At 38.8% G+C, this 60903-nt stretch overlaps 1 protein-coding gene across 2 annotated transcripts; it reads left to right on the top strand.

Annotated features, from left to right (window-relative positions):
• Positions 1-9612: 9612 nt before the first annotated feature.
• Positions 9613-60091, top strand: TOPBP1 (DNA topoisomerase II binding protein 1). 2 transcript variants are annotated; one of them, XM_036759681.1, is made up of 28 exons: positions 9613-9808; positions 10158-10247; positions 10726-10860; positions 11181-11324; positions 16301-16482; positions 17345-17541; positions 19292-19471; positions 20215-20384; positions 22206-22369; positions 22529-22773; positions 27770-28086; positions 28882-29057; positions 31383-31594; positions 33454-33737; positions 36611-36784; positions 36884-36993; positions 41647-41770; positions 43473-43622; positions 43735-43837; positions 45439-45631; positions 47376-47596; positions 48650-48816; positions 48963-49074; positions 57349-57512; positions 58236-58373; positions 59202-59291; positions 59468-59629; positions 59881-60091. In XM_036759681.1, the coding sequence occupies exons 2-28, from the start codon at positions 10164-10166 to the stop codon at positions 60019-60021; spliced, it is 4539 nt and encodes a 1512-aa protein (XP_036615576.1). In that variant the 5' UTR covers positions 9613-9808; positions 10158-10163; the 3' UTR covers positions 60022-60091. The 2 variants fall into 2 exon arrangements, with proteins under 2 accessions (XP_036615576.1, XP_036615578.1); XM_036759683.1 differs by having other exon boundaries at positions 9653-9808; positions 20230-20384.
• The last annotated feature ends 812 nt before the right edge of the window (positions 60092-60903 follow it).

The following is a 60903-nucleotide window of genomic DNA, read 5'->3' as shown; positions in this document are numbered from 1 at the left end:
GTAACTTACAACCCTTGTGCTTTTTTTTTTTCCCTTCCCACTTTTCAAGAGTACTTGTCCCAGGGTGATGGTGAGAGCAAGCAACTATCACCTGGACAGAGCAGTCCCAAATTATCAAAATTATTGCCACCACTCACTGCTGCTGCATTCCTGTGGTCTATGAGTTTTCAGATGAGACATTTTGGAAAAGTCTCCCTTTTCCATCCCTGTAGTAATAATGAAATTCATTTCAATGCGGAACCATAACAGTTGCCTACAAGAAGCCAGCTGTACCATTCTACTGGATTCTAAACTATATTCAAATGTGGACTAAAAGTCCCATTTAATTTCATTTATTATGTTGCTTTGGATAAGTATTTTGTGTAAATCCTCCATCTAGCTACCAAAGTGATTTTCCTAAAGCAAAGGTCTAACCATGTGTCACTCCCCTGCTCAGTTAACTCCCATTTCTCCCTCATTACCTCCAGGAAGCCCTTTCATTCAAACATTCAAACCTAGCCACCTCCTACCTTTCCAGTCTTCTTAAACATTCCCACATACTCTGATTCAGTGACACTGGCTTCCTTGCTATTCCTGAAAATTCCACCTCTTGGCTCTAGGCATTTTCTCTGGCTGTTCCTCCATGCCTGAAATACTATCCTTCATCTCTGTATGCTGACTTCCTTCAAATCCCATCTAAAATCACATCTTCAGGAAGCCTTTTCCAACTCCTCAATTCCAGTACTTTTTTTAGAATTCCTATTTTTCCTGCATATAGCTTATTTATGCATATTTGTCGACTCCTTCATCAGATTGTGAGCTTATTGTTCTTTTTCTAGTTTTTTTTAATTGCAAAGCCAATTTACTGGTCTGCTGTTTTTCTATTTTATTGTTGTAAGCATTTAGAGATATAAATTTTCCTATGATTACTGCTTTTGCTGTATCCCATAGGTTGTGATATGTTGCTTTATTATCATCATTCTTTTTAATAAAATTGTTTCTGTGATGTGTCTTTTAACCCACTCGTTATTTAGATTATTTAGTCTCCAATTAATTTTTTCTGTTTCCATGGTCCCTTATTAAATATAATTTTGTTGCATCACGATTTGAAAAGGATGCATTTAATATTTCTGCATTCAGCTACAAAATTGTTATGCCCTAATAGATGGTCAGTTTTTATAAAGTACCATGTATGCAGAGAAAGAGGTGTATTCCTTTCAATTCTCTCCAGATATCAGATATCTAGCTTACCTAAGATTCACCTCCTTGATTTCTTTCTTTTTTTGGTTAGATTTATCTAGTTCTGAGAGGGGAAGATTGAAGTCCCCCCACTATTAATAATTTTGTTATTTCCGTCTATAAATAAGCTTTTCCTTTAAAATTTTGGATTCTATAGCATTTGATATATATAGGTCTAGTATTAATGTTACTTCATTATTTATGGCACCTTTATCGCAATGTAGTTTCTCTTTATCTCTCTTAATTCAGTCTCTTTTTCTTTGCATCAGCTGAAGTATAACATATTGTACTCCAGCCCTTTCATTTTTACTCCATGTATAGATCTCATTTTAAAAGGTGTTTCTTCTAAGTTAAGATTTATCCTCTCATATGTTATTCCCTCTTTAAGCCAATTCTGATAATAAGGTTCTAGCACATTAGCCTTCCACCCACTACTGCCTGTTCTTCCATTCCTCATTTTTATGAAATAATTGCCCCATTTTACCTCTCACTACCCAGTTTTATTTTTTAGTATCATCCCATCATACTCAACCTCAAGCTTTCTATCTATGCATGCTCTTTCAAATTAATTAATGACAACATTCCTTATTTAAAAAATGTTTACTTTTGGAGAATGAATCCAGGTAAAGTAAAGGAAGGACCTTCCTGAGATCTCCCCCAAACCCTTTAAATACCTTTTTAAAAAGACTAAACAAACTCTAGAGCAGCAGAACCCATAAAAAGACAGTGAAACAAATTTCCAAACCAAGACAACTTGGAAGATGGGCAGGAAAGGTCTCTTACACTAGAGAGAAGTACAGGTCTCACCAGCACAACCGCAGCCTCAGCAAATCAGGAACAGACCTTCCAAGTGATTGAATCAGTAGCAGCATCAGCTGCTTCTGAAGCTTTCAGCCCGCAGATGGTAAAGAGGTCAAACAACTGGTCAGAAGGAGATTACAGGAGTCTTTTTCCTAGCTCTGAGGCAGGACTCTTGTTTTGCCCATACTCAGATCTGTGTCACAGTCCTGAGTGGCAGTCCCAGGGGAAGTAGCAGTAGCATAGCAGAGCTTGGGACCACAGTGGAAGGAGACACCCCCTTCACAGTTCCAGGGCAGAAAGGAGTGCTTGTGGTCATTCACAGACTAGAGAACAGGTCAGGAGAGGAGTAAACACCTCTCCTTAGATCACACCACCTTGGAAGAACTGAAACCTTACAGGTCACTGGAAATATCTCTGCAAATAGTGGCACAAAAACCCTGAAGCTTGGGACAGGGTGCCCTCCACCCGAGGAGAAGAGTCTTACTTTGACAAAAAGTTAAAAGTCAAGTAATAGGCTGGGAAAAGGAGGTAACAATGAAAAAAATTCTTCACTATAGAAAGCTACTATGGTGTCAAGGAAGATCAAAATACACTCAGAAGACAAAGTCAAAGCTACATCCAAAGCCTCCAGGAAAAATATGAATTGGTCTCAGGCACAGAAGAGTTCAAAAAGGATTTTGAAAATCAAGTGAGAGGTAGAGAAAAAATTGGGAAAAGAAATGAGAGTGATGCAAGAAAATCATGAAAAACGAGTTAACAACTTGGTAAAGAAGACAAAAAATTCTGAAGAACCAGAGGGTAAAATAGAAATTGAATCCACTGATCACCTCCTGAAAGAGATCCCAAAATGAAAGCTACCAGGAAAATTATAGCCAAATTCCAGAGCTCCCAGGTCAAGGAGAAAATATTGCAAACAGCAAGAAAGAATTCAAGATTGGTGGAGCCACAGTCAGCATAATACAAGATTTAGCAGCTTCTATGTTAAAGGATCAGAAGGCTTGGACTATGATATTCTGGAGGGCAAAGGAACTAAGATTATAACCAATAATCACCACAGAAAAACTGAGTATAATTCTTCAGGGGGAAAAATAGATATTCAATGGGATAGAGGACATTCAAACATTCTGGATGAAAAGACCAGAGCTGAATAGAAAATTTGACTTTCAAATACAAGACAAGAGAAACATAAAAAAGTAAACAGGAAAGGGAAATCATAAGGGACTTAGTAAGGTTGGACTGTTTACGTCCCTACATGGGAAGATGATATCTGTAACTCATAAGACCTTTCTCTTTATTAGGGTAGTTAGAAGGAGTATATATAGACAGAGGGCACAGGTATAAGTTGAATATGAAGGGATGATACCTAAAAATAAAACTAAGGGGTAAAAGGAATGTACTGGCAGAAAAATAAAGGGAGAAGTAGAATGGGGTAAATTATCTCATATAAGCAAAGCAAGAAAAACTTTTACAGTGGAAGGGGAGAGGGGAAAGGTGAGGGAGAATGAGTGAACCTTGCCCTCATCTGAATTGGCTCAAAGAGGGAATAACATACACATTCAAGTGAGTATAGAAACCTATTTTGCCCTACAGGAAAGGAAAAGGAGATAAAAGGGGGGGGTGGTAGAAGGGAGAGCAGATTGGGGGAGACAGTAGTCAGAAGCAAAACACTCTTCAGGAGGGACTGTGAAAGGAGAGAGAGAACAGAATAAATGAGGGGATAGGATGGAGGGAAATACAGTTAGCAGCAGTAACCATGAAAAAAATTGAAGGAAGTTCTTCTGATAAAGGCCTCATTTCTCATACAAATAGAGAACTGAGCCAAATGTAAAAATAAGAGCCATTCCCCGATTGATAAATTATCAAAAGATATGATCAGTTTTTCAGATGAAGCAATCAAAGCCATCTATAGCCATATGAAAAATAACTCACTATTGATTGGAGAAATGCAAATTAAAACAATTCTGAGGTACTACATACCTATTAGATTGGCTAATAGGACAGAAGAAATAAAAGACAAATCTTGGGATGTGGGAAAAATGAGACATTAATGCATTGTTGGTGGAGCTGTGAACTGATTCAACCATTCTGAAGATCAATTTGGAACTATGCCCAAAGGGCTATAAAACCATGCATATACCCTTTGACCAAGCACTTGAATACCACTACTAGGTCTGTATACCAAAAGAGAAAAAACAGAAAGAACTCATATGTACAAAAATATTTATAGCTCTTTTCTTGGGGCAAAGAATTAGAAATTGAGGGGATGCCCATCAATTGGGGAATGGCTGAACAAGTTGTGGTATGTGATTATGATGGAATACTTTGGTACTATAAGAAATGGTGAGCTGGATGCTCTCAGAAAAACTTGTAAATATGTTCATGGGCTGATGCAAAGTGAAATGTACTGTGTATAAAGTAACTGATCAGCTGTGAATGACTTAGCTGTTCTCAGCAATACAATGGTCCAAGACAATTCTGAAGGGTTTGTGATGAAAAATGCTGTCCATTCCCAGAGAAAGAATTAATGGTGTCTAAATACAGATTGAAGCATACTTTTTTTTTACTTTATTTTTCTTGAGGTTTTTTTGGGGGGTCCATGTTTTCTTTCACAACATGACTATTAAAGATGTGTTTTGCATGACTACACATGTATAACCTATATCAAATTGCTTGCCTTCTCAATTGTGTAGGGGGGTGGGGAGGAAAGAAGAGAATTTGGAACTTGAGTTTTGAAGATGAATGTTAAAAATTGTTTTTACATGTAACTGGGGAAAGATAAAAATAAAGCACTAAAAAAAAAAGAAACATTATCCCCTCTACACATCTGTGCAAAAAATAAAAATAATAAATTTGCTGGAGTATAAGTGGGAAAGCTGGTCTACATTGTTGTATTTTCTGAAATTATTTTATCTGCAGTAAATCTTTGCAACTGAAAAAAAATTTTATTTTCCCCCAGCTAAATGTAAAGACTCATAACATTCATTTTTTTTAAAAAAAAATTGAGTTTCATATTTTTTCCTTCCCTCCCTTCCTTCCCCCTCCCTGAAACATTAATTTGTTACATTAGGCATGTTCAATCATGCAAAACATTATTACCATATTAGTCATGGTGTCAAAGAAGACACAGACGGGGGGGGGGGGGGATGACACAAAAATACATCAAGTGAAAAACAGTATGTTTCAATCTGCATTCAGACTGCATCCATTTTTTTCCTCTGGAGGTGGACAGCATTTTTCATCATGCATTGTTTTAGATAGTTGTATTGCTGAGAACATCTGTCATTCACAGATGATCATCCTACAGTATTGCTGTTACTGTGTACAACATTCTCCTAGTTCTGCTCACTTCACTTTGCATCATTTCATGTAAGTCTTTCCAGGTTTTTCTGAAATCTTTCTGCTCAAATGATAACATTCTTAAGAGTTACAGATAATGTTTTCCTATATAAGAAGTAAAGATTTTAAGTCCTTTATAATTGGTCTTTAATGTTTACCTTCTTATATTTCTCCTGAATCTAGCAGGTCACATTTCCTATTTAGTTTTGATCTTTTCTTTGCAAATATCTGAAAGCCCTTTTGTTCATTAAATGTCTATTTTCCATTCAGGATAACACAGCTTTGCTGGTTATCCGTGGTTGCAAGCCCAGTTCCTTTACTCTTCAAAATATATTGCTCCATGACCTTCAGTCTTTTAGAAACTGCTAAGTCTTGTCTTATCCTGACTGTAACGCCACAGTATTTAAATTGTTTTTTTTTTCCAATTGTTTGTAGTATTTTCTTCTTGACCTGGGAGCTTCAAAACTTAGCTGATTTTCCTGAGTTTTCATCTTGGGATCTTTCAGGTGGTGATTGGTGGATTTTTTCTGTTTCTATTTTACCCTCTCATTTTAAAACTTCAGGGCAATTTTCCTTAATCTCTTGAAGTATAATATCTAGACTCTTTCTGATCATAACTTTCAGGTAGTACAATAATTCTTATATTACCTCTCTTAGATCCATTCTCCAGGTCAGTTGTTTTTTTAATGAGATGTTTTACATTCTCTTCTATTTTTTCATTCTTTTAATTTTATTATTTCTTGGTGTCTTATGAAGTCATTAGCTTCCCCTTGCCCAATTCTAATTTTTAAGGAGTTATTTTCTTCTATAAATTTTTGGATCTCTTCCAATTGGTTGAATTTCTTTTCATAATTTTCTTGCATTACTCTTATTTTTTTCCCAATTTTTCCTCATCTTTTTCTTATTTGATTTTTACAATCCTTTTTTAAACTCTTCCAAAAATTCTTTTGGGGCTTGTGACCATTTTGCTTTTTTCTTTGAAACAGAAGTAGCTGTTTTAACTTCACTACCTTTTTCTGCATTTGAACCTAGATCTTCTCTATCACCATAATAGCTATGTATGGTTGCGTTCTTTCTCTTTCATTTACTCATTTTTTTTAAACAGCTTATTTCTTGTCTGTTAACTTTGTGTCAAAATCAGGCTCTAGTCCCAAGGTGTGGGGGGCAATATCTCAGACTTTAGGGTTTTTGTGCTGTTTTTTTCTGAGATCTATCCAGGGCCCTAACTTCAGGTATTCCTCTTGGCCCCTGAGCCACAATCAGGTCACCCTGAAATGCTGCCAAATCAAATGCTCTTGTTTCCTGTGGTCCCTCCTGCAGCTGTAAGCTTCAGCTCACCCCTCTGCCCTGAAACCAAAACCAGAGACTCCACAAGTGCCTAAGGTCAACAGGGCCCTTGCCATCTGTGACCACACTCACCCAGCATGTACTCATACCTCCTCACCCCACAGCCACAGCTCTAGAATGTCAGTGCAACTGGAACTAGCATGAAACACCAGCAGAGGGCCCTGCAATCTCCTCCTGACCCAATGTCCAACCCCAACTGCTGTGGGATTAAAGTTCCTGAAATTGAGGATACCACAATTGCCCCCACAGCTTGTTGTTTGTTGATTCAGCAGTATCTACCCAGATGTGTTTGCACTACAATCAGGTCAAACAACTACCCGGAGATGGGGTCTTTCCTCACATCCTCTGAAGTTGTCTTAGGTAGACAACTGCTTTACCTAACTTTAAATTATTTCTGTCACTCAAAGTTCACTCTGAGGCGCTTTTTTATATTGTTTGTGGGGAGATTTAGGAGAGCCAGGTAATTTCCTGCCTTATTCTGCCATCCTCCTGGAATCCCCACCCCTTGGTTTTTAAAATAAATTTTGAGCTCTTTAACATTTGCTTTAATTCTTCTATGAACTTTTTTTTGACTTGTAGCCCACCTGCATTTTCTTTTAAGGCTTTGCTTTTAAATGTTCTGGAGTCATTCCCCGTGTTTGTATCTCAAGATTACCTGTCACCAGTTAAGTGGTTGGATTTTTTTTTTTGTTTGCTCATTCTTCCAGCCTACTTCTTTACTCTAGACTTCATATTAGTGCTGAGGTCTGCACACTTGTGGGGAGGATGTCAAGCCTGAGTTTCTGTCCTCATATCTTGCTGCTGATTTCACAGCTCCAGCTAGGGGCCTGCAAGTTTTCAATGCCCCTATAGTGGTGTGATCCAAGGGTTGATCTGTTCCCTGTCTTCCTTATCTAAGCTGTGTAAAGTCCTCACTCAGGTTTACGATCTATTGGCTTGTTCTGGTTGAGATTTTCAGTAGACTTTTGCTTAACTCGGGCACTACTGACCTGCTGGGAAACTAATGCAGGTTCAGAGAAATGAGGGCCCATGCTCACAATTGTTTCTCTCTACCCTACATCTGTGATCCTGAACTGGGTAGTGGATGAAAGTTCACCCAGTGTTTGTTAAGGGATCTCCTGGGATCTCTTTTTTGCTCCAGTGCTTCCTGTCTTGCCCTCTTTCAGTCCCTAGGTGTTGGAATGTTCCTTTATGCATGCACCTGGCCTCGGTATCCAGAAATTTGTATCCCAGAGCTACTCTGGACTGCAAAAATGACTGAGTATGACTTCCTTTGCTTTCTCGATCAGAATTAGGCATGCTGCATGTTTTAGATCTTCGTGGTAGGCAAGCTGTACTCTAAAGCTTCCTCTCGACTATCTTTGTGGAACACTTACATAGCTTTGAAATGTAAGATGCCCTTTTTGGCATCTGTAAATTCTGTTTCTTTTTTTCCTAGAAGCTATATAAATCTTAAGGAACTTTATCTGGTGCCCAGTAATCATTTAGGGAACTTGGAGACTGCGCTGGGCACACAGTAAAGCTGGTTTACCTCCTAGATCTCAGCATGTGGCTGGCTGTATTTGGGAGTGTAATATCAATTGAGTTGGGACTTTCTTACTGTTTTAAAATGATCGTCTTTGAGTATTACTAGATGCTAAGCCCCAGGCCCAAACCCCAATTAGGTGCTAAACCTAGGTGAGTGTGAATTGGTAACCAAGGTGGGGCCCCAGGTGGGGCTAACTAAGGGAGGACCTAGTTTACACATGAGTTTGAGTGACATGTTTGGAAGATCAGAGGCTTTTAGACCATGTGGGTTTAAGTCGCCTCTTTGTGATGATTTTAGGATGCATGTGTGACTCACCCTTGACCCTGAAAAAGATAGAAAAGCCAGGGGCTGGCTTTCTCCTTTTCAGAGCTCTGACCCACAGCCGTGGTGTGAGTGACTCTGGGCCAGCCCTTGTTCTGAGCTCCCAGGCTGAACTTAGATGTTGGTAACTATGAATTGTATTTGGTCGGTCTGTTGGTGTTCAGGGTGCTGGCTGTTTCCCCTGAACTAAGTGAATGGTATTTGTATGCTGAATTAAAGTAAGCTTGTTAACCCCTTAACATTGCTTTCCTTAGTAAAGCAGATCAAAAGAACCTGGGCTTTGGCAGCCTTCTCGTTGTTGGGGTTGTGTTGGTCTTTCACCCCCACAGCAGCTGCTAGCCGAATTGTTGAAACACGGAGCAATACTTGGCCATTTTCATATCGCTTCCGGAACCTCCCCCTATGCTGCTGCTTCCAAATAGGCACCTGTGGTTCTTCAATCACACAGAAATTAGCGGGTGACCCAGAATAAGGTGGGGGTGGGGAGGGAGGAAAGGAAGAATGCTCTACATCCACACCTAGAGTCCAGTAAGCGAGTGGCCAGGGCCCGCTGGATGGAGCGCACGGTCCCGAGTTCCAATCTAGCCTCAGCCACTTACTAGTGGTGACCCGGGGGCCACAGCTGGGGTGACGGAACATGGAGGGCTGAAGGGAAGAGCGCCTGACTCCGGCGCTCCCTCCGGTCTGGCCGAGCTCCAGGCCCGGCCTGTTGTTCCTTGGCAGTCTGGCCACCAGGGCCGGCGGGGGGGGGGGGGAACGGGGACAGGACACGACGACCAGATCCCTGGACAGCCCCAAACGAGTTATTAACCTTGGCAAAGGCCCTTTAGGCCTCGGTGACGACAGGTCCCAGGGGCTGCCTCCTACCCTCCCGGCTAGGGCTTGAAAAACAACGCTAAAGGGCCCCAGCGCTCAAGGAAAAAGAGCCCAAGCTAGAGCCCTAGGCCGGACCCAGTCCCCTTCCCGGAAGCTGTAAATCGCATCGCTTCCGCCCGGTGCCGAGTGCCCAATCTAGATGGGAAACTAGAGCTAGCCCAGACAGCGTCACTTCCGGCAGGTGGCGGAAGGGGAAGGCCTCGGGTTGGCGCGAAACTCGGGCAGAGGCTCCAAGCCCGCTCGCCTTCCCCCTCCCCATCTCCCCCCGCCCCCCCCCCCCACCCCGACCCCGGCGCGCGCCCGGGCTTTCCTCACGCCGCGTCGGCCGCCTCGCTCCAGACGGCGTCCGCCGTCGTCGCAGGGCGTCGGAGCCCCGGGGCGGTGAGTGAGGGCGACGGGCGGAGTTGGGAGCGACCGTTGTGTCTCCCCGGGTCGCGGCGGCGGGGTGGGCCGGTGGCTCGAGGGGACCGGGCCGGCGGCGGCGGGGTGGGGCGGGCGCAGCCGTTGGCCCTGCGGCCCCGGGCCCCGCCGCCCTGGGTTCCTAGCCGAATCCCCTGAGGCGCCGGTGGGCCCAGCCCCGCCCTCTCCTCCGCCCTTCCTCTGGTGTGTCCCGAGCGTCAGGCCGTCGCGTCCGCTACTCCCTTTCCGAATGCGGCCTCGGGGCCCGGGCAGGCGATGGCCGGCGCGTCGGTCCCCGCGGCTCGGAGGTGACGGCGCCTTTTCGTTTTAGGTCAACATGTCGGAAGGTGAGAGAGAACCGTATTACGTGAAGTTCGTGAAGGCGCCGGGGAACTCCGAGATCTTTCTGAGAGCGCTGGGGGTGAGTGAAGCGGCCGCGCGGGGGGCAGTCCCCTCTCCAGTCTGGGGACCCGTCACCGAAACGTTTACATGGAGGAAAAGCGGGTGCGTGGCCGGCGCGGCGCCTTTCCACGGCCGTGCCCCGCACCCCTGCCGTTTGTCGCCCGCCGCGGAGGCCCGGGTCCGATTCCCCCTCTGTTGGAGAGGTTGGATGTGCAGCCCTGGAAAGAGCAAGCCGCTCGCCCCGTTTTGTTTTCCAGAACTTTGTTTTTCTATGAGTATGATCTAACCTAAAAACATCTTGTATTTTAAACATGTTTTTCCCTTGAACACAGTTTCTGGTTCATTGTTTAAACGTTTCATTACTTAATTCTGTACGATTTCAGTAATTTCATTGCTTGATTCAGTACAATTTTTTGGTTCCTTTTCTTTTTGTTTAATTATTTAGCCTAAGGAAATCCGAATAATTAAAATATGCCCTTCTTTCACTTTTCCTACAGTCTATGAAAGAATTCCAGTCAGAAGAGTACCTGCAAACTGTTACAGAAGAAGAGGCATTGAGTATTAAAAAAAATGACAGATCGCTTTATATCTGTGACCCATTTAGTGGCATTGTTTTTGATCATCTCAAAAAGGTTTGCTGCCCTTTGGTATTTTCTTGAGGACTTTCTGTTCCCGATTCCAATGTATATTATTTCTTAGTTGACTAAAGGAGGGCCATGTGATGATGGATTTGCCAGCTGCAGTAACTCTTACAATACCATCTGCTAAGTTAAACAGATATATGTTATGTCTTAGTAGATGGAGTACTCCTCATACTACTGAAAAAACTATTTTTGAAGGCATAGGTATGAGTACTAGTAAATGATGTAATGTGCAGTAAGGGAGGTAAGGGGAGGGAAATCATCCTTTCTTCTAGTTGAATGATGTAAACCTTGTGTTTTCTCTTCTGTAGCTTGGCTGTAGAATTGTTGGCCCGCAAGTAGTCATATTTTGTATGCAGCACCAACGATGTGTCCCAAAAGCAGAGTATCCAGTTTATAATATGATCATGGCAGATGTAACTATTTCTTGCACAAGCCTTGACAAAGAAACAAGGGTAAGAAGTGTTTGTAGAATAATAACATCAATATGTACCTTTTAGATGAATTCTTTTTTCTTGGTTAAGCGTGCTCTGAAATGTTTTGAATTTTATTTCACATGCCACAGAGTAGAGGGTTATGACCTAGCAATGTAAGAGGCAAAAAAGGTGATCTTCAAACTGAATTGTACCCAGTACAAGTCGTCCTAAACAATGATGTTTTAAAATAACATTGTTAGTGCAATATAACCAAAGCCCTGTATATTAATATCCCGTAAACAATTTGTAACCTCAGTTCATACTTCATAATTTGTTGTTCTTCATACTTCTCAGTTTCATACTTCATAATTTCTGCCTCTGATACCCACTTCATCTCTCTTCACATGATAGATACCCTGATCTTGCCCCAGCCACTGTAGGAAAATGTCTGAGCCCTCATTCCAAATCATTGTTTCTCTATTATATTGTTCTCAGTTCTCTCTATGAAATCGGTTAGAGTTAGGGTTTTTAATGAAAAAAATGACTTTGTGAATTATGCTTTTAGTAACTTTCAATAGACCCATTAACCATTTGAAGAATTACATTTTCTTTGGTATTTTAATTAGATTTTTTATTTTTAGTTTACAGCACTCAATTCCACAAATGTTTGAGTTCCCAGTTTTCTTCCCCTCCCCTCCCAAGATGGTATGAATCTGATATATGTTATACATATACCTTTGCATTAAACTTATTTGCATAATAGTCAAGTTGTGAAGAAGAACTAGGACCAATGGAATGAATCATGAGAAAAAAGAAACAAAACCAAAAAGAGAGCAAATAGTTTGCCTCAATCTGCATTCAGACTCTAGTGCTTTCTCTGGATGTAGAAAGCTCTTTCCATCATGAGTCCTTTGGATCTGTCTTTGAACCTTCTATAGCTGAAAAGAGCCAGGTCTATCAAAGTTAGGCATCCCAGAAGCAATGTGGTTGTGTACAATGTCCTCCTGTTTCTGCTCCCCTCACTCAGCATCAGATCATGTAGGGCTTTCCAGGTTATTTTGAAGTCTGTATCTTCCCCATTTCTTATAGCACAATGTTATTCCATTACATACATGTACCACAACTTGTTTGGCCATTCCCCAATTAATGGGCATCCCCTTGATTTCCAATTCTTTGCTACCACAAAAAAAGCTGCTATAAATATTTTTGTACACACAAGTCACTTTACTACTTCTGTGCTCTCTTTGGGATACAGCCCTAGAAGTGGTATTGCTGGGTCAAAGGGTATGCACATTTTTATATGCACATTTGGGCATAGTTCCAAATGGCTCTCCAGAATGGCTGGATCAGTTCACAACTCCACCAACAATGTAACTGTTCCAATTTTCCCACTTCCTCTCCAGCATTTATCATTTTTCTGTTTTATCATTTTAGCCAATATGACAGGAGGGATGTGGTACCTAAGAGTTGTTTTGATTTGCATTTCTCTCATCAGTAGTGATTTAGAGCATTTTTTCATATGCCTATAGATATCTTTAATTTCTTTTTCTGAAAACTGCCTGTTCATATCCTTTGACCATTTCTCAATCGGGGAATGACTTGTCCTGGTGTTGACATTTGCTCTCCTCAGCATAATTGCATCATGATCTGAAAAGGATGCATTGACTATTTCTGCCTTTCTGCACTGGATTGTGAGGTTTTTATGCCCTAGTAAATTTTTGAGTATGTGCCATGTACCACTGAGAAAAAGCTATATTTCTTTTTATCCCCATTCAGTTTTCTCCAAAGGTCTGTCCTATCTACCTTTTCTAAAATTCTGTTCACCCCCTTAACTTCTTTCTTGTTTATTTTGAGGTTCGATTTATCAAGTTCAGAGAGGGGAAGGTTGAGTTCCCCAACTAGTGTAGTTTTGCTGTTTATTTCTTTTGTAACTCCCTTAACTTCTCCTCTAAGAATTTGTATGCTATATCACTTGGTGCATATATGTTAAGTAATGATATTGCTTCATTGTCAGTGGTGCCTTTTACTTTTAGCAGGATGTAGTGTCCTTCTTTATCTCTTTTAATTAGATCTATCTTTGCTTTTGCTTTGTCTGAGATTAGGATTGCTGCCCCTGCTTTTTTCACTCTAGCTGAAGCACAATATATTCTACTCCTTTTACCTTTTACCTTTTGCCTTTACCCTGTGTGTATCCCCTTGTTTCAGTTGTGTTTCTTGTAAACAACATATTGTAGGATTATGGTTTTTAATCCATTCTGCTATCCACCTCTGTTTTGTGGGAGAATTCATTCCATTCACATTGACAGTTATGATTACTATCTCTTTTTCTCCATCCTATTTCCCAACTGTTTATGCCTCTATCTCTGCCTTCCACTCCTCAATAGATTTTTGCTTTTGACCACTGTCTTCCTCAGTTGTCCCTCCCTAGTGATGCCCTTCCCTTATCTTACCCTTTTCCCCTTGCTCCTCCTTCCCTCCCTTCTATCCACCCCACCCCCTTTTCTTTCCCCTTTCCTCTCCTACTCCCTGTAGGAAACATTTGATTTCTACACTTATCAGAGTATGTTATTCCGTCCTTGAACCAAATCTGACCAGAGTAAAACTCAAACGTTGCTTTTCTCTTTTCCTTCTTTCTATGTTTTTGTGCCTCTTCATGTGGCATAATTTACCCTTTTGTACCTCCTCCTTACCTCTTCTCCCAGAACAATCCCTTTGCACCCCTTAATTATGTTTTTTTATCATCACATCAGTTACTTTATACTGACACCCTCAGTCTGTGATATCCCTTTCAATTGTCATAATAACTGTACCACTCTCAAAATTGACATATGTATATAACATATAAATCAATGTAATCCTATATAAGGATGTAAACAATTTTCCCTCATTGAATAACATAGTTCTTTTTTCCTCTGTTTACCTTTATATGCCTCTCTTGAGTTTTGCATTTCAAGATCAAATTTTCCATTGAACTCTGGCCTTTTCATCAGGAAGGTCTGGAACTCCCTTATTTCATTGAATGTCCATCTCCTTGCCTGAAAAATTATGCTCAGTTTTGCTGGGTAGTTGATTCTTGGTTGTAGTCCAAGCTCCTTTGCCTTTCAGAATATCATATTCCAATTCCTCCTTTTATTTTAGAAGTTGCAAGATCCTGCGTGATCCTGACTGTAGTTCCACGATATTTGAATTGTTTCTTCCTGGCTGCTTGCAGTGTTTTCTCCTTGACCTGATAATTCTGGAATTTGGCTCCAGTATTCCTTGGAGTTTCCCATTTGGGATCTCTTTCAGGGGGTGATTGGTGGATTCTTTTGATAGCTATTTTACCCTCTGGTTCTAGGACTTAAGGGCAGTTTTCCTTGATGATTTCTTGGAAGATGCTGGTTTGTTTGTTTTCATCATGACTTTCAGGTAGATCTATAATTCTTAGATTGTCTCTCCTGGATCTATTTTCAAGGTCAGTTGTTTTTCTAATCAGATATTTCACGTTTTCTTCTCTATTTTTTCATTCTTTAGATTTTGTTTGACTGATTCTTGATGTCTCATAAAATCATTAGCTTCTACTTGCCCAATTCTAATTTTTAATGTATTGTTTTCTTCATTTAGCTTCTCTATCTCCTTTTCCATTTGGTTGATTTTACTTTTCAATGAGACATTTTCTCCATTTATATTCTGAATCTCCTTAACCATTTCGCCAATTTTATTTTTTAAAGACTTGTTCTCATCAGTGACTTTTTCTTTTTTAATTTTTTCCATTTTTTTCTTTTACCTCTCTAGTTTGGTTTTTAAAGTCCTGCTTGAGTTCTTCCAGGAATGCTTTTTGGGCTGGAGACCAGTTCACATTCCCTTTTGAGGTTTCAGATGTGGGTATAGTGTCCATACTGTCCTCTTCTGAATTGGTATTTTGATCTTCCCTGTCTCCATAATAGGAATCAATAGTCTTTAACTTTTTAGTATGCCTTTTCATAGTGTTTCCCCACCCCAATTCTAAAGTGGATCTCTGCTTCTGGGGCTCAGGGGGCTCTGTCCCAAGCTGCTTCTGTTGGGAACTGTGGGCCTGCTCACTGGCTTTATGTGCTATGGCCTCTGGTTTTGTGAGGTGTGAAGTCTCCTTTTCCCCAGGACTGCTCTACAGTACGGGTGGTCTCAGCTGTTGTCTGTGCTGATGTCTGCCACTTTCCCTGGCTGTGCAAAGGCATGTCTGGGGTCCTGGTGGACGTTTGCTAGCTCCACCCCCCGGGGCTCAGTAACTCTCATGGGCCTGCTGGGACACCTCTCTTCCAGCACTCGTCTTCTTCTGCCACCACAAGAAGGGTTCTGTCCCCAGCTTCTCTTGCTAAAAGGCTACTGAAGCCCCACTTCTGGCTCCTCTATTTCAGATTTCTCCCAAGGGAGTATTCTCGGGGTGAGGAAGGGTGGGAGGGAGAGCCGATTTACCTGGCCATCATGGCTCCTGGAAGTTCAAAAAAGCAAGTTTCAAACCTTTAGACTGTGGGCTGGAGGCCTCCGGGGTAGCTGCTCCCACAGCTGCAGGCTGTGCTCTGGTGTCTCCCATAGCTCCAAGAGACTCCTGTCCTGGGCTGAGAGGCCTGGGATCGCCACCATAGCCAATACTTACACCCTGGGTTCCCATGTTTCACTCGCCCAGTGCTCTCCCAGACTGGTATACTTGCTGGGTTCCTCTGCTGTTCCCAGTTGGTGTGGTCTGGTGCCATTCCACATGCCTGGCACTCCTGCTCCTCAGTCTGCTAGTGGCTTCTAACTCTCTCAAATCTGCTCGGATTCACTTTTTTAGACGTATCTGACAGAATTTGTGAGAGAGCTCCAGTAGCTGTGTTCTTTCATAGTGCCGTCTTCTACATTTTTCTTTGTAAATTGTTCTTAAAGATAAATTTTAACAACTATAGTGATTAAATGATCATTAATTTATTATGGGTGTAATATAGTGGATGCTTTAGAAAATTGATGATGTTGATTATAGATTAATATATTTCCTATCTATTCCTTTGACATTCCAGAAAGAAGTTCATAAATATGTACAAATGATGGGTGGAAGAGTTTGCAGAGACTTGAGTATATCAGTAACTCACCTTATTGCTGGAGAAGTCGGCAGCAAAAAGTATTTAGTGGCTGCAAGCCTAGGGAAACCTGTTATGCTTCCTTCTTGGGTAAAAGAGTTATGGAAACAGTCACAAGAGAAGTAAGTTGTTTATCATGGCTTAAAAGTTATCTGTAAGATCACGTAAGCCAATCTCGAAAGTCCCCTGAAGAAAATTTTGTGAGTATCTTCTGTCCTTAATCACTCAGTGACCTAAACAGGTTCAACACCTTTCTCTTTTCCAAACCCAGAAAGGTGAAAGTTTTTTAGGCATGGAATGATGAGTGCCCATGGCAGATAGTGTGTTGTGGAAAGAGTGTTGAGTTTGGGATCAGAGCACCTCTGTTAATTAGAATGTGTCTGAGTGTTGGGTTAGTCAGTTCACCCCTCTGGGACTCCCATTTCTAGATCAATAAAATGAAGAGGTTGTTCTAGAAGGCCTCTGAGGTCCCAGCCACGTCTGCACTTAGTTTGTCCCAGAATCGCCCACGTGTATGTCAGATTCAAAGGGAGAGTAGGCAATATTGAGCATAAATTGCATCTAGAATTAGCCAAAGCATTCCTAGCCGGATAATTGTTTGCAAAGCAGTCATCAAATGGGAGTTCCTTGAGGGTAATTTCAAGCTTTTAAGTTGAAGCCTATGACTTAAGATTTTGGATAAAAACACTTTGGGTGAGATTTAGAATTTTTGGATCATCTATTTAGAGACAGTTGTAGAGCATAACAGTCATTTTTTTTTTTTTTTCTTAAGAAAATGTGGATTCAGATTTTTTGAGTCACTCCATTTTTATGACTTTGAATATGTTGCAGTAAACCTAAAATATGAGAAAAGAAAATTATGGATAAAATATAAGCTGCTTGTAGCACAAGTAAAATTTGTCATAACCCAGATTTTGAGAGGGTTATTGTCTGATTTTTAGTGTACAGCAAATGCTTTCCTTCTGCTATTTTGCTTTTCCCCAGATGTATGATGCAATTAACAGATATAAATATGGAAGATTTCAAATGCCCTTTATTTTTTGGCTGTACTATCTGTGTGACTGGTTTATGTAGCTTGGATAGAAGGGCAGTTCAGCGACTCACTATTGAGAATGGAGGTCGATATATGGGACAACTGAAAATGAATGAATGCACACACCTCATTGTTCATGAACCAAAAGGTAAAAATGTTTCCAGAAAAGTAAATCCTATAACTGTTGCTACTGATGTCTATTGAAGGCAGTTAGATGGTACAGTGGAGTAAGTGCTGGGCCAAAGTCAGGAATGCCCAAGTTCAAAGCTACCTATACTTTGTGAGCAACTAGGTGGCACAACGGATAGACTCATCTTCTGAGTTCAAATGAGGCCCCAGACATTTACTAGCAGCGTGACCCTGGGCAAATCACTTAACCCTGTTAGCCTCAGGTTCATAATTTGTAAAATGAGCTGGAGAAGAAAATACTAAACAATTCCAGTATCTTTGCCAAGAAAACCCCAAAAGGGGTGAGAGTCAGACGTGACTGAAAAACTACTAGACAACAACTGGTGTCTCTTAATGGTTGTTTTTTTCGTTTGTTTCTTTGTTAAAATATCATATGGGAAGCATGGTTTGCTTGGAAGTTTCCTTTGTAATACATTATCATGCCACCAGTGATATTTAAAACCATCAGGTAGCATTTTCAGTCCTTTACCAAATGTTATGGTTATGTTACTAGATAAAGTTATTTTTTAAACTAGATTGGTTAATTTTCTGTTATTCTAGGATGCTGGTTACTATACTAAATTAATTAATCTTTGTTCTGCTTTAAGAGTCAGTCCAGTCACTGAATGATTGGGTAGACTACCTGTTTTGTGTGCAAGGTACTTCCCAAGAATGATGAGCCAGGGACCAGAGGCAGTCTGTGGAGGATATTCTATTGAGAGCAAAGAATCTGAGAAAAATGTGATGAGATAACTTGGGCTCTCTAGTATCTTGCTAAATAGGTTCTCACTTTCATGTCGGAGTTGACAAAGCTTTTTCCTCACCAAAACAGTCCTACCAGGTAGATAGTCTAAGTATCTTATCCATGTTTTAGAGATGAGGAAGCTAAGCTTCAGAAAAGTTAAATGACTTGCCTGGGGTCAGCACCAAGAGTGAGGGGTCACAAGTCCTGAATCCATACCCCATGTTTTATGACTCCTAGTCCATGCTCTTTTCTTTCCCTGTGTTACTTCTCACTAAGATAAAGACTTGTATGTGGAATTCCAGTAAATGTCTTCTAAGCTCTTCAGTATCTGTACAAATGGACTTGAGAGAGGGACTTTCTACTGTGCTTCCTTTTTATTTCCTTGTGTTTGCTGAGCTGCCTCAGTGGAAGAGATATGCTCATTCAGGAACATGAAGGTAAAGCTAAATCTGAAATGAGTACTATATAAAGATTGTAACTAGATGATTATTCAATTTGCTAATGCTCTAGGACATTCAAGAAGCCCTAGTTTTCAAGAATACCAGAAATGGAATTCTAATATGGTCACTTCCTTCTTCTCCTTGATCCCATTTTCTCTATACCTATGGTATCAAATGCACTGAATAAATAAAGAATTAAAATACTTGGAGAAAAGAATAGTTATGTGTAGAATTCATCCTAATTTGAATCAGCTTGATACTAGGATAGCTTTGTTTTTCGAAATCCTGGGTTTTGTTACTTTTGCATTTTGACATAAATATGCTTTTTCTCATGTATATAAATGTTTGTACGTTATAAACTGATAATTCAAACCAGACATGCCTGGAAGAGTTACTAATAAGTTATTTTCTCTGTGTCATAGTGTTTTTCATTATTGTGATTTTAATTCAGATTTTTATCCCCATTCTTAAGGACTTAAAGAATTTGGTAAAGGGAATTTTAAACAGACTGTAATTAAATTTCTTTTTCTTATTGCACATGGTAGGTCAGAAATATGAATGTGCCAGGAGATGGAATGTACACTGTGTGACAATCCAGTGGTTTTTTCACAGTATTGAGAAAGGCTTCTGTCAAGACGAAGCCAAGTACAAGACAGAGCCTAGATCAGAAGCAAAGAATGTACTGGGCACTTCTACTCCTACTGGCCAAAACAGTGAAGCTAGTGGTAAGTTCCTAACTACAACTTAGTAATTTTTTTTCCTGTATTGATTAGTTTACTTTAATGGAAGGATTTGTTTTTATTAGTATTTGTTGAGATGCTTCTTACTAGAAAATTGGACATATTCTTTCATTTATAATTAGTCAGTGGAAAAATGACTTATCAGAATTATTCAGATCTTAGTTCTTTTTATGAGGTATGACAGCTATGTTATACCACTGTTGATCTATGGAAAGGCTGAGGAAGTCAAACTTGAGCAACTGACAAAAATAAACAATGAATTCTTTAAAAACTCAAATCTTTTCTGAAGTTCATGTTTTGTTTTCTGTATGTTGCTATAGTTTCTGTTATCTTTATTTTTATTGATGTTATTTTTAAAATAGTTATGTTTGATAGAGTACCATATCTTAAAAGTTGGAATTTTTTAAATTCCAAAATATTCTAAGCCCTTAAACCTAGCGCTTGCAGATTTGCCTTGGGGGGGGGGGGGGTGGGGAGTGAATTCTATTGTAGAGCATGAGAGAATTCTAAATAATGTCTTTTAAATGAAATTAGCTTTCTCTAGTATAACCCATTTAGTTTTTTCTTTTCATATTTTGTCTTCTAGCTAAAATGCTGAATCTTATTGAAAAGTAAAAATCCTTTTCGATTGCAAAATCAAGTTCAGTGGGGGAAAACATAATCATTGAGGACCTGATTTATTTATCTTCATTTATGAATGCTTGTCTTCATTACATTTTGATATGTAGGTCGTACTCTTTCAGATGTCAGTCATATATCTAACATCAATTCAAGTTGCATTAATGAGTCTACACATAACTCAGTTATGAACAACAAATTGGGGTCTCTACTTGAAAATCTACCAAATTTGGATATCAGCGCATTTCAAGCACCTGAGGATTTACTAGATGGCTGTCGGGTATGTCTGTAAATTAATTAACTCTTATGATATTTAGTGCATTTTAATGTTCATTAGCCTTTTATTTGTGGATTTTGAGTTAACCAGTCAGCAAGTATTTGATAATCACTATGTGCCATTCACAGCACTAAGTGCTAGGGATACAAAGGAAGACAAAAACCACAGCTCCTGCACCCAAGGAGCTCACAATCTAATGGGGGAGACAACATGCAAATAACTACCTACATACAAGTTACAGATGTACGTGTAAATGGGAGGTAATTTTAGAGGCAGGGTATTAGCAGAAGGTCAGGATTGGGACAGGAAAGGCCTCTTGTAGAACATGGGATTTGAAATATGTCCTGTGTGAGGAGCAGCAAGAAAAATCCGGTGATGCTTGGTCCTAGAATACATGGTGGAGAATAAAATGTAAGAAAACTGGACAGGTGGGAATAGGATAGGTTGTAATGGCTTTAAAAGTCAAACAGAGGGTTTCGTATTTGATCCTGGAGTTAATAGGAAGCAATTGGAGTATATCAAGTAGGACTATGATATGAACAGATTTGTGCTTTAGGAAGATCATTTTGGCAGCCAAGCAAAAGGTGAATGGGAATGGGCAGAGACTTGAGACAGAAAGATGAATCAGTGAGCTTGCTGTTCTGCACGAGAGTGTCAGCTGTCAGCTCTGTGAGTGCAGAGAAGAGGAAGGATGTGAGGGATGAAACAGTAGGACTTGGCAACAAGTTGGTTATGTGGGATGAATTCAAGTGAGAGGCCTAAGGGGACAGGGAAGATGGTGGGACCAGTCTTTGGCATTTTTGGATGAGGGGAGGGTTTTGTGGAAAAAATACTGTGTTATGTACTAGACATGTTTAAGTTTAGACATGTAGAGTTCAATTTTTCTATGCAGCATCTAGTTCAAGATGTTTAATAAGCAGTTGGTGATTCTAGTCTGGAGGTCAGGAGAGAAGTTGGGGCTGGATGAATAGATCTGAAAAAGATTATATTTGAATGAATAAGAACTGATGACATGACCAAGTGAAAAAGTCTAGAGGGAGAAGAGGGCCCAGTACAGGAACTTGGAGAACACCTGTGGTTAGTAGGCATAACCTGAGTGAGGGGCCAGTGAAGGAGATGAAAAGTTAATCAGACAGATAGAAAAAAAAACTAGGAGAGTGAGCAGTGTAGTGAAAACATGCCGAAGTTAAAGTGTCCAAGAAAAGAGGGCAGTCTGCAGTGACACGGAGAGGGCAAGAAGGATAAGCACTAAGAAGACCGTTCAGTTAGAAAATCTAGAGATCATTGGTATCTTTTGAAAGATTAGTTTCTGTTGAATGGTGTTCAAAAGCCAGACCACAGAATGAAGAAGAATGGAAAAAGGAGAAGGTGGGAGAAGTGAGTAAGGTGAGGAGGTAAGAAGTGGGAGCTTTCTTAGGTGAATGATTTCATTGTTTTTGTTGAAGGCAAGATCCTCAGCTGAAAGTATGAGAGGGGAGGGAGTACCGTGTGAAGTATGAGAAAGAACGAAAAGGTTTAGAATGGCTGATGTGGTTCTTGAGATAGTGAAGGCCAAAATCAGTGGCCTTTTCTCAATACTCATTCTCCTTGACTTCTCTCTAGCCTTTGACACTGCTGATCACCTCTTTGATGCTGTTTTTTTCCTAGACTTTCAGGACATGACTCTCCTGATTTTCTTACCTGTCTGTCAACTCCTGAGTCTCCTTTGCTGGATCTTCTTCCATATCACTCCCTCTAACTGTAGATGTTCCTCAAGGCAGTTGAATTATGAATGTACCAATATACTTTAGTCTAACACAACTTTTTTTTATTCTTTCTTTGCAGATATACCTTTGTGGTTTTAGTGGCAGAAAATTAGATAAACTGAGAAGACTTATTAATTGTGGTGGTGGAGTTCGCTTTAATCAACTTAATGAAGATGTGACCCATGTTATAGTTGGAGATTATGACGATGAGTTAAAACAATTTTGGACTAAATCGACACACAGGTTCTGACTGTTTATACTTTAAAGCAGTTTCCATATTGATAATGGTTTTGTTGTAAATTATAAACATGGCTATAGAAATTCTGTATAGAAGACCATTGAGCAAAGAATGGTCTTCATGCTTCAAATAGTAGATCATGACTATATTTACTGTTTTCATAGGCCTCATGTAGTGGGACCAAAATGGCTGCTGGAGTGTTTTAGTAAAGGTTATCTGCTTTCTGAGGAGCCATACATCCACTTGAATTATCAGCCAGTGGAGATAACTGTTTCAGATCAACCAGGAATGAAATCAACACTTTCCAAAAGAAATGACAGTTTTTTTAAGAAGGAATTCGTGGACACGGAGAAACATCAACAAGCTGATGAAGACTTACTCTCCCAGTATATGAATGATCACATGATAGGTAAGAACTGTATAAGTCAAATTGATTTTATGAGAATTAGGACTTTTTCTTAAAACTGTTTCCAAAATTATGTGTTTTATTGTTATTTGACAGAAATGTCAACTTTAATTTTTATTTAGCTTATTTGTCCTTAAAACATCGCTGTGAAAGAGAGGGATGTTTTTATCCTCTGCTTTGTAAATTGTGAAACTCAGACACTAAGAGATTTTTTAAGCTGCAACTAAAATCCAGGTCTCGTTCCCAGTTCTGTCAGTACTTATCCAGTAAATTTTACTTGCATCTCAGATTAAAACCTAAAATGATTAAGATTGAAACCTTGGGTAGTGTGGGTTAATGTTTTGGCTTCTAAAATGAAAGAAGCTTTTACATTGGTTTCTTTTTTTTGTTTTGTTAACATCTTTTGAAAACAATTCTGTTTACTGCAATGATTAGACACTATGCATAGATTTCTGATTCTGACTGCATTTGTTTCTTGAAAGTCCTGTCGCTGAACAGTCCTATTGGTGAGCTCATCATCCCTCTGAATCTCCAACTAATCAACAAGTACATGTGTGTATATGAAGAGAGAGACAGAGAGAGTGTGTCAAGCAAGACAAACTCCTGCATTCAAAAAGAAATTTTAAAGCATCTTCTATGTATCTATCAAGTGCTAGGGATAAAAAGACAAAAGCTAAACAAGACCCACTGTCCAGAAGCTTAGATTCTAAAGGCAGAGGAAGACACCATGCACATGTATAAGGGTACACAAAGCAGATAAAAAATAACCATGTGGGGAAACAGTTATGGTCTCCTGCAGAAGGTGTCACTTAGCCTAAGTCTTTTAGGAAACTGGACAGCTAGAACATAGCCATGAAGATGGAGGTGGAGGTGGAGCATTATAAGTGAGAAACACAAGAAGACTAGTTTGGCTTGATCATAGAGTACGTGGCAGGAAGGAATGGGTCACAAGATTGGAGGAAGGAGAATGAGGCCAGCTTGGAAAAAGGTTGAAATGCCAAACAGGAGTGCTATAGCTTATCCTAGAGGTGATAGGGAGTCACTGAAATTTATTGAGTAGGAACGTGACATGGTCTGATCTGTGCTGTAGGAAAAGGACTTTGACAGGCATGTAGAGCATGAATTTGAGTAGGGAGAGACCTGAGGAAAAAAGTCCTTTCCTGGGCCCTGGGCCCCTTTTGTCTCTTCCAACTAAAATGGAAGTTCCTTGTGAGCAGGGCCTGTCTCACTTTTGTATTTGCATCCCCATCATTTAGCACAGTACTTAAAACAAGCATGTAATAAGTGGTTCTGCGTTCATTCAGGTGGTGGCTGTGAGTAGAGAGAAGGGGATGGATAGAAGAGATGTGGGAGAAGTGCAGATGACAAAACTTGGCCTGATTACATATATGGAATTGAGAGAGAATCCAGTTGAGGATGACTCTGGGCTTGCAAACCTGGATGATGGGAAGGGCAGTGATATCCTCAACAGAAAGAGAAAAGTTGGGAAAAGTGATGAGTTCTGTGTGTTGGACACATTGAGTTGGAGATGCCTCAAGAACATCCACTTTGAGATGTGGGACTGGGAGGGTCAAGCTAGAGAGTGGGTCTGAATATACGATTTGGGAGCCATCCTCATAGAGAGGAAAATAATTATTACTCATTAGGGAAGTTTGAAGGCCATATTTTAAAGATGCATCATAACTGATAAATATTTAAATACCTTCTCTGGCACAGAGGTGTGCTAAAACATGTTAAGGATATGAAAGAAAAATAGTGCCTGTGTGAGGAGCTTGCAGGCTGACTAGAATCTCTTAAAATGTTTTTCTTCCTACAGTTTTTGTGACTTGTTACTTTCATGGATATTGTGATTTAATTAGGAATTGGATGCTTTTGTTCTCCTTTGTTGTTAGGCATAATTTGGAGAATATATCCTTATTTTATAAGATCCATAATGTATGGTCATTTACCTTTGGTCCAGTTAACCATTTAAGCTCAGTCTTACTCTAAAGAGTGACCCTTTTGAGAGTCCTTGACACTGTTACTTGCATCAGTACCATGTTTAGAGATTCCAGTGTCATTGTGAAGCAAGGAGGAATTTCAGCAGTACTGCAGTTTATTTTGTTTGTGGTTCAGACCTGTGGTTTCATTGGTATAGAGAACTCCTGTTGAGGAAACTCCCTCCACCAGCTGTTCTTACTAAAGTTAAGTCACTTGTGCAGGGTCACACATTCAGTAAGATTTAGAGGTGGGACTTGAACCCAGCTCTTCTTGATTTCAAGGCTGGTTTTCTCTCCACCGTGCCATGTTGATTCTCTTGAGATTTATAAGGAATGGATAATTTCAGGAGTTGTTTTCCTCTTAAGTTTATGTAGTTATCACCTTGTTAAGTTCTTTCACACATATGTACATGGCAATACTTCGATGTATTTGTAATCGCATAGTGTAGGCACTCTATGTAATATATCCTATTCGTGCCTTCTCATCTTGTGATTGTTATCCATGACCTCTCATAAATCTTCTGTAGAAAATTCATCTGATATTTTGGAAACCTTTCTCTAGATCTTTTAACATTCCATGTTAATATAGTAAATTGACAAAAATGACTAAAGAAGGGAATTGTCCATGTTGGAAAGGTTGTAGAAATATGGACACACTAAGGCATCATTGGTGGAGCTATAAATTGGAAGTCGATTTTGAGTAATGCAAAGAAAGTGACTGAACTCTTTGGCCTAGAGTACCCTTTACTATGTATGTATATACCCCAAGGAGTTTAATGACTAAAAGAAAAGTTCTGCAGACACAAAAATATTTATAATGGCAGCCATCAATCAATAAACATTAAGCTCCAGGCACTGAACTAAGCATTGGGGATACAAATCCAAAAACTAAATAGTTCCTGCCTTTGAGGAACTGTCTGTCTAGTGGGGAAGGAGAAAACACAAAAAGCAGCTGAAAAGCAAAGGGGTAGGAGTGGGGTGTGGTTAGTGGCCGAGGAAGGTACACAACACAGAGCCATGGTGGGTGAGAAATGAGGAGGTGTCTGGCCTGAGCTTTCTTCTTAAGTGGTGTTTTGGTGTTAATGGCCTCGCCATCCGGTGACAGACCTGAGGTGGCATGCCAGAGCAAGGCTAATGGAATCTTTTATAGGATGATATGGAAGTCGCTCAGAAGTCCCAAGGTAGTGCAGCCAGGTGAGCAGCAAGGAACTGGAAGCAAATAGCTGCCCAGCAATAGGGAATGCCTCAACAAACTGTGGAACCTGAATGGAATGGAATGATTACTGTGATGTAAGGAATAGCAAGCATGGAGAATAGAGAGGGGACGTGAGCGGATAGAAAAGAAAATAAGCAGAACTGAGAAGACAGTATACACAATAATAATAGTTGGCATTCATAGAACTCTTGCTCTGTACCAAGCACTGTGCAAATATGATCACAGTGGATGACTACCCTGGGAGGTAGGTGCCTTGATTATCTCCATTTTACAGATAAGGAAACTGAGGGAGACAAAAGGTAAGGGACTTGCCCAGGGACATAGAAGTAGTGTCTGAGGCCAGATTTGAACTTAGGTCTTTATGACTCCAGGTTCATTGCTCTATCCACTGCTCTGCCAGCTGCCTCAGTGATTACAACAATGTAAACTACACCCAAACAAGTGAATCTGAATGCTGCAAAATTATGACTGGGCAGGTTTGGCTGTAAAGGAGATATATGAACATATGTCTCCTTCCTCTTTCTTTTCAGGAGGGGGTGTTCATGTGTGTGGAATAGGACTTTTAACTTTTAAGAGACTTTCTGGGTTTCTTTACTAGTTTTAGAGACTTATTTCATTCTCTTTCTTTATTATAAGGCATTGCCCTCTGAAAAGGGCTTGAGGGAAGAATGTGGGAAATGTACATGCTACGAAAACAAAAATATTACTAACTTTAAAAGGTATCAGCATACAACTTCAGCTTTCTATCAATGTTGTCCATCCTTTTCTAATTACGAATTTTTTAATGCCTCCCTCATCCTCTACAGCAGGCTTCCTTGATAATAATAGTCTACATTTATAACCATTGCCCTTTTAAGTTACTACTTAACTTTCAGAGATTTTGATCCTTGCAAGATTTGCATCCTCATAGGCATCATTGGGAGAATATTAGTGTTAAAAAGCTTGGGAAACACATTGGAATTGTTGAAAGTACTCAGCAGTTTACGATATGCTAATTAATCTGACTTCTTACTCTTTTTTTATCTTAGAACCAACTTACTATTCATCTGCAGTTCCTGACCAGTATATACACATATATATAGTGTAGACATATTAAGAGACTAACATCTAACTGTATGCCATAGTCTGGGCAATAGATATTTCTCATCTATTGTTTCCTGTGTAGATTTTTAATATCTTTTGAAAGTTCATGTATCTTTCTGAGAAGTTCCTCAGGAATGAGTGTGATCTAGTAAAAGGAATGTACAGAATTTCGAGTCAAGGGGCCTGAGTTCAAGTCTCCCAGCATTGCTTCTTTCTGTTAGTGTGATTTTAAGCAAGTCGTTTAAGTTCTGGGCCTCACTTCCCTTTATAAATGAGGCATCCAGTTTTAGGAGTTCTGATTCCATCCTAATCTTAACATTTTCTATGGGAGGGAGGTAGGTCAGAGCATAATACTATAATCTCTGATTTTCCCACCCAGTTGTTCTTTAGGATATCTTGAAAATCAGTCCCTCAGTTTTTTCTAAATCGTATCACTTCCATTATGGATTTCTTGACGTGGGCCTGATCTTCATCTTTCTGGCCATTTCTTCTGAGAAAGGGCAGGGCCGGGTGGGTGCACATTGAGGATCGAGATGTCCAAAAATTATTTTCTTTTTCTCTTTGGTGCTGTCACTTCTTAGTTGAATATTACTGGCCTTCAGAGTACGTGAGTGCCTGAAAAAAAAAAGTTATGTGACTCGTGGTCTTAACTCCGGCAACAAATTATAGTTCTAATCTGTATTTGCTCCCATTGAGAAAATTTTTTCCTATCTCTTTTCAGATGAAGGTGAGAAGTCAGAAACTGGGATCTTTAATGATTCCACCCATTCTACTATACAAGGAGATAACCAGTCTTTCCTCAGCCACAATTCACTGCCTGAGACTTCTACAAATATTGAAGGTTTGTTTAGCCGGAAGAAGTTCCTTGTTGTGGGTTTTAGTGAAGAAGATGAATCTTTCATTGTCGACGTTATTAAAGAAAATGCTGGAAAAATTCTGCCCCTCCAAAGCAGAACTATTGCTGACTATGCTGTGGTTCCTTTACTGGGGTGTGAAGTGGAGTCAACTGTAGGAGAAGTTGTTACAAATACATGGCTGGTAAGAGGAAACTAGCAGTTGAAACATCAGCAAGTAACATTGTTAGAAATAGACAGTGATCAGAATTTGTGATTGAAGGATAGCTGTGAACACGTTGGTTGTCGATTGTTGTTGCATATACAGTTCTGGTGTAATAAAAGATTTTATGCTGACCACTCTTGGGTAAAAATTCAGAAACAAAGCCAAATGTTGTAACTTAAGAAGTCATTGGTTTAAAAAGTGACCATTCTATGGGGGAAAGGGAGGTGCAGAGAGATGTAATTGTAAAACATGGTTTAGTGACCTAACATGAGGGCCAGTCTGATGGATACAAATATTCTCATCTAATGAACTAGCTTTAATAAATCTTTGTTCTGCATGCTGGAGGGAATTTTTTTATGAGCTCTGTTATTTCATTGCTTTAGTGAGCTGCTGATGAGGAAACTCCCTTTATTGAGGCCTAAGATTCTGAGAAGTTAAGTGATTGGCCCAGGGTTACCCAGACAGTAGGTATCAGAGGCAGGACTTGAATGCAGGTCTTTCTGACTCCAAGGCCCGCCCTCTATCTACTATTCTTGTTTACTTCTTAATTGAAAGTTTTTCCTATATTTATTTTCAGTAAAGGGGTGTGTGTGTGTGTATGTTTGTGTGCATATGCATGTGTGAATACATTTAGATTAAAATTATGTTGAGAATAAATAAAATCAAATTTTGCACTGATATAATTAATGGTTCCCATTTAGACAAGAGTTTTTATAACTGAACTTACATTACACCGTGATGCCTTATTCCTGTTTTTGTTTTCTCTCTTGTAAGATTACTTGTGTTGAACAACAAAATCTTTTTGACCCGGAATCAAATCCACTCTTCACACCAGTACCAGTATTGAAAGGAAATAGTACTCTTTTAGAAAATTGTGTTCTTTCATTCAGTCAATTTGTTGGAGCAGAGAAGGATTCCTTGGTATATATAGCAAGCCTGCTTGGAGCAAGGTAGGCCTTCTCATTATCATTTAACCTTGTTGTGTACTCTAAAACATGGAAAATAGAATGTGTCTTTGTCCCTGTGTACATTATATGTGTGTAAAGTAATGGTGCAAAAGGAGTACTATTTGAATGAGCCATACATACTATAGTGTGAATCACTGAAAGTGACCTATGCCTCTGCTCCATTCCAGGCCACCTCTCCCATGTTTTATATTATTTCCACCTGAATGAATGTTTTGTTGGCACCTCAAATTTGACGTGTCCAAAACTGAATGGAAATTGGGGTTAACCACCCTTAAACCTGCCCCACCGCTAAAACTCTCCTGTTTCTGTTGGTGGCTCCATGATTTTCCCAGGCACCAAGATTTGAAACTCCAAAGGCATCTCCTCTCTTAGCTCTCCATATCATCTACTAAACTTACCAAGTCTTCTTTACAGCAGCTTTTGCATCCCTTCCGTTCATATTCCTTTCTCCTCAGAAAAGTTGTCATTTACCCTGCTCTTCCACACTCTCTCCTCACCTTTGGAATCCTACCCAGGACGAGTGCTATCCTGATTGGTGTGAAAGAGAGCAAACCCACCTAACTCACTCTCTCTAGCTACTGCCAGCTAACATAGGGGCTCTCCTCTGCTAGTGCTAGTAATTCTAGAAGGGCCTGGACAGCAGAGATTGGCTCCATTCACCATTCTTGTGATTCCCTAGAGCAAAACTTTGTCTCCCCTATTAGAATGGAAGTTTCTTGAGGGCAGGAACTATCTCACACTTGTATTTATATCCTCAGCTCCTAGCATAGTGCTTTTTGCTCATTCCTTTTCTCCAGTCATACTGCCACTACCATAATTTAGGCCTTGGTTACCTGAACCATTGTAACAGCCCTCAGTTGGCCTCCCAGCCTGCAGGCTCTTCCCTTTCCAATCCATCCTTCACTCAGCTGCAAGAATAATCTTTCTGAAGCACAGGTCTGATCATGTCACTCACTCACTGGCTCAGAAACCTTTGGTGACTCCCAGCTCTATGTAGTATAAAATACAAGATCATAGCCAGCATTTAAGGTGCTTCCTGTTTAGCTTCCAAATTTCCTTTTGTAGCCTTAGTTCCTAACATTCCTTTTTATACATTCTTCTTTTCTCCCAAGCTCCCATTCTGCTACAGTGCATTCCAGCCCAGGTGATCCCTGCGCCTTGAATACAGTCCTTACCTCCATCCTTGAAGATTTTTCTTCAGTATTCAGCTCCCCTCTTCTTCTCTAGGTATCCTTCCCTGGTTTCTCCCACCCACTCTTCATCCTATCATGCATTGTCTAGATCTCTCCTTTGCCTCTCTTGTCTGTTCTTACTGTGTTTTTTACTTAACTGGGTCCTGGCCCTGTCTGCCCCTCTCTACCCTTTCCCCAGTAAAATGTCAACATCTTCTTGGGAAGATTTATGGGAAGTGATACAGACTTTTACATTTCTTTCTCTAGACCACATTGCCTCTCAGTAAGCTGCTACATATCTATCAGGCTAATTTGGAAAATTACTTCAGAATATACTTTTCTCAGCCCCTAATGGGAATTTGAGAAGAAAATGTAGCTTTTTAGGTACTGTTCACATTTTCTCAGGCAGATAATCTGAACACTTCTGCCCAGTGTTCAGTTTCCTATTTCAGATAGGCACAAAGCAATTTGGGTGTGGTTGTATTGTATATTCTGTTGTCTATAAGCTTCCAAACTCTCTGCAGGTTTAGGTGTCCTCCCTAACACCTAGCAGAAAGGCATCCTGCTGTTTTTGGTTTTGGTATCCCAACCCATTCCATTCCTTGAGGGATGGAACAGAACAAGTTTGGTACACTCTTACTACCTTATTTCCCTTCTACCCAGCTCTGTCATTTTCTCAGTAGTTAAGTCCCTAACATCTGTCTTCCTCAGTTTTCTCCCCTGTTAAAAGGTGATATATCTTTCCTACCCAACATCACTGCTTCGTTGTCATGATCAAATGAGATTTGTATGTGAAAGCTCTTGGGAGAGTTGAGAATAGCTTTATGGATAGGAAATATAATTGTTACCTGCTCTCTGTTCTGCTTGCCTTTCACGTGCCTTTGGCTAGAAGAGTGAAGGTAAGTAGGTAAGTAATTGCATAGACTAAAAAATTTATTACTTTTGGGAATATTTGCATTTTGAATTTTTTTTTTAAATAAGTGATTATCTCTGGTAGTTTTGTAGCATTCTGGGTTTTTTAGTCAGCGGAACTTAGCTATATCTTGTCCAGCCTCCTAGATTGTTTGCTTCCAGCCCAGATAAATTACTGTATTAGCCAAGTCAGCTCATTAAATGTCTGCATTAACAATTTCAGAGTTCAAGAATTCTTTGTGCGCAAGGACAGTCAGAAGAATGATATGCTTGCCAGTACCCATCTTATAGTGAAACAGCCAGATGGCTCTAAATATCAAGCTGCACAGAAGTGGGGATTACCTGCAGTGTCTATGCATTGGATATTGGAGACTGCAAAGTTGGGGAAGAGAGCTGACGAATGCAAGTTCATGGTTGGAAATCTACGCAAACAAGGTTGCCAATTTGACTTTGTTTTGTTATGAATATTTATCACTAGTTGATTCATGGGATCATAGATATACTAGTTCAAACCCTCTTATTTTACCAATGAAACTCACTCAAAGCAGCATTGATTTACCAAATGACTGCGTGCAGGGTAGTCAAAAACAAAAATGAAAACAGCCTCTGTTCCCATAGATCTTATATTCTATTGTTGGAGCACAACAACTTGGTGGGAGGGAGACTGAATTATATCGTGTCTCTGTCCTAGGAAAGAGCTTTGATTTTTGCTTTTGCAGTTTGGGCATTTGTATTTTAAAGTCCAACTAAATCCTCATAGGTTACTCTTTTTTTTTATTGGTTTTGGGGGGGGGGGCATGTTACTCTTTTAAATTGTATTTGAGGTTGGAAATATAGCACAGATAATTTTCATCATCTGTAACCCCCAAGATATACAAAGACTTAAGGATGTTTCCATAATCTCTCAAAAAAAAATTTTAAATAGCTGAATTAGAACAAGAACAAGTGGTAAAAATGGAAGGTCTGGTTTTTATTTAGCATTGCCACCATGAATTTAAAATAGAATGGGAATCCTCTCTATTAGGAGCCCTTTATCTCTTTTAGTGTCATGGATCCCTTTGGTTGTCTGCTGATGTGCATGGCCTATGGACCCATTCTCAGGATGATGTTTTTAAATGCTAAGTAAAAAACATGGGATTACTTGGGAAAACAATTATATTGAAAGAGAAGAAAGTTTATTTTTTTAAGTTCATAGATCCCACATTAAGAACCCTTGCTCTGTAACATCTCTTCATTGGTGTTACTTCAGAACTGTTGAAAAGTCAGAGTTAGAGAAAAGTGCTAGGAACAGCTCTCTGAACGGGGACATTTTCCAAGACAGCTGGGAAATTAAACAAATATGACATGAAAACCTAATAACTTTGATCAAATTATTAAACTTTAATTGTTTCTCCAAAAACATAAGCAACCTATACTTTCATTCTTCGTAGTTTTTAATATGCAGCAACTTCAGTTATATATTTGATTCTGCCAATGACTCACAGACACTTAACACCTACCTTGCCTGCAGGCATAAGATGTCTTGTGATTACCATTCAGTCATAATAATAATGAAAAGAAATTGAGTAAAGGAGAGCACATTATATTGTGGACTTTAGTTTTCTCACAGAAAATGTATAGATTACATTGATTATATTCACTTTAAACTGTATTTTAAAAATACAAATTGCTAAAGAACGTTTTTGAAAGAGCACTCTCCTGGTTTTTTTCTTTTCCTAGAGGTGGATTGAGCCAACAGAATTTCTAAAAGAACTATTTTCAGTGATATAGAAGTGAGCCTGTTCTAGCACACATTCTTTGCTGAAAGCTACCCTGTTATTGTAAGGGTATAATAAAATAAGTGCAACATACCTCCTTCCTTTCCTTGGAATGGTGTCGGTCACTGTGAGTGTGGAATGTTGCATCCATTCTCAGTTCTTGTCACTGAGCTTGACTTTACTGTTATAGGGGGCAGAGGCTGTTATATCCAGAAGTAATGTACATAAAAAGAAAAGATGGGGGCAGCTAGGTGGCACAGTGAGTAGAGCACCGGCCCTGGAGTCTGGAGGACCTGAGTTCAAATTCAGCCTCAGACACTTGACACGTGCTAGCTGTGTGACCTTGGGCAAGTCAGTTAGCTCCAATTGCCCTGCCAAAAACCAAAAAAAAAAAAGATGTCAAGGAAAAAGGAAAATAGATGGACCATACTCAATGTTGAGACCGATGTGTTTGATAGGACTTTAGGTTTTAGACGGGGGGGTTGGGGTTGAGGGCATTATTGGTTCATATTTGTATTATTTCTCTTAATCCTGCAGCAGAAAGTTTTGAAACTCAGATGATAGTAGACAAGACTTACTCAGATACTTCAGAGAATTCTAGCATGGTCCTGGAACCCGAAAGAAGACCAGCTGTTCCACCTTTAGATGTAAACAGGTTCCAGAGTAAAACTTTTCATACTGTGATCTCACGACACACTAGAAAGTCCTCAGCCCCTCCTGTTGAAGTACAACCACTTCAGAAAGAGCCTTCTCTGCATCTTGACACGCCATCTAAATTTCTGTCCAAAGACAAACTCTTCAAACCTTCTTTTGATGTAAAGGTAAGAACTCATTGGCTAATATTGTCAGCCTTGTAGTTTGAATGGTTAGCACCAAATGCTCCAGAAAGAAATGGTCCTAAATATGCCAAAACAGTTAGCTTCTAAGGGGATAGCATTAAGAAGTGCACAAGGAATACTTGTCTTCTTAAAAACAAAATTTTGATGTCAAAAAACTCGAGTCTCCATAGTCCATCAGTATTTATTTTAGAAGTCAACTCACATGTGCTGGAATGATGGCCTAAAGCTTCCAATGGACTATAATACATAAGGCCACAATTTTCAAACCTAACAACCTAGGGCACACAAATGCTTTATCCTGGCGTGTATGTTCAGACAGTTAGGAATTCACCTAACTGCATAGTCAACCCCTGCGCCTAAAACCAAGAAGAGAGAGAGATCCAACCCTTGTTACTGGAATTGCAAATTTGAATTCTAAATGTATTTGCCTAAAGAATCATTATTGCATGTGGTGGTTAGATTCTCTACCACTAATATAGTTCAGAAATAGTAATGTGCTAAACAGACTTTGGGAGGATTGATTTAGGACCCTAGCCACTATTTCTAATCCTGGAATTTGGAGTGTTTTTTCCTGTCAAAATAAGTAATCAAATGTATATGAGCACCTGTGGAGTGTTTCCTAGTTGGAGATGGCCTATATTCCTAACAAGCCTGAAGAATATTTCAGAAATTGTCAAGCGCCTGGCTGAAATTAAGAAACCTTTATCTGAATTCTCCCAATCTGTAGTCCAGGGACGCTAAATAAAAAGGAAATTCATTTCGGTATGACCTGTTGAAAGTGAGCTTGTGCTTGCTCTTTGTGATGACCTCTTGTCTATTTCATATACATTTTGAATGATGTCAGGCGTATTTATCTAGATTTTAAATGTGCCATTTTCTTCCCTTTTGGGTCTTGGAATTCTCCTTTTCTCCAAGACTCATTAGAGATGACCAGCAGGAGTTCTGTGGTCATATCTTCAAATCCTGTCAGTCAGTCAATTAGCACCAATTAGAGCCTCCTCTGTGCTGGTCACTGTGCTGCACAAGAACCACTGTGGACAACAGTGGCTCCTAGAGGGACTTTTTCGTGTGACTGACCTGACATTGGGGAGGGAGGGGCGGGGGGTTGCTCGTATTTTCTTGCCACCTCTTTCAAGGTTTCTCATCAGTGCTTTCTGCACAGTATCTGTTTTGCACAGTAGGAAAATCATTGTCTTAATGAAGAAAATAGGGACAAAACAGGAGTCAGCCTCCTTTCTGTTATTTGTTTTAAACTATGTCTTTTTCCCAGTTTACCCTCCTTGTTCTTCATTTTTTAAGAAGTAAAACCTTTTGAATATCTAGCGTTTTTCATGAGCCTCAGCTCATTTTAGCTACTCTTATGTTAAGTAACATTGAAAAGAGTGCTGGACTTGGGTTCAGGAGGACCTGGGTTTGAATCCCAGCTCTACTTTTACCTATAAGACCACAGACAAGGGACTTAACATTTCTGGGCCTCAGTTTCTTCATCTGTAAAATGGGGATAATAATACTTAGACAACCAGTTCTTTTTTATTATTATTTATTTTTAGTTTTCAACATTCACTTCCGTAATATTTGGAGTTCCAAATTTTCCCCATCTCTCACCTTCCTCCAACCCCAGAATGACATGCATTCTGATTACCCCTTCCTCTAATGCGCCTTCCCTTTTATCTCCCCCACCCCATTATCCCTTTCCCCTTCTATTTTCCCTTAGGGTAAGATAGATTTCTATACCCCATTGCCATATACAACCAATTCTTTTGTAAACCTTCAAGCACAGTCTAAACATGAGTTGTGGTTATTCTTATTGTATTCATCCTTCCATTTTTTAATGTGTATCCTTTCTTAATACATTAAAAAGCAGGCAACTTGATGCATTAGAACACCTAGACCAGCGTTTGAAAATGCTAAAATGTTTCCTTGCTATGAGGCCATGTGTAAGTCCTTTGACTTCTAGTATTGCTCTACTGTAAAGGTGGTTGTGATGAAGATATTGTGAACTGCACTCTTATAGTTCTTTTGGCTAATGGGATTTATATTCATTCACACAGTGAGTAAGTGATGATCATATATTTCCTATTTCAGTTACTTCTTTCTGGGGCCCTAGTGAATAAATATGGCAAACTAGTAAAATTTTTGCAGGCTTGATTTTTTTTTTTTTTTTTGAGTAAGAGGATTTTTAAAAATTTTTTAAGCAGGCTTGGTTTTTCAGATGTCATTCTTTTTTTTAATTAATTTATTTTTAGTGTACAACATTCAGTTCCACAAGCTTTTGAGTGCTAAATTTTCTCCCCCTTCCCAAGATGGCGTGCAATCTGATGTAGGCTCTACATATACATTTATATTAAACATTTTCATGTTAGTCATGTTGTAAAGAATTATAACCAGAGGAATGAACCATGAGAAATAAGAAACAAAACAAAGCAAAAAAAGAGAGTAAATAGTATTCTTTGACTGGCATTCAGACTCCGTAATTCTTTCTCTGCATGTGTATAGCATTTTCCATCATGAACCTTTTGGAGTTGTCTTAGAACCTGGCATTGCTGAGAAGAGCCAAGTCTATCAAAGTTAGTCATCGCTCACTAAGGCTGTAACTATGTACAATATTTTCCTGTTTCTGCTCACCTCACTCAGCATCTGTTTATATACGTTTTTCAGGTTTTTCTGTAGTACGCCCAGCAGACTTGGTTTTTGAACAATCTGCTATAGTACTTCAAACAAGACTGCCCTAAAATCTGAATGTTTCCCACTTTGTCATATATGGAATATGTATTTATTTCAAGCTAAGTAAAAAATTTGGAATGTAAAATCACCAAGTAATGATATAGCTAAAGTAATCTGTTTCCTATCAATAGGATGCACTGGCAGCCTTGGAAACTCCATTAGGTCCCGGTCAACGATGCAGAAGAATGAGTACCCCACTTTCTGAAGTCATTGGCAAGAACTTGAAACTTGCTCTGGCAAATAGCACTCGCCACACGGTAGCTCTTACTGCTAGCCCTGTGCTGAAAGATGCCCAAGCAGAAAAGGTAGAATTGGGTTACTTAACAGTAGAAGGGATGTTACATAATAATGTGATCTGAAACATTACTTATGGTTGATTCTTTGTTTTTTTTTCCTATATGCAGGAGGAAGACCCCAAACCACTTCACAATGTAGTTATATGTGTTAGTAAAAAACTCAGTAAGAAACAGAGTGAACTTAATACTATTGCAGCGTCCCTTGGGGCAGATTACAGGTTCGTGTTTATTTAACAATGCATCCCATGCCCTCCTGTCTTCTCTCGCAGCCTCAGTCACCTCTCCTCATTCTCACATCCTTAACCTCTCCCTATCAACTTCTTCCTTTCCTGCTGTCTTCAGATATGCCCAAGTCTCCTCCACCCTTAGCAGACCTTCACTGGACCACGTTACCTTCCTCAAACTGTCATCCTCCACTTGCTCGCCGCCTTCTCTCAGCTGTAGCCCTTCTTGCTGCGTCTGCTTCGTTTTATGCTGTTGCCCAACATCCTTTGCTGGATGCCCCATGACGTTGCTCTCTTGGAGTTCACCTTTAGTCTCCTCCGCTGATTCATCATCCAGAGCTTGCTCCCTCACTGTAGGTGATCCCCTTTTCCTCTTCTAGACACTCTTCTCATCTCCCTCTGTTCTCTTTCTCAGTACCTCATCAGCTCCCGTAGGTTTAATGGTCATCTCTTTATACATAACTCCGAGTCTTTCCCCTGAGTTTCAGTCTGACATTGCCATTTACCTTTTGGATATGTCATGTTGATGTTCAAGGGACGTCTTTTTAAGACATCCAGAGCTGAACTGATTATTTTTCCCCAATAAGTCTCCCCTTTTCCAAATTTTCCTGTTTCTCTAGAAGCCACCACCATTCTTCCACTCTCCTGGATTAGCAAGACGAGTGTTGTCCAGGAGGATTTCTCATTCTGTCTCACCCTGCTATCAAGTCAGTTGCCAGTTCTTCTTTCTACTTGCTTAGCATCTCATTGGAAGTTTAAGATTTTGGCAGTGACATGCTTCGGACTTTTCATGTCAGTAGTTTTCATTTCAAGGTTTCTTTCAGGAGATTATTGGATTCTTTCTCTTTTTACATTGCCTCCTTGTTTTAATATTTCTGAGCAATTTTCTTTAAAGATTTCTTAAAATATGACATCCTGGTTCTTTTTTTGTCATAGGATTCAGGTAATCCTATGTGTCTTAAGTTCTCCTTGGATCTGTTCTCCAGGTCAGTTGTTTTCGGTGTGAGAGGTCTTATATATCCTTCTGTTTCCTCATTCTTTCGACTTTGGTTTAACAATTCTTGTCTCCTGAAGTCATTCATTTCCATTTGGACTACTCTGATTTTTAGGGAATTTGTCACTAGGATAAGGTTTTTTTCTTTGAGGTTCTGATTACAGGTATTTTTGAGTTACTACCCTCTTCCAGGTTTTAGTCATCTCTGTGATGGGTCAAAAACGTGAATTGGTGTTGCCTTCAACAAAAATAGGAAAGGGGAGATTTAACAGGAAAGATAAAGTGAGGAGAAAAGTTAAAAGTTTTTTTAAGGAATTTTGTAGTAAGAATCACTCTGAATTGTGAATGCACAGGCAGCCTGCAAGAGACTACAAAATTTCCCCTAAATTGCCCCAGTTTTCATACCTTTGATCAAATAACTCTGGCTTCTTTTCTTCACCAAACATTGTTCCCCAGTTGACATATTAGCAACTTAAGTCCTTTTCTTATCCTGAAGACATTCTGTTTTTGAGAACATCCAGAGTTCTTGCAGTTTATCAGCAGCTATGTTTGCAACCCTGTGGGTCAGCACAAATTATTTTCCCTTATGACAGCATTCTGTCACAGTCACACACAAATTTAGTTCTTCATGTGACATTAGATCATTTTTTTCTTTACTCATTTTTGTGCTTATTATGCCTTAAGGTTTGAATTCTAGGTCTCCCCTACTCTGGAGATCAAGTGAAGTTGAGGACTTCTCCTTCCCTTACGGTCTTTAGGCCTTTTTCTTCCCCTCTGCTGTCATTAGGTTTAGTTGAAACTTTTTCCTTTGGATGAGGAGAGAGAGGAAAGAGAAGCTTTTTCTTTAATCTTCAGTCAAAGCCAAGAATGCCCCCTTCTCTGATGGGAAAGGCCTAATGGAGGTCATTTTCTGGAGGAGGAAAGAAATTGAGGTCCTTTTCTTTTGTAGCCTTTCTTTTTTAATTATTAGCCAGAACACAAGCTTGGTTTTTGGGTTGTTTTTTTTTTTCCCTACGCCAAGGTGTGGGGTTTTCCTTAGTGCCTAGGTTTGGGGGGTTTTGTTTGTTTTAATTTTAGCCCTGAAGTCTGTTGGTTTTGGTTTTAAGAATTTCTTCCTGCTGAGACCAGTGAGTAATAGCTTTACTTTTACTTTTTATGTTGAGTCTGAAGCCTTTCACTTTCATCCCTAAAGGGATCTAGGGTCTTATTTCCTGATTATTATCTAAGGGATGAGTTTTTTAGTAACAGTCTTGTTTAATGGTGGGATAGCTGATCTCTACCATTTCTTTCTACTCCACCCTCTTGGTCCCATTTTCCTGAAGTAGCTTTTGTCATACTTGATACCATGTTTTTCCTTAGCCTTAGAAATATCTAAACAGAAATATGGTTAAAGAGCATTCAATGTAAGTTGGTTATGAGTTCCTAAAATAGGCAGTTTACTCATTTAGAAGAATCAGAATTGTTTCTGTATCTATCCCTGTCTCTCCAACATTCTGAAGTAGTTAATGTTTTAGAAGCATAGATTTGAAGAGGCTTTAAGAGATGAGCTACTCGAAACCCTTGCCTTTGAGGCAAGGAAATGTTCAAACCAGTCTGTCAGATCTACAAGTGTTAAGTGTCTGAAATGTGCATGGGGCTTACAAATACAAAGAATAAAACAGATTCTGCTTGCAAGGAGCTTAGATTCTAGGGGAGGAGCTGAGAGCTATGTGTCAAAACATAGGTAGCATAAATATAAAGTTAATAAATACAAATATATACAGAGTAGTTAAATTCAGGGTATTTTGAAATTGAGAGCATTAGTGGTTGGGGAACCAGGAAAGGGCTGCATAAAGAAGATGGTGAGTGAACTGTTTCCAAAAGGAAGAGAAGGACTCTAGGAAGTAGAGGTAAGGAAGGAATGCATTCCAGGCATGTGGGACAGTTTGACCTGTTTGGGAAAGTAATCACTACTTTAAAATAGAAATTCCACAGTCTTTTTATTGCAACGATAGGGTAAGGAATTGAGGTAAATTTTCCAGACAATTATAGAACACAAACTGTTCTTTTGCTTTGCTTACTCATGTGACCAATTTAAATTTGCTTTTTCACCTTAATAGTAAAGACCTAGTCAATATGCAGATAACTCATAATGGAAGTTATAGGGAGAATCCTGTAATTTTTAAACCTAGAGCTAAGGGAAATGGAGGAAATTATCATTAGGCATCCATGAAGAAAAAAATTGTCTTGTTTTGAATTTTAAATGTTCTCCTTGAGCAGAAAATTGGGAGAAAATCTTTATAACTAGTGTCTCTGATAAAGGCCTCATCTCTAAAATATACAGGGAACCGAGCCAAATTTATAAGAATACAAGTCATTCCTCAGTTGAGAAATGGTCAAATGATATGAACAGGCAGTTTTCAGAGGAAGAAATTAAAGATATCTATAGGCATATGAAAAAATGCTCTAAATCACTACTGATGAGAGAAATGCAAATCAAAATAACTCTTAGGTACCATATCTTTCCTGTCAGATTGGCTAAAATGACAAAACAGAAAAATGATAAATGCTGGAGAGGATGTGGGAAAATTGGAACATTGTTACATTGCTGGTGGAGTTGTGAACTGATCCAGCCATTCTGGAGAGCCATTTGGAACTATGCCCAAAGGGCTATAAAAATGTGCATACCCTTTGACCCAGCAATACCATTTCTGGGGTTGTATCCCAAAGAGATCACACAAATGGGAAAAGGACCTATATGTACAAAAATATTTATAGCGGCTCTTTTTGTAGTAGCAAAGAATTGGAAATCAAGGGGATGCCCATCAGTTGGGGAATGGTTAAGCAAATTGTGGTATATGAATGTAATGGAATAGTATTGTGCTATGAGAAATGGGGGTGATATGGGCTTCATAATAACCTGGAAAAACCTACACATTATAATGGTGAGCGAGGGGAGCAGAACCAGGAGAACATCATACACAACCACAGATATATGGATTCTGTGATGACTAACCCTGTTAGACTTAGCTCGTCTCAGCAATACAAGTTGCAAAGACAACTCCAAAGGCATCATGATGGAGAGAGCTAGCTACATCCAGAGAAAGAACTATGGAGTCTGAATGCAGATTGAGGCACACTTTATGCTTGCCGGTTTTTTTTCCCCTTTTTTTCTCTTTTGTTTTTGTTTGGTTTCTTCTTTCTACTGATTCATTCCATTGGTCATAATTCTTTACAACTTGACTGTTGTGTAAATAAGTTCAATGCGAAGTTATACGTAGAACATATATCAGATTCCGTGCTGTCGGGGCGGGGGGAGGGTGGTCAGGAGAAAATCTGGAACTCAAAATTATGTGGAACTGAGTGTTGTAAGCTAAAAATAAAAAATCTTAATTATGGAAAAAAAACAACAACAAAAAATGTTCCCCTCTCTTTTCTTTGATATATTTGAACTTTTATGAGTAGATCTGCTACACTTCTCCAAGATTTTTACTCAGGTCAGAAGTTAAAAGGGAGTGTCAGTTCATATAAGTTGTTTAGAGATGTTTTGTTATATAGTTCTTAAGTTTTCTTTGTTTCTGGAATGTAAAAGTATTCCCATATTCCAAGCAGCAATGGTATTAAACTGGTTTGTGTATCTTCTTTTAGTTATATTTCTTTTGCCTGTATCGTAGATGGAGTTTTGATGAAACAGTGACTCATTTCATCTATCAAGGGCGGCCAAATGACACTAATCGAGAGTATAAGGCTGTTAAAGAAAGAGGCATACACATTGTTTCAGAGCACTGGCTTTTAGAAGTAGGTAACATTTTTTTCCCTTTCTCTTAAATGAAGATATAAACAAAACTTGTTCTGAAGTAACAGCAAACTTCAATTAAATATAAATGTGTTTGATGATCAACTTTTATGATTATCATGAGTAATGCTTTGACATTATAAAACTCTGGTCCCCCAAAAAGCTTATCTTTCCTCCTAAGCCTGCTACCACTGACCATTCAGTGTCCCTTGTCTGCCAACTTTGGTGTTCTCTTTGACTCTTCTCTTGCTTTGCTTTCCCTTCCCTAAACAATCATGTACCCCTCTACAACATCCCTCATACTTTTCTTTTCTTATTTTTACACACACACACACACACACATCACTGACCTGAGGTGGGTATGGTAATAAACTCTTAACAAGTTTTCCTGATTCTTTAGTCCATCCTTTTTTCCACTGATAAATTCATCTTATGTTCACAAAAGTCAGGCATTCCCCATTTTCTCTGAAGCAAAGGATAGGAGTTTCCAAGAGGCAAATTTAAGCTTCAATGTAAGAAAAAAGCTTTCTAACAATTAGGGCTACCCAGAAATCAATTGGGCTGTCTACAAAGATAAAAAAGTCCTCCCTGTCAGTCATCAGTTAACAGCCATTTATTAAGTGCCTACTGTGTGCCAGACACTGTGCTGAAGAATCAAAGAAAGGCAAAAAACAGTTCTTGCTCTCAAGAAAGTCAGTCTAATGGGAATTTTGCGGTCTTGTTGAGGTCTTTAAGCAAAGGCTAGATTACTGGGGGGAAGGAGAGGGGTAGTATGTTAGAGGGAACAATTCATTGGAATTTGAGTTCTTTAACTCTGAGCATCTCCGAAATTAAACATGTGCTCTTTTGTCTACATTTAATGTCCTAACAGTCTGACACTGCCATAGTTTTCTTGTGTGATCTCGTATTCTCTTCTTTTCATTCTGTAGTTCAGCCAGACATGCTGTTTCCCATGTTTGGAGTAAACAACTTCTTCCTCTCTTCCTATTAAATTTATTTCTTAACTCCTAAAAGCTAACTCAGATGCTAGAAATGCCTTTCCAAATCTTCCTCCTTGGTATAAGCCTCCCCTGGTACTTTTATATTATAATATAGCAATATATATCATAGTATTTATGGTAGACTATAAACTCTGCGAAAGCAGGAACCATGTTCTTATCTAAAGCTTTGAAACTCATCTAGCACTATAGCACAGTGCTTGGCACAAGTAAATGCTTAATAAGTGTATTAATTATGAGTATTAATCATTATATTCTTTCATTGAATTGAGTCATGAGCTTAAACTTTATCTCTTAAATCATTAGTTCTTCAGTGGTAGATTCCCTTTTACTCCATTTTACCTGAGGTTCTTCTCACAAGTTAAAAGCTGCACAGATGAAAAAATTTTAAGTTTATTCCCTATGGCTTGTTGAGAATTGGTTCAATATATTAGTTTGATATAGAGAAGCACTCCCATGCCAATGACAGTAACATAGCAATGGAATTAGATTTAGTACTTCAGTGGATACTTTTCCCTTTAAAAAAGGAGAACAGTTAAATTTGCTTTCATCATGGAGACATTTCCATGTAAGCTTTTAAGACCATAGAATTGTAGAGGTTTTTTGTTCTAATCTTAGATATGAAGTATTTAGATTATCTTCTGTAACATTGTGGGTGGGTCTGTTATAACTTTCCAGTATTGTTAGAAGTATGTTTGTGTTGCAGAGTGCTCAAGAATACAAGCGTCTTCCTGAATCTCTTTATCCACATACCTACAATCCCAAAATGAGCCTGGACATAAGTGCAGTGCCAGACAGCAGATTTTGTGCCAGTCGTTCTCCATCAACTAGTAAAAAGGCAAAAGATGATGATGAGGTATTTGATGTAGACTACACATTGAACACCTAAGATTAATATATAATGCAGTATACAAAAAATATATACAATAATGGTCTCTTTTGAGAAATTGCATTTTTTCCCCCAATAGCCTCATCTTCATTTATCTTTGGAAGGAAATGATGAAGATATGACCATTGATCAGAAGGAAGTGGCAAATGCAAATGGAGAAATACCAAATATTCCCAAAGGAGGTAAAATTTTCATGTTGCCCAACTATAGTCATTACCTAAAGTTAAGTAGCTTACAAAGATAACTTTTTTATATTGTTTTTATGTGAAGAATTACCAGAAAGTCTGCCAGATAATGAATTTTTTTGGCCACAGTAGCTTTTAAAAGACTGCCCATGATCTATGTTGTTGAAGGGAATACCTAGAGAAAAACAGAGATCCTTGTAATATCAGAGCAGTGTAAAAGATGATATAAATGTTTAATACAAAGTGCCTTCTTTCTATGAATATCTAAAGACCATCTTCTCTCCACATTGCCAAATATATCTGCACCCCTTTGGCCTAATATGTACCAAGTACACAGTTTGAGTACTGGATTCTGTGCTGTACTGGAGTCAGGAAACTGAGGTTCAAATGCCACTTTAAGGAACTAACTTTATTTCTATGGTCAAGTCACTTAACCTCTCAGTGCCTGTTTCTTCATCTGTAAAATGAGGATAATACTCCTTGTACTACCTACCTCACAAAGTTATTTTGAGGAAAGGGCTTTAAGAAAAAACTTAAAATGATTTTTCAAAATTTGAGTAATTTTGAAAAAGAAACATTTTTAGGTGCTTCATTCCTCATGGTACTGTACTAGGCCTACAGATTGAATTAGACTACTGTGGGCTTGGTTCCCCAAGGATAGTGGTGAAATGAGAAAAGGGGAAGATGGAGAGGAAATAAGCTTGTTAATTGAAAAAAAAATTTAAGTGTTGAGGGACATATAAAAATTAAATAAAATGTCCATTCAGTGGGAAAAAAAGAAACGGAAAAAGTGCTGGATTTAGAGTCCGAGGCCTTGGCTTTGGGCTATGCCACTTGTTTGGCCAAGTCACGTCACCTCCAGGAGCTTCCGATTCCCTAGTTACAAGATGAGGGGATTGGATGAGATGACCTTGAGTCCCTTGCCAGCTCTAAATCCATGATGATCCTTACTGTTGATGACCTACCTTTAATAGGCTAACCTCTACTTATTATTGGGCCGTCTCAGTCTTTACTTTGAGCTGACCTATCATGTATCCATTCTCTCGTCACACCATCCTTCCACAACTCTCAAAAGAATAGCTGCCATCCTGGGTGCTAGACATGGCATTATTCTTGTCCTTACAGAACTGGGGAGATAAAATGTCCCTGTTTAACCGAGAAGGAAGAAATGGGATGAGATTTCAGAGGGAGGAGAGCAATCCCTGTACTTTATTATGTATTGTAATTATTATATGTGTTTTATGTGCCTTCAGAGGATGCAAAGACCCTAAAAGGCAAGAGTTGCTTCTTCTTTGTATCCCAGCACTTAATACCATACTGTAGCATTGAGCAGTGAGCATTCGTGGTTTGGAATTTGGTGTGGTGTGGAGCCAGGCATTGGATGAGCTTTTACATCTGTAAATGAAGGGGCTGGAAGGATGATGATTTTGGTTTCATCCAGGCTTAATTCTGTGATGCTATGAAGTAGATGCTGAAGAAATGCTTAATAAAAGAATTTGTGCTTAGCCAGAGCCTGAGTGTAAATGTATTCCAAACCCCTTTTGAGAAAAAGAAAATCAAACATGAACCTCAGGTGCTGATTCTCTTGCTATTCCAAGCTCTAACACAGACCCTGGAAATGAGAAAAAGCTTCCAAAAGCAGCTGCAGGAGATAATGTCTGCCACATCAGTAGAAAAACTCCAAGGGCAAAGGAATTCCCTGTCCAGAAACGGTTGTGACAGCTCTTCTTCAACTCCCGATCTTGCCCGGTCTGCACGCAGTGGCCGCAGCCGAGTCCTAGAAGCATTAAGGTATCTGGCTCGTGAGGGGAAGCCCTCGGAGGAAGGGAAGAGATGCAGTTTTCTCATCTGTTTATGTGTTAGCACTTTAAGAAGGCAGCATTGTGTAGTGGTTAGAGAGTTGTACCTGGAGTTACAAAGACCTGAGTTAGAAAACTGCCTCACACACTAGCTGTATGACCCTGGGAAAGTCATCTCTCACCTCCGTTTCCTCTGTAAAATGGGGATGATCATAATAGTACCTACTTCACTGGATTGTTCTGATGACAGAATAAAATAATAGTACATATTAAGAGCTGGCAAGCATCATAGAACTTTGAGAACTTGAAACATTACATAATTTTTTTTATTATTATTGGTGTTCAACATTATATTATCCAGAAAAAAATTTAATTCATTCTAGTCAGCATTACTAATATCTTGTCATTATTGGCATATCATTGACTACATGATGATGACTAAAACTAAATGATGCCTGTTTAAAAATTACTTCTAATACCATTCAATAATTATTCTGCTGGAGTGAGTCAGAATGAATTAGCTTCTCAACAATTCTATTCCTGTGAGGTAAACTAAAATTTTCAGGACTCATAATAAAGAGGATGGTAGTTTTCTTAATCTAGGACACTATAGATGTAGTTAGAGAAAACTATACTTACTGTGCAACAATTAAAGAGAAAATACACAACATTTGGTATAGATGGGAATAAAATCACTTTCTAATACCATAGAGTATATTTTGTTATGAGTAACCTGTCTTGGATCCTCAAGGAGCTCTAACTGTTCCCTGTTACAATTGGATTTATAAAGTATTCTCATTACATGACAAATAGCATTAAGATAAGTGTTACTCTCCCGTTCTATGTACCACCCAAACTGGTCTGGTTGACAGTTTATCCCATCTGTGAGAGTTTACTCCCATCTCTCCTGTGCATGTTTCTCCCCATTCCTGAAATGCTCTCTACCCCCCTCTCGGAGTCCCTGGCTCTCTTCAAAGTTCAGCTCAAGTAACACTTTCTGAAAGAGACCTTTTCTCATTCCCCAGTTGTTATCAATGTGGCCTCTTCCTTCCTCTTCCCTCCCCCTAAAAATAAATTTACTTATCCACATACATGTTTTTTCATCTGCTAGAATGTAAACTCCTTGGAAGAAGAAAATGGTTCAGTTTTTTGTCTACATCCCTTCTAGCACAGTGCTTAACACATAGGTCTTTAATGAACGCTTGCATTAAATTGTTATTGTTCATATAATTTACAGTAATAACGTGAATACATACCATTATTGGTGGAGGAACTACTGCAGTTTACTAAAAAAAATTGCGTATGGGGCATGTCTAGAACAAACTGTTATATATAACATGATCAGATTCCAATATAACTGACAGATTTTTTTTTTGGCTTAATTTTGTTGGTTTTTTTGGTGACAAGAGAGGGTTCATTCTCCAGGGGGGCAAGGAAAGGGATATTCCTCTTCCTTCCTCCCTCCCCCCACCCGGCCAAAAAAAGAAAAAAAAACCATTACTCATGTTAAGTCTAAACACCTCAGTAAAATGTTTTTTTTTAATTACCTATAAGGGTGTATATTAGCTCTTAGGACACTGGAACAAATTTTGTTTAATACTGTTACTTGAATAGCACAAGTTCAGGAAATAAAATTCCAACAGGAGCTAATCTTCATGGGAGTTAGGAATTTTGACAAGATGGGTTTTGCTATCGAAAAAGTAGTTTGAACATCACCATCTACATGTATTCCTTAGGCAGTCTCGTCAAGCCCTTGCTGATGTCTACACAGAGCCCTCCCAGAGTGAACAGATCATTTGGGATGACCCTACAGCACGGGAGGAAAGAGCAAGGCTGGCCAGCAACTTGCAGTGGCCCACCTGTCCTACACAGTATTCTGAACTTCAGACGAACGTAAAGAATTTAGAAGACTCGCCCTTCCAGGAATCTTTGCATGATTCTGCAATTACTGAACATGGTAGTGAAAGACAAATACACTAACTAGTTTAATAAGGGTGGTTTTTGCTTATTAAAAATTTCAGATAGCTTATGGTAGTAATATGGAATTTAAAAGGAAATGAAAAGCATTTTGTTTATTCTATAGCTTTAAACTTAGAAATAATTCATAATTTTGAGAGATTTTGATTTTGAGAGATTTTGAGTTCATTTTGTTGATTTGATCTTTGTCCTTGCCTTTCCTCTCAATATTATATGCCTTTGTCTAATTTTCTTATTTTTTACTTAAGCTCCTTTTTATATCTGTTGCAACATAAAAGTTAAAAATTAGCTAGAAAGATCCCAAATTATAATGTGTTTTTTTATCTTTTGAAATTGCTCTAAAATATATTTGGAGATAGCCATTACTTAGTATTGCTTGAGTTTAAGCTGTTTCAGTAAGAAGTTTGGACAAATAACACGTAAGAAATAAATGTTCATAAATTTCTGGAGTTGTAAGCAGAAAGCCTTATCTAAATCTCAGACAAACTAGAACTGGAGAATAGTCCTTACAATACAGACAAAATTAAAGTGCTGTTGCCACCTGAAGCTACCATATAATGCAGATTCAGTTTTGAATCATTATTAAAGCCCTCATGAAGTTGAGATTTGGAAAAACATCCCAAGCACAATTATCCTCCCAAAATTGGTGTCTGAAGGGTATCTAGTCCTTCCTACATTGATTATAAACAAATTGATTCTTCTCTCAACACTGTCTTTACATTCTTCGTGTCATCTCTACTTTTTTATCATCTCGATTTCAGTTTGTTTTTTTCACTGAAAAGCTTTGCTTTGTATTTTCTTCCTGCAATGCTTTTTTATATCATATATAGTATTTTACAACAATGAAAGAAATTTAGAGAAAAGAAAAAACTTTGTCCCTTTAAAACTAACACTTTTTTTAATCCCTGAGACAAAGTGGCAACATCTTTTATGTGTACTTTTAGCTCCCCTTAGTGTTAAACTGAATATACTTCTCAGAATTTATTTTTCATTGTATTCAAATATCCTACTACTGCATTTTATTTCCCCTCAGTGGCCTGTGGTCCTAGAGATGTGTGTATAAGTGAGGTCCCAAAACAGCCAGTTTGTGAAGACCTGGAAACTACAATAAAAGACAGCTACCTCATTCCTACACCGCAAGCCCCCAGCATTGCTTTCCCCCTAGCCAACCCACCTGTGGCTCCTCACCCCAAAGAAAAGGTAAGGCTAAAAATATGCTCCCAATATGATAATGTGGTTTGTTTTAAATACTCAGTAAGCTATCAGTCAGTTTTAAAGAAATGTGCTAAATATACATATGCTTAAAATGTGAATTTTTCTAAATCTGAAATTCTGTTTCATTCCAGACAGTACAGGCAGAGGAGACACATCAAGAATTAGAAAAACAATACCGATTTCAACTATCATCTCTTAATCCACAGGAACGAATTGATTATTGTCATCTAATTGAGGAATTAGGTAATAATACTTTTCATTAAACTGTAAAAGCACAGATAGTAGCTTTGTTAGGTAGTTAAACGTTGCTGACTCTTTTTTAGACAGAAAAATTGGGATGGAAGAGGTAATGTATATGCTACATAATGAGTCAACATCATAGTTAGGACGAGAATCTGTTTACTAGTCCACTGGGTCATGGTGTCAGAGTACTAATAATTTAATCCATCAAGGTTTACATTTAAGATTTTTGGGCCTTGTGTGTTTGGTGAATGTTCCTTGTTTTTAAGTCTTGCATAAAACTGATGTTGAAGTAGATTTGCACTAGAAGTAGAGTAACCTTTTAATTAATTTAATGTTATAGTAATAACCACTTAGCAACCTCAGCTCTCTAGAGAACATGAAATAACAGCTTCAAAGTCCCAGTAGTAAAGCTCTATACTTTGACTGTTTTTAACATAATTCCCAAACAAACTGAGTCATCAGGTGTCCCAGGACACATTAGTTTAGAAACTGCAAAGTAGAATGAGTGGTGAGAGGAGGGAATATTATTACTGTAACAACAATGTTACTTGCAGCTGTTGTGGGGGTATAAGACCAATAACATCAGCACACAAGGAGGGCTGCCAGCACAGGTTCTTTGATCTAAAGGAAAGCAGCTTAAAAGGGGTCAACAGTCTTACTTTAATCAAACATATATATATGTTGTTTATATAATTCATCTAGTTCAGGGGAAAAGTCAGCACCCTGAACTTCAGAGAAAATACAAGCAGAAGTTACATAAACAGAGCAAATACAAACAGCAAAGACCAACAGACAGGACTTCCAACTGTCTGACCAAAAACAATACATACATAGTTATAAGAGAGAGAAGCACCAACATCTGGGTTTTTCAAAGCTGGGGAGCTCCTTAACAGCTATGCAGAGTCTCATCTGGCTGCATCACATGAACACTCTTCTTATGAGTTAGCCACAAAGCAAAATGCTAACCTAAAAGTATATATACACTTCTTCACAATCAGAGGGCATCACAACGCTCGTGACCCAGGCTCATGTGACTTAGGCTTCCATGAACTCAAGCAGGTCACATGGGCATATGAATGGATGAGAAAGATCTTCCCATTAAGCAAAAATACATTAACAGTACAATTAGGCAAAAGAAATATCAGCTGGCAGTATGATTTTTGAGGGAGGAGTTGAAAACTTATCAGCACACAATGGGGCAAGCTGCAAATTACAGTTAATTACACTCCGGAACCTGGAGTGAGTCAATCAAGAAGTCTATTAAGTGCTCACTATGTGCCAGGTACAGTGACAAAGATAAAATGTCACTTGCCTTCTAGGAGGCTACATTCAAATGTATTCACATAAAGTTTAAAAAAAAAAAAAAGATGGGAGGGCCCTGGTGGCCAGTGGGCAATGAGGAAAGACTTCGTGGAAAAGGTGGTGCTTAAGCAGAATTTTGAAGGAAGCAAGGGATTCCAAGAGGTGGAGGTGAGGTGTGGTGGGGCTGTAATTAAGACGGGGAACAACCACTGTAAAAGTACAGAGATGGGAGATAAGGAACAGTAAGAAGGCCAATTTGACTGGATTATAAAATGTTGGAAGGGAAACAGTGTGAAATAAGGTAGAAAAGGCAGCTTGCAGGCTAGTTGTAAAGGAATTTAAAAGCCAGAAGAGTTTGTATTTGAGGGAGACATTGGAGTCTTTGAGTAGGAGTGACATCGTTACATGTGCACTTCAGGAAAAGAAGAGGCACAGGAGACCATTTAGAAGGCGCTTGTAATAATATGGGCTGGAGGTGATGAGGGCCTGAACTCTGGTGGTGGCTACGTGAGTACAAAGAAAGGGGAAGAAGGAGATGGTTAGTAATAACCCGATCTGGGAAAGTATTGGATATTAGGGGTGATGGATAGGGAAGAGGCAGAGGATAACACCTGGGTGATTGGGATAGTGTTATCCTGAACAGAAAGATGTAAATTCATAGGTGGAGTTTAGGTAAGGAAGATTATGAGTTATTTTGACCTACTGAGATTGAGATGGCTACTCAGACATCTATTTTGAAATAATCAGGAGGCAGTTTAGAAGTATGTGACTCAGGAGAGGAACTAGGACTTAATGTATAGATTTGGGAATGATTTGCATAGTGGTGGTGTAATTAAACACAAGAACATATGGAAAGTGAAGGGAAAAGGTCCAGGACAAAACATTAAGAGTACAGTTAGGGGACATCAAATGAATAAAGAACCAGGAGACTGCAGAACACTTAGGACAACTGAGAGAGCAATGTCACAAAAACCCATAGAGGACAGAATGTCCAGGAGAGAGGGATCAACACTGTCAGATGCTACTGGGAGTTCATGGAGTATGCAGTTTGAAAAAAAAAAAGGCTCTAAGATCAGGCCATTCATATCAGTAACTTTGGAAAGAGCAGTCTAGATTGAGTGATGAAGTTGGGAATCAGATTGCAAAGGGATGAGAAATGAATGAGAAGAGAAATGGAGGCAAATGGCACAGATAGCTTTTTCTAGGAGTTGGCTGGGAAAAGGAGGATAGAGATAGTATGACAGCTTGAAGACACAAGGGAGATTTGGGTATGTTTGTAGGCAGTAGGAAAGGAACCAGTCGAGAAGGAGAAACTGAAGATTAAAATGGAAATGGGAATGAATGTGGGCAATCTGCTAGATAAAATAGGAAAGGATAGAGGATCATTGATAAATATAGAAGGATTGGCCGTGATGAAAAGGCTCATTTCTTCATTAGAGGAGTAAAGGAAGAAAGAATGAGCAGTAGTGTCAAGAGGGTTTTAGCTGGGGGAGGGAATGGTGCACTAGGCTTAAAGAAAAGGTTTGAAACAATCTCTGAGGAAAGTGGCGTAGAGAATCAATTAAGGGACAGGAATAAAAGGATTGTCTTGATGTGGTGAGGGCTCAGTTGAGTTTCAAGCCATAAAAAAGTTAAATTGTGTTCTATATCCCATGTTGAAATGTGTAGGGAAATCTAGTACATTTTAGGAAGATTTCTACCAAAAGTCCTTAAAGCCAAAAGGTTTTAACATTCTTTTTCTTATTTTAGTTCCTTTTAAAGGTACAACAAAGTTGTCATGTAATTTACCCACCCTGAGATGGCTAGTGCTAGTAGCATTAGAAGTGTGCATGCGTGTGTGTGTGTCCGTGTCCTTTCTCTGTAGGCAGATAGTATCTTTCTTCATAGAACCTTTGTAGTTAATTTGAGTATTTATAATAGCCTGAATGACTTGGTCATTCAGAGTTGTTCTTAAAACAATTTGCTGGTTCTAGCAGTTAAAAGGGCTTTATCAATCTGAAAAATCCACTCGATGTCTCATTCCTCATTGGTGCTATATAGATAGCTATTACTATGCCTTTTCTGGACATATAGATAACTTGGAATTTTTTTTTTTGGTGACTTTGCCAGTGGAACACAAGCTCTAGCAGGTTCTACCATGTTGAAAAGTCTTTAGATGTACTTCTGGCAACAGATTGTATAATTTCTAAGGACTAACTACCTTGTTAAATAAGAAGAGACTCATCACCAGTATTTTGGCCAATTGGTTATGAATTCTTTGGTCATGACAACCCATGAAACTTAAAAAAAAAAAATACAAAATGTCCTCAATCCTGTACAGACCTTTTCTGCTTTTGTAGTGATGGTGGCAGAATGATGGCACTAAAAATCACCATTTTGAACCCATCTCCAAAAATTAACAGCTTTTGGTACTCTAAATGTGAGGTCTTTATCCAGAAGACACATTTCACAGAGGACTGGTTATTTTGTCATTCTCTATAAATGAAACCAAAGGCAAAAGGAATTGCAGTAAATGGAATAATGATCCACAGGTTCTCCGTGGAGAGTCAAATAAAGGAATTGGCTGAATTGGTTTCATTGTGCATCCAAAGGCAATAAGAAACGTTTCATGGAATATTTAATCATCTCAGTGTTCATAAGTATTTGTGCCCTCCCCCCCCCAAAAAAAATAAAACTGCCATAAAAATAATTGTATCAACACCAATTGGAAGATAAGGATGTAGATGATTCTACAGAGAGCTTGTTAAGATGCTCCAGTTAAATCAACTTGTATTTTCATACTCATTGTCATTCCAATGGGCAGAGGAGAAAATGGTGGGGGAAGAGATGCTTGAAAACATGGTTCAGAAGTTAGAAGTGAGCAAAAGGCATGTAGACAGCTATAGAAGCCTCATAACTGCACATCCTGAAAAGAATTAGCAAGTGCCAAATCTGGTGAGTGCTAAATTAACAATACGAAAAATGAGCCTGATTGCATTTTCATGGACAAAATAATCCCACCTCTGTCACCTACTACCATGGAGAAGTCACTTAACCCTTTAGGGCTTGTAAAATGAGAGATATTGAACTAGATGGACTCTTAAGTGATCTTCTGGCACTAAATTTACAATCTTATTGTTCATAATTGGTATGAGAGTAATGTCTGTGTCCAGGCAGATGACCAGTTTTGGATCATAGTTTGATGCCTGGAGGGACCCTTGTCTCAGATTTGCTACTAGAAGAGGTGGAAATGACTCTGAAAGGAAAAAAAGTATGGGAGCTACACCAAAACTACAGAAGAGGGCCACCCTGTTTGAGGCGAGACAATTTCATAGGCACTAAAGAGTCATTTCTCAAGGTATATGAAAGTGTGCCATAGCAACAACTTGGAAAAAATCTCAGACCTTGTTATTACTGAAGATGACTGTGAAAGGAGCATGCAGAGCAGCCCATCTACCTACTTTCTCATCTCTACAAAAATGCTATGAGAATTTTACAAGAGCAGCCTCCTTGATGACGGTATTAAAAGACAAGCAGCAGTGTTCTACAAAAAATACATCTTTACCACCATGGAATTGACTGAAAGAGAATAAATCCCTCTGTGCTGTTTATTGATTGTAAAAAAGGATTTTATTTGGTAGAACAAAATGCCACCTAAAAGATTTTCCTCTAATGAAGGATGGTCCATGAATTTGTCAGGATCATACAGAGTTCTTTGGAAGATTTAACAAGAGAAGTAAATTAATTCATTTATCCTCTGCTTACAAGGCATATAAAGGAGATGTATACTCACTAAAGATGTTCATCACTGTCATGGAAGAGGTCCAAATACATAGTCCAAATTGGAGGGATTCTCTGTAGGTCCAGATCTCACATTTGTAAATGACAAGCTAATTATGCCAAACCTTAGATCATTCAAAAGAGTTAGGACCAAGTAATCACACAGGAAAAACTAAGTGGATAAAGAATAACTTATACAGTTGGATAGATAACCTGTAGAACTGCTCTTTCTCTACATACATCTTGGACACACTGTGAGTAGACAATCTGGTGCAGAATGGAACAGGAGGTGAGTAGACTGGATTGTCTTTGGGAAATGGCAAACCTATTTTAAAGACCCCAAGCTTCTCACTGAAAAAAAGGCCCATTTCTAAAAATAGTTTGTTCTGTGATACCGGATAGCCGAGTCCTAGAACACCACAGTCTCTGAAGAACTGAAGTTGAGGGTCACCCAAACAGCGATCGAAAAACCAGCAGACACATTACAAACAAGGAATTATTCAGAAGTGGTTTAAAGGATGTCATCAGAAAAAAAAGCAAGAGTGAGGGAATGCCAGGACACAGCTCACAGACTCCATTTATATTCAAAGAACGTTAAAGGAATTCAAGAAATTTCTCCAGCTTGTTGGGTTGACCCCCTATAGTGAATTAGTTAAAGGATGTAAACAGTAGGTACAAGATGGACAGACATGAAGGTTTATACAGTTTTCTTTGGAGGAAATAACCACATTAAGGAATCACAGATCTACTGGATTATTGCTCAATAATGCAAAATAACTGAGTTGTGACTACTCTGCCTCAAAATGACCGATTTTTTTTTGGCAAGGTTGTTGCTCCAGTGTATGGAAAGTATATACTATGTAAAATATGTGTTGTATTTGCAAACAGTAGGAAGAGTTATGGATAATATGCAAAAACTAATGTTAACTGCTTCCAAAACCATGATGTGCAGGAGGGTGAATGTTGTTATATCACAGGGGATAAATCCTAAAGCTTCCTTCAAATAGAGAAACCCGCAAGTATTTCCAATAGAGAACACTTCAGGATTGCTGCTCTTGTTTCCTTTAAAGCTCCCCCTAATTCATTGAATTGTCAGGACACTTGAAATACTCAAAACCAGAGGTGTCAGGTAGCAAAACTCCCCCATGTAGCCCAAACCACATTAAATGTAATTAGAAAATGTTTAACAAAAGACATAAAAATACAACATAGATAATGTTAACTTGGTGGTTTTTAAGTCAATATTGGCTCCTAGGGATCGATTTCTCTTTGACTTTGATACCACTGCTCAAAACCATAAATTTTGAAGCTTTCCCATATTTGAAAACATTTGTAAATTATGTTCAACAGATTTGACACAAACATTTTGAAAAGCATGTCAGCTAGTTTTAGATGGGGTTATATAGGTCCCCAAGTGTCTTTGGCATAGAGAGAAACTGAAGTGCTTGGTAGTTTGTTAACCTTCCAAATCTGTGATCTCCACAGATTTCTCTTTTCTGGCCTGACCAAATTCATAACATTTTATAGGCCTAAATAGTCTATCAACTGTCAGGAAGTATTTTTGGCATCTTATGTCCTTCCTCCCTTCCCTACTCTCCCTCCTCCCCCAATTTGGAAAATAGCATTTGCATAAAATGAAATAAGTCTTAGTGAATGAATTGGTATTTTACCAAAAGGACAGCATCTTCTGAAGACCAGAGATTTTATTGTATTCCTAGGAGAAGACTTTGTGGTGTGGTAGAAGGAATGTTGGATTGAAGACCTGGGTTTGAGTCTTGGGTTTGCCATCATTTTGTGATGCATGGCCAAGTCATGTCTCTGACCTTTAGTTTGCTTGTTTGTAACCAGACGACCTTTAAGGCCTTTTGAAGATCCAACTGTATGAGTCCATTTAAGTAGTGTTTAGTGTATGCTGTGTTGAGTGAGATAAAACAAAAGAAAGTCTACCATATTGATACTGGAATTGGAGCTGGTATGTCTAGAAGACCAGAGTCCCAATCCAGCCTCAGAAGCTTCCTGTGTGATTTTGAATAATTCACTTAAGCAGATGCCTCCATTCCTCGGCTGTAAAATGGGGATGATAATGATAGCACCTGACTCCCAGAGTAGATGAGGATCGAGTGAGAGGACAGTTGTAAAGTGCTTAGCACATAATAGTGCTATGTAAATGTGAACTATTATTATGTTTTGTCATTCTGACATAAGCTTTTAATGATTGATGTGGTATCTTTAAGGTTAAAAAAACAACCTGAGGACTGACCATTAAGCACATTACACACATAAAGCCTAAAGGAGAAATAGAAGAGATTATGTAAGTTAGAGATTTCATTTTTCCTTCTTTTGCAGCCATACCAAATTTTTGTCTTTCCTTTAACATGTATGTGCATGTGATATTGGATGCTCAGAGAGGTCTAGCCCCTCTGGTAAGAGGGCTTGCCAGCCTTTTTTCAGAGCCGTTTATCCAACTTTGATGTCCACCTGTGGCTCCACGAAGCTGTAACGTGCACAGCAGCCACTGTCTGGCAGACTGTCTCAGCAGACAGGCTAAAACCAGGTTGAGGGTGAGTTAGGGGGATGGCTGAAGCAGAAACTGCAGAGTGCTTAGAGAACTGCACCCTGGGCCGTCTCCAGCTGTCTTGACTTCTGTCTTATAGCTGGATTTCAAAAACTCTGTAACCAGATTAAGGCTGACAACTTTATGCAGCTCTGCCTCACTTAAATCCACTTCACCCACAAGTCATCACTCACCCACTACTTTCTGTACCCTGACCCCCATCATGATATCATTGCCCTTTGAAAATAAAGGATGAGCAACAACATGATAGCTTTAGTTTTTTCCCCCTTCCTGTTGCCTTCTCCCGTGATTACTCTTTTCTCTCTAGCCCATATCTTACTCTCTGAGTAAGTAAGTTTCCCTTATCTTACTCTCTGAGAATTTCTCTGAAACATTGAAAAGTTCTTTTTCTGTTAACAGCTACACTTGTCTTTCATCATAGGTGATTGTTTCACTTTTTTCAATGTTAGGTTTAGTCTGTATAGTGAAGAGCTTATGAAATAAGATTTTTTTTTTTATATTGGGTGATTTCTAGTCAACTAAGAATTTTCTTACCAGGAAAAATTGCCTTGAAACGAATCTGTTGTAAATACATAACTGATTTTTTTTTTATTTTTTATTTTTTTTTTAAATACATAACTGATTACTCTCTCCTTTAGGTGGTCTTGTGCTAGAGAAACAGTGCTTTGATCCGAGCTGTACACACACTATTGTGGGACATCCTCTTCGGAATGAGAAGTATTTGGCTTCTATGGCTGCTGGAAAGTGGATACTTCATCGCTCATACCTTGAAGCTTGCAGAGCAGCTGGATGCTTTGTCCAGGTATGTATTAAAAATCCTTCTTAAGGTAATTATTGGTCTTAAGTATGTTAACATTATCCAAAATGGTTAAAGAAGAGAGAACTAAAAAGAACACTAACAGTTCACCTAAACTAGTCAATGGATCACAACTCATTCAGTGGCACCAAAAGTGTAAAAATGTTAATAGCTTAACAAAGCAAAGTAGTAGTGAGAGTTCAGATAACCAGATTCCTTTTATTTTAATTACTTGAGTTTTAATGTCTTTGTTCTCCTTAGTGTTCAACAGAGCTTACTAGTATAACAACAGACATTTTTTTTTCATATCATTTGGAAGCGAATATTTTGTTTGCCAGTCTTGAGCTTTCAAACATTGTTATTCTCTGATATTATTTATGGTAGGACATTTAGCTCAATAAAACTTTCTCTTTCATTAAAAGAATTAAAAACCTCTGATAGCAAGGTATTCTTATTCACATTAACTGTCTTTTTTGTCATAAAAAGTAGAGGGATTCACTGTCTACTTTCTAAATTCATGTCAGCATGGGGTTGTGAAAGCTTCCTGGTCCTCTTATTTTTTTGTAGGTAAGAGGAGAACCCTCCTAGGCCTGTGAAAAGTTAGTAACTAAGTCTCAAAAAGTGCTGTTTATCGTGGTAGTTATTATTTGATGATTCTGAATCAGACATTTCTCAGGCTACAATTTTAATAAAAGCCAAAAAGTCTTTACTGAAGCTAAAATTTTCTAGGAAGAAGAATATGAATGGGGAAGTAGTTCTATACTTGATGTTTTGACTGGAATCAGTGTACAGCAGAGGAAACTAGCACTTGCTGCAATGAGATGGAGGAAAAGGATTCAGAAAAGACAAGAGGAGGGCACTGTTGAGGTATGTATATGTTTGTGTGTGTGTGTCTTCTGTGTATATATGTGTTTAACATGAATGAACTGTATGGATTCATACACTTAGCAGACCTGGGATCTTTTCAGTATAGGGAACGGCTACCTCTGCTCTGCCAAAGGTTGGGCACTTTTGCAACTTCGAGATAGAAAGAGATCATTGCTGACTGCACGATGACTTAAAAAAAATTAACAGTTTATTCCTATATATACATCCCTAAATCTGTTTGCCTACATATGTGTATAGCATGTGTACATATGTAGGTATTATTAGCCTAGTACATTTTCCTCTGCATTCTCCCTCATCTTTTTTATTTGTACAGAATATTTTCATTTTTATATATTTAAAAAGTTAATAATTCTTGGTCTTCTCAGAGTATTTCATAAAATCAGTATAATGTAAAAAGACAGCAATTCCTGTTGATATCTGCATCAGTCCGAGCCACTCCTTTTGGCATGGGGCTAGATTTTTTATTCTGCCTAACTTTGCTTAGTGCTCAACTAACCAACTTTTCAGAAAAGCATTTATTTTCATGTTTTCTCCAAATAATTGCTCACTTCTATATCTTTTCCTTCAGAACATGGTTTCATATAGCCTTTAAGCAAGTCAGGAAAATTCCAAAACGAAACAAGATTTCCTCTTGGCTTTAAAAAGACGCTAGGAAATGCCTGAACACAGGTCAAGCTGCTTTTTTACTAATAGCCACATTTTTTAAATTAGTTTATTATCAGTGTCAGTTTCTAGCACTGGTTTTGGGGTTAGGGAGAAGATTCTCCTTTCACACTGATTTAAACACTTGCTTTTCTTTTGTTGTAGGGGGCTTTTAGTGGGTGGAAGGTGATTTTAAATGTTGAACAATCCAGAGAACCAGGATTTCGGCGTCTTCTTCAGTCTGGAGGAGCAAAGGTTTGTTGAACCAAGATGAACTAAATCACTTTACTGAGATTTTTACTTGAAATTTGTTTTTTAATGAGCTTAACCTTTTTCTCATGTTTTCTGAGATATGGTGATCAGTAAAAGGAGAACAAGGAGTTGATCTACTCTGACCCAATAACTGTGATCCTGGCTTATTTTACTACTAGGTGTTACCTGGTCATTCTGTGCCTCTCTTCAAAGAAGCCACACACCTTTTTGCTGACTTCAGTAAGCTGAAACCAGAGGACACCAGAATTAACATAGCAGAAGCCGTTGCCCAGAAAGTGAACTGCTTGAAGCCAGAATATATTGCCGATTACCTGATGCAGGTTGGTAGGACTGTTTTTTAATTAACTGCAGCAGAAAGCACTAAATCTATTTGGTTTTATAATACCCCTCACCTAGGTCAGAGCATCTGTTCCATTGTTAAAAATTTAGGGTCCTATTTTTCCCTGGAGTTTACATTGGTAATTTCCTTTTGTTCATACTTGGAAATCAGATGTACTTTAGGAAATCACTATGGCAGTGCGAGACGTGGAGGCAGAGGGGAACAAAGAGGTTTTTTGTTGTTGTTTTACAGGAGTCTCCTCCACCATTGGAGAATTATTGTCCACCTGAAGCAGTCTCGTTTCTCCAAAATAATAAGGAAACGGAGACAGGATCATCACAGAAGAGAAAAACTACAGAAATACATAAATTCAAGCGACCGAGAATATGCTAACTTGGGTCTGTTCTTTTAAGATAATGTGAAATATTTTGAAAATTAAAATTTGCAATGTTAATATCATGAATTTGTGTGGTGATTAAAAGAAGCCTGGATAAAAATTTTAGTTACCAAAATATTGGGCCTACATTTTTATATGCAATCATGAATCAATTTAAGTGGCACAGTGGATAGAGTGCCTGGCCTGGAGTCACTCTTCTAGTATTTATTTCTACATGGAATTTGTTTTGGTTTTATAACAAAGGCATAAAGATGCAGCATGTTAAATTGTAGGTGCATTACAAGCTTCCAAAAGTATTTGCCTCATTTTGGGGAAGAAACCAAAATATATACAACACCGTTTTAAGTAAGGATTTATAGAAATGCAGGCAGCAACCAGTAGCAAAGATAGAACAGTTCATTCTGGTATAATTATCAGAAATTAAAATATCAGCCCTGAGCTAAGCCACAGCTGAGAAGTGTATGAGTTAACACATGTAAATCTGCTATAATCTCCAATCTCGTACTCATTTAACATCTATAGTACTTATTCAGTGGTTATTGAGGTTTGCTTGATTATTGATGTTTGATTAAAAATATGTTCTCTAGAGCAACAAGGCTGGTAGAAATTTATAGTTAGTATACCACCCCTCAGGAAGATACAGTTTTAATTTTTTTCAAACTAAATCACTGAAAGAGCTCTTCTGTGAGAAACAAGATGTCTAGGACATGGTCCCTTCCCTCAAGGAGTTTAAAACTTAAATGGAAAGATGATACATGCGCAAAGCACACTACAAAGCAATATGTGATGAACTGTTACTGCTTTCAGAAGTGCAATTTCCATGAGGCTTGCAGGCAAGGGAGGTGGGAAAGAACATACCTGGCCCTTTCAGGATGGGG

Source organism: Trichosurus vulpecula, chromosome 5 (assembly GCF_011100635.1).
Source record: "Trichosurus vulpecula isolate mTriVul1 chromosome 5, mTriVul1.pri, whole genome shotgun sequence".
NCBI lineage: Eukaryota > Metazoa > Chordata > Mammalia > Diprotodontia > Phalangeridae > Trichosurus > Trichosurus vulpecula.
The sequence above is the reverse complement of the archived record's forward strand: the minus strand, read 5'-3'. Positions and strand labels throughout refer to the sequence as shown.

Coding starts and splice junctions, on each gene's coding strand:
- TOPBP1 (XM_036759681.1), top strand. CDS start 10,164: ATGTCGGAAGGTGAGAGAGAACCGTATTACGTGAAGTTCGTGAAGGCG. Junction 31,595..33,453: donor TGGAAATCTACGCAAACAAG/GTTGCCAATTTG, acceptor TTAATCCTGCAG/CAGAAAGTTTTGAAACTCAG. Junction 33,738..36,610: donor AACCTTCTTTTGATGTAAAG/GTAAGAACTCAT, acceptor TCCTATCAATAG/GATGCACTGGCAGCCTTGGA.